Source organism: Acomys russatus, chromosome 5 (assembly GCF_903995435.1).
Source record: "Acomys russatus chromosome 5, mAcoRus1.1, whole genome shotgun sequence".
In the NCBI taxonomy this organism is placed as follows: Eukaryota; Metazoa; Chordata; class Mammalia; order Rodentia; family Muridae; genus Acomys; species Acomys russatus.
Window position 1 is genome coordinate 7,346,407 of NC_067141.1, and position 60,948 is coordinate 7,407,354.

The 60,948-nt window shown below is 52.3% G+C and overlaps 8 protein-coding genes across 11 annotated transcripts; 4 read left to right on the forward strand and 4 right to left on the reverse strand.

The window, feature by feature from the left end:
• Window positions 1–6,153: 6,153 nt before the first annotated feature.
• Window positions 6,154–6,681, reverse strand: LOC127189935 (40S ribosomal protein S2-like). The gene has a single exon (XM_051146992.1). It carries the CDS (start codon window positions 6,679–6,681, stop codon window positions 6,154–6,156), a length of 528 nt encoding a protein of 175 aa, XP_051002949.1.
• Window positions 6,682–10,482: 3,801 nt separating this feature from the next.
• On the forward strand, window positions 10,483–17,591 carry Mapk3 (mitogen-activated protein kinase 3). The gene is made up of 8 exons (XM_051145254.1): window positions 10,483–10,652; window positions 11,573–11,755; window positions 13,801–13,990; window positions 14,169–14,285; window positions 14,491–14,605; window positions 15,117–15,248; window positions 15,411–15,675; window positions 17,008–17,591. Exons 1-7 carry the CDS (start codon window positions 10,483–10,485, stop codon window positions 15,641–15,643), a joined length of 1,140 nt encoding a protein of 379 aa, XP_051001211.1. The 3' UTR covers window positions 15,644–15,675; window positions 17,008–17,591.
• Window positions 17,592–17,970: 379 nt separating this feature from the next.
• On the forward strand, window positions 17,971–26,958 carry Gdpd3 (glycerophosphodiester phosphodiesterase domain containing 3). Its single transcript, XM_051145255.1, has 10 exons — window positions 17,971–18,380; window positions 18,667–18,709; window positions 18,891–19,026; window positions 19,106–19,151; window positions 19,270–19,388; window positions 19,465–19,554; window positions 20,300–20,433; window positions 22,823–22,882; window positions 22,966–23,017; window positions 26,789–26,958. The coding sequence occupies exons 1-10, from the start codon at window positions 18,005–18,007 to the stop codon at window positions 26,930–26,932; spliced, it is 1,200 nt and encodes a 399-aa protein (XP_051001212.1). The 5' UTR covers window positions 17,971–18,004; the 3' UTR covers window positions 26,933–26,958.
• Window positions 26,959–28,497: 1,539 nt separating this feature from the next.
• On the forward strand, window positions 28,498–31,843 carry Ypel3 (yippee like 3). 2 transcript variants are annotated; one of them, XM_051145257.1, is made up of 5 exons: window positions 28,498–28,655; window positions 29,301–29,483; window positions 29,583–29,626; window positions 29,835–29,943; window positions 31,549–31,843. In XM_051145257.1, the coding sequence occupies exons 2-5, from the start codon at window positions 29,367–29,369 to the stop codon at window positions 31,636–31,638; spliced, it is 360 nt and encodes a 119-aa protein (XP_051001214.1). In that variant the 5' UTR covers window positions 28,498–28,655; window positions 29,301–29,366; the 3' UTR covers window positions 31,639–31,843. The 2 variants fall into 2 exon arrangements, with proteins under 2 accessions (XP_051001214.1, XP_051001213.1); XM_051145256.1 differs by lacking the exon at window positions 29,583–29,626 and having other exon boundaries at window positions 28,517–28,655.
• A 533-nt stretch (window positions 31,844–32,376) lies between these two features.
• Window positions 32,377–36,581, forward strand: Tbx6 (T-box transcription factor 6). The gene is made up of 8 exons (XM_051145258.1): window positions 32,377–33,143; window positions 33,233–33,467; window positions 34,310–34,577; window positions 34,687–34,833; window positions 34,914–34,984; window positions 35,844–35,917; window positions 36,000–36,186; window positions 36,269–36,581. The coding sequence occupies exons 1-8, from the start codon at window positions 33,026–33,028 to the stop codon at window positions 36,480–36,482; spliced, it is 1,314 nt and encodes a 437-aa protein (XP_051001215.1). The 5' UTR covers window positions 32,377–33,025; the 3' UTR covers window positions 36,483–36,581.
• Window positions 36,582–37,323: 742 nt separating this feature from the next.
• Window positions 37,324–43,738, reverse strand: Ppp4c (protein phosphatase 4 catalytic subunit). Of its 2 annotated transcripts, XM_051145260.1 has the most exons (9): window positions 43,572–43,738; window positions 43,212–43,372; window positions 40,310–40,361; window positions 39,759–39,809; window positions 39,487–39,588; window positions 38,836–39,009; window positions 38,618–38,744; window positions 37,749–37,938; window positions 37,324–37,668 (listed from the first exon to the last, which is right to left on the reverse strand). In XM_051145260.1, the coding sequence occupies exons 1-9, from the start codon at window positions 43,704–43,706 to the stop codon at window positions 37,539–37,541; spliced, it is 1,122 nt and encodes a 373-aa protein (XP_051001217.1). In that variant the 5' UTR covers window positions 43,707–43,738; the 3' UTR covers window positions 37,324–37,538. The 2 variants fall into 2 exon arrangements, with proteins under 2 accessions (XP_051001217.1, XP_051001218.1); XM_051145261.1 differs by lacking the exon at window positions 43,572–43,738 and having other exon boundaries at window positions 37,325–37,668; window positions 40,310–40,420; window positions 43,212–43,339.
• Window positions 43,739–46,026: 2,288 nt separating this feature from the next.
• Window positions 46,027–50,717, reverse strand: Aldoa (aldolase, fructose-bisphosphate A). Of its 2 annotated transcripts, none has more exons than XM_051145262.1 (8): window positions 48,265–48,420; window positions 47,932–48,064; window positions 47,629–47,840; window positions 47,322–47,376; window positions 47,051–47,211; window positions 46,567–46,825; window positions 46,228–46,427; window positions 46,027–46,136 (listed from the first exon to the last, which is right to left on the reverse strand). In XM_051145262.1, the coding sequence occupies exons 1-8, from the start codon at window positions 48,403–48,405 to the stop codon at window positions 46,041–46,043; spliced, it is 1,257 nt and encodes a 418-aa protein (XP_051001219.1). In that variant the 5' UTR covers window positions 48,406–48,420; the 3' UTR covers window positions 46,027–46,040. The 2 variants fall into 2 exon arrangements, with proteins under 2 accessions (XP_051001219.1, XP_051001220.1); XM_051145263.1 differs by lacking the exon at window positions 48,265–48,420 and adding an exon at window positions 50,589–50,717 and having other exon boundaries at window positions 46,037–46,136.
• Window positions 50,718–50,958: 241 nt separating this feature from the next.
• LOC127188908 (uncharacterized) lies at window positions 50,959–60,700 on the reverse strand. The gene is made up of 4 exons (XM_051145264.1): window positions 60,413–60,700; window positions 59,427–59,570; window positions 58,992–59,147; window positions 50,959–51,308 (listed from the first exon to the last, which is right to left on the reverse strand). Exons 1-4 carry the CDS (start codon window positions 60,416–60,418, stop codon window positions 51,195–51,197), a joined length of 420 nt encoding a protein of 139 aa, XP_051001221.1. The 5' UTR covers window positions 60,419–60,700; the 3' UTR covers window positions 50,959–51,194.
• Window positions 60,701–60,948: the final 248 nt, after the last annotated feature.

Below are 60,948 nucleotides of genomic sequence, written 5' to 3' on the forward strand. Positions count from 1 at the left end.
TAGTTCCACTTACTATTGTAACCCAGGCTGACCCTAGATAGTCCAACCTCTTGCCTTAGTCCCCTAAGGACCAGGAATATGGCTGTGCACCATGCTTGGAAATCAATACCTGCTTATACAGGACTGATTGCTTCTGCAGCTGACAGGAAGTGGATTTAAAGGCCCAGACCAAAAAAAAAAAAAAAAAAAAGAGAGAGAGAGAGAGAGAGAGAGGTTCAGGAGTTTATAGTAAGTTCAAGGCCAGCCTGGGCTACATTAAGACTCTACAAAAGAAACAAAAAACAAAAACAAAAGAGCCTTCACATATGTAGTCATTACCCTACCAAGGAGCTTATGAGAGATTGTGGCGAGCTCCCTGGAAGAAAGCGCCATAAGCAAGGCACACAAGTAGCTCAGGTTGGAGGGCTGGGAGAGGCATTTATAAAAGTGAATAAAATATTAGGCCAGCCAGATGCAGTGGCACACGCCTTTAATCCCAGCACTCAGGAGGCAGAGGCAAGTGGATCTCTGTGAGCTCAGGACCAGCCTGGTCTACAGAGAGAGAGTTCCAGGACAGCCAGAGCTACACAGAGAAACTGTGTCTGGAAAAAATAAAAAAGGGCCAAGGATACTTCAGCTATGCCACAACATCTGAAAAATGGGATCTTAGCTAGGTATGATGGGATGCAGCTTGTCTTTGCTACTTTGTGGGTTCTTATTTTTCTCTCTCTTTATTCCTCCCCCTTCACCCCTTATCAATAGACAGGAAAAGAGTAGGGGGAGAGAAAGAGAGAGAAACAGACAGACAGACAGAGACAGAGACAGAGAGATGTGAATCTGATTTCTTGTTTCTTCTCTGAGCATGACTAACTACTAACAAAACACAACCAATCCCCCCAATAATAGACTAACAACCATGCACCCCGCCTCTCTGGGCCCTAGCATTTACACACCCTCTGGAAAGCTCCCATAATTCCAAATGTCACACGGTCACGGAAACTATGTGCAGCTGGCTAAGCCACGCCTCTGCTACGGCATGAGAGAAACCACAGTCGGCTGCTGTGAAGCAGCCCCGCATCTCCACGCCTGGGATTAGAGCAAAAACACACTCTTATATTTCTGTTGTGTGTGGTTTGTTTGTTTTGTTTGTTTTGTTTTTTACAGAAATCAAAATTCCAGAATTGTCACTACAATGGCACATGCCTATAATCCAAGAACTTGGGAGGTAGAAGCAAGTGGATCATCCTTGGCTACCTGAGAGTTTGTGGCCAGCCTGGGCTATAATAAGACCTTTTCTCAGGAAGCCAGAAACCCACAGTAGGGAAGTCATTTTCCTCAGTGATAAGGTCACTGCCAGGTAACTCCACCACCGCCTTATGCTCCTACAAGCAATTTTTATTTTTTAGTTTTTTGAGACAGGGTTTCTCTGTGTAGCCTTGGCTGTCCTGAACTCACTTTGTAGTGGCTTCAAATTCACAGAGATCTGATCCTCCGCCTACCTCTGCCTCCCGAGTGCTGTGATTACAGGCGTGCGCCACCGTGCCTGGCCCCTACAAGCAATCTTAACTAAACTTAGTGGATAACAAAACAGGTAAACAAAAGGCATGAAAACGGAAGGGAGCTGAAAGAAAGGAGGCATTCAGTGGGCTTAACTGGGAGAAGACAACTAAAATATACTGTACACATGCACTGAATAGTCAGAGAACGTAAAACCAAACAAAACTTACACGGGCAATAAAACAAACCATTGTTTTTGCTCTTTTTTTTTTTTTTTTTTTTTTTTTTTTTTGCTCTTTCTTTTCCACTCTTTCGTTTCTAAAGTGGACTAAACATAGGCCTCGCGTATTAAGGTCTCTACCACTGAGCTATATTACAAGTCCTAACTTTGTTATTCATGGAGGAGGGGCGCACGCTGTGCCCTGCACATCCATGGAGTCAGAGGATGATTTCAGGAGTCAGTTCTCTCTCTCCACTGTGGGTGGCTTCTAGGACCAAGCTCCGGGCATCTGGCAAGCTGTAGCTTCTCCCCTGTGCTGCGCTGTAACAGCTATACAGCTGAGGTTCCTACGCAATGATAATTTGTAAGGTGCAATACAGTGCTTGATGCTGGGCTGGAGAGAGATGATTCAGTGCTTGGGAACAATGGTGGCACACGCCTTTAATCCCAGCACTCGGGAGGCAGAGGTAGGTAGATCGCTGTGAGTTCGAGGCTAGCCTGGTCTACAGAGGATCTCATTTGTTTTTCAAGACAGGATTTCTCTGTGTAGCCTTGACTGTCCTGGACTCACTTTATAGACCAGGCTGGCCTCGAACTCACAGTGATCCGCCTGCCTCTGCGCCCGAGTGCTGGCATTAAAGGCGTGCGCCACGACAGCCCGGCCCCCAGCCCAATTCTTAAAGAAAATTCCAACTTCTGACACTAGAGGGCGAGCGCAGTCGCGCTCTCTTGCCCAGAGGCCTGAGGGTGGTGGGTCGCCCCGCCCTACTCTCCAGCCTCCTGGTGCTCTGGGAACCTCAATCCGTTCAGGGAACCCAATTTAAAGCGGAACCCCACGGTGCTTCCCGAGTCACCATATTCTCCCGCAGAAGCAGTATAATCTGACAGAAGTCCAGCTAGGGCGTTCGCAGCTTCCGGAGGAGCATCCAAACTGCCTAAAGCTAAGGCCTTGTCAGCCTGGCCTGCCTCCTTCGCGCTATCCTGGACCTCCCCGGGATCCTTTTCGGCAGCCGCCAGACAAGCCAGGCTCCTGCCTCTATCCCTTGGCATGTGCTGCTCCTTTTCCTCTACGTCCCTCCTCCGTCTCCACCTTCTGCAACCTCATTTATTTTTCAGTGACGTGACAAAAGGCCACCTCCTCAGCCAGGCAAGGATGGGTCATGCCTTGAATACCAGCACTTCGGAGGCCGATCTCCATGAGTTAGCCTGGTCTACAGAGTCCAGGACACCCAGGACTACATAGAGAAACCCTGTCTCAAAAAACCAAATAAATAAATAAATAAATAACCACCTCCTCGATTCCATCAGGTGGCTCACAACCACTTGTATGTAACTCCAGCTCCAGGGGATCCAAGACCTTCCAGCGCCTATACTCACATGCACAAATCCAAGCGAGCGCGCGCGCACGCGCGCGCGCACACACACACACACACACACACACACACACACACACACACACACACACACACACGGCCGGGCAGTGGTGGCACATGCCTTTAATTCCAGCACTTGGGAGGCAGAGGCAGGCGGATCGCTGTGAGTTTGAGGCCAGCCTGGTCTACAAAGTGAGTCCAGGATGGCCAAGGCTACACAGAGAAACCCTGTTTCGAAAAACAAAACAAAACAAAACAAAACAAAAAAAAAGAAGAAGAAGAAGAAAAAGAAAGAGAAAAACGAGAATTAATTAATTAATAATAGTTGTTTTTCCAAGACAGGGTTTCTCTGTGTAGCTCTGGCTGTCCTGGAACTGTTCTGTAGACCTGACTGGCCTCAAACTACCTTCCAAGTGCTGGGATTAAAGGAGTATGCCACCGAGCCAGTACACTCCTTTAATTTCAGCACTCGGGAGACAGAGGCAGGTAGGTTTCTGTGAGTTTGAGGCCAGCCCAGTCTATAAAGAGAGTCCAGGACAGCCAGAGCTGTCACACAGAGAAACCCTGTCTTGAAAACAAACAAACAAAAACCAAAACAAACAAACAAAAAAGGAGTGTACCACCACTGCCTGGTCAAAATAAATAAGTAAAAATTTAAAAAACCTCGCCAGGTGGTGGTGGTGTACACCTTTAATTCCAGCACTTGAGAGCCAGAGACAGGTGGATCTCTGGGAGTTCTAGGCCAGCCTGGACTACAGAGCGAGTTCCAGGACAGCCAGAGCTGTTACACAGAGAAACCATGTCTGGAAACAAAACAAAACAAAACAAAAAACAAAAACTAATAAAATAAAAACAAAAACCTCACTGTAGCAGGGTGGTGGTGGTGCACTCTTTTAATCCCAACATTCAAGAGGCAGAGGCAGTTGGATCTTTGTGAGTTTGAGACCAGCCTGGTCTACAGAGGTAGTTCTAGGACAGCCAATGCCATACAGAGAAATCCTGTTTTGAAAAACAACAAAACAGTGTCTGTAACAGGCCTAGCCTCAAAGATTCTTTTTTTTTCCCCCCTTTTGGTTTTTCAAGACAGGGTTTTTAGCCGGGTGTAGTGGCGCACGCCTTTAATCCCAGCACTCGGGAGGCAGAGGCAGGCAGATCGCTGTGAGTTCGAGGCCAGACTGGTCTACAAAGTGAGTCCAGGATGTCCAAGGCTATACAGAGGAAACCCTGTCTCGAAAAACCAAAAAAAAAAAAAAAAAAAAAAAAAAGACAGGGTTTTTTCTTTCTTTTCTTTTTGTTTTTTGTTTTGTTTTGTTTTGTTTTTCAAGACAGGGTTTGTCTGTGTAACAGCTCTGGTTGTCCTGGAACTCGCTCTGTAGTCCAGGCTGGCCTTGAACTTAGAGAGATCCACCTGCCTCTGCCTCCCAAGTGCTGGGATCAAAGGCGTGCACCACCACAACCAGCTTCTCAGAAGCTTCTTTTTTTTTTTTTTTTTTTTTTAGTTTAGTTTATTCAGGTTACATCTCAATTGCCATCCCATCACTTGTATCCACCCATTCCTCCCCCCTCCCACTTTTGCCCTATCCCCCTCCCCTAGGTCTGTGACCGAGGGGGACCTCCTCCCTCACCATATGGTCACAGCCTATCAGGTCTCATCTTGGTAGCCTGCTTATCCTTTCTCTGAGTGCCACCAGGCCTCCCCACCAAGGGGATGTGGTCAAATATGGGACACCAGAGTTTATGTCTGAGTCAGTCTCCGCTCTCCACACAACTATGGAGAATGTCCTGTCCATTGGCTAGATCTGAGTAAGGGTTCAATGTTTATTGCATGTATTGTCCTTGGTTGGTGCTCTCAGAAGGTTCTGGAAGCCTGTTATCCAGTGTGAATGAATGGCTGTTGACTCTGTGACGACAGTCACCTCCGTGCCTGGGAAAGTCACGGCACTGACTACTGAGCAGTTGAAACCCGGCTAGTGCAACCGAGAACCGCATTCTCTGAGACGGTGGTGTCTCCCTCTGTAGCTCAGGCTCAGACTCCACCTCCGGCTCCAGCTTCCAGAGGTTGGCATTACAGGTGTGCGTCACCACACCCAAGCAGTTCTCTCCGTAGCAGAACCCAAGTGGAAGGCAAAGGGGGAGAGTCTCCAGGGCAGAGAGTAGATGTAGAGGGGGGAGGGGGAGGGACGAACCCAGGGTGACCAGCCCCAAAGCATCTCTGAAGCCAGTGGCTGAAAGGAACACTGCCTGGACAGGTTCCCAGGTAAAACACATCAATTGAACTGATCCAGACAGGCACAGGGGCGAGAATCCTCGGAGCGCGGATGACTTCTAGGGGCTATTTCCTGAGTGTCCCAGTTAGGGTTACTGTTGCCATGGTGAAACACCATGAACGAAAGCAAGCTGGGGAGGAAAGAGTTTATTTACCTAGCTTATACCTCCACACTGTAGTTCATTACTGAAGTCAGGACAGGAACTCCAAGAGGGGAGGAGCTGATGCAGAGGCCATGGAGGATGCTGCTTACTGGCTTGCTCCTCATGGCTTGACCACCCTTTCTTTTTTTTTTTTTTTTTTTTTTTCGAGACAGGGTTTCTCTGTGTAGCCTTGACTGTCCTAGACTCGCTTTGTAGACCAGGCTGGCCTCGAACTCACAGCGATCCGCCTGCCTCTGCCTCCCGAGTGCTGGGATTAAAGGCATGCGCCACCACGCCTGGCACCCTGCTTTCTTATAGAACCCAGGACCACCAGCCCAGAGGTGGTCCCACCCACAAGGGGCTGGGCCCTCCCCCACTAATCACTAATTAAGAAAATGCTCCCAGAGGCTGGGTGTGGTGGTGCAAGCCTGTAATCTGAGCACGTGGGAGGCAGAGGCAGGCAGATCTCTGAGTTTGAGGCCAGCCTGGTCCAGGACAGTCAGGGCTACACAGAGAAACCCTGTCTCGAAAAACAGCAAAACAAAACAAAACAAAACTCTATGTGGTAGCCACAGCTGGAGTCTCCTGGGTCCTCTGAGTAGAGACGCTGGTGTGGGTTTTCACAAGGTGATTGGTGAATTCCTGATAAGGAGACTTGGTGAACACAGTCTCTTTCTAGAGGTCAGATGTCAGGTAACTGTAGGTCTGGGAGATGGAATCAAAAGTGACCTTGGCAAAGTTTCCCAAGGTGGCGGTGCAGCCCTTGGCTGATGTGTAGCAGTCATCAATACCGGCCATCATCAGTAGCTTCTTGGGCACAGGAGCAGAGACAATGCCAGTGCCTCTGGGGGCAGGGATGAGACGCACCAAAACAGACCCACAGCGGCCTGTCACCTTCCATGGAACAGTGTGTGGCTTGCCAGTCTTGTTCCCCCAGTAGGCTCTCCGCACAGGGACGATGGAAAGCTTGGCCAAGATGATGGCCCCTCGGATAGCAGTGGCTACCTCTTTGGAGCACTTAACACCAAGACCAACGTGACCATTGTAGTCCCCAATAGCGACAAAAGCCTTGAACCTGGTCCACTGGCCAGCTTGTGTCTGCTTCTGCACTGGCATGATCTTGAGAACCTCATCCTTTAGGGATGCGCCCAGGAAAAGGTCAGGAATCTCAGATTCCTTAGTGGGCAGGGAGAACAGGGACATCTCTCCAAAGACTTGATCTTCATGTCCTTAACCAGGTGGCCCAGCTTGGTGACAAGGATCCACTCCTTGTCTTTGGCTTTACCTCATGGAGGCCTGCCTCTGGCCTCCCAAGTGCTCAGATTACAGGCTTGCACCACCACACCCCGCCTCTGGGGGCATTTTCTTAATTAGTGATTAGTGGGGGAGGGCCCAGCCCCTTGTGGGTGGGACCACCTCTGGGCTGGTGGTCCTGGGTTCTATAAGAAAGCAGGGTGCCAGGCGTGGTGGCACATGCCTTTAATCCCAGCACTCGGGAGGCAGAGGCAGGCGGATCGCTGTGAGTTCGAGGCCAGCCTGGTCCAGGACAGCCAAGGCTACATAGAGAAACCCTGTCTCGAAAAAACCCCTGCAGAATTCTCCTCAGAAGCCAGCAGGGCCTCCTAATCCTGGGCCCCCCGGGGTCTCCGGCTGCATTTAGTGTTTTCCCAAGGAAGAAGAAGCTACTTTGTTAACTGGATGACAGTTTAGGAAGGCGAGGACCAGTTACAGGTGACAGCTGACAGGAGTTAGGCAGGAGCACCTGAAGGGGTGTAGAGCCAAGTGGTCCATTGATTGCTCATGGGCCAGGACAGGTCCAAATCCTGTGGTGTTGCTGGTTCTGGGTTCTGCAACTTTCCAAATCTGGTGAGCCCACCACCACTCTAGCCTTGCTAAACATACAGATCCCACCAGACCCCTAGGCCGAAACTCAACATTTTGGACTTAGCTGGGTGTGATGTGACAGTTCTGTAATTCTAGCACCTGCACACATGTTCACATACAACAACACAGACGCACCAACACATAAATAACACAACAAAAAATTTTTTTAAATGTTTAGCATTTGTGTTTCAGGCACTGGAGGAATAGTAATGAACAAGGATACACTCCCTGACACACTTCCCTGACCAGGAAAAATGTGGGGTTTTCCTGTGGTGCAGAATCAAAGCGAGGGCTTTCGTTATATTTATATATTTAGAGACAGGATCTCAGGCCGGGAGGTGGTGGCACACGCCTTTAATTCTAGCACTTGGGAGGCAGAAGCAAGAGCATTTCTGTGAGTTCGAAGCCTGCCTGGTCTACAAAGTAATTCCAGGACAGCCAAGGCTACACAGAGATACCCTGTCTCCAAAAACAAAAACAAACAAACAAACAAAAAAACAAAAAAGAGGAGAGAGAGAGAGACAGGCTCTCATAGTGGAGCGATGGCTCAGCAATTAAGAGCACTGGCTGTTCTTCCAGAGGTCTATAATGAGATCAAATGCCCTCTTCTGATGGGCAGGCTGACAAAGCATAAAATACATAAAATAAATAAACAAGCCTTTAGAGACAGGTCTCGCTATATAGTCCAGGCTAGCCTCAAACCAACAGTCATCCTACCCGGGCCTTCCAAGTGAAGACAGGATTCTGGCTGGTTTTGTCAAATCAGTTTTATTAAATGAATATCTAATGTGTATGGGTGTGCCTATGTAGGAGCATTGTGTGCATGTAGAAGCCCTAAAAAGTTCAGAAGAAGGTGCTGGGTCCCGTGGAACTAGATGGTTGTGAGCTGCCACGTTGTGGCTGGGAACTGAACCCGGATGCTCTGTAGAAGCAGTCAGTGCTCTTAACCTCTGAGCCATCTCTCCAGATTCTCAAATCCTAACTTAAAATTTACATTTTTAGTGCTGGAGAGATGGGTTAGCACTGAAGAACACCTGCGGTTCCTCCAGATGATTCAAGTTTGGTTTCCCAGCACCCACATCAGGCAGCTCACAACTGCCTGTAAGTCCAGCCCCAGAGGGCTCTGACTCGGCCCTCTCTGACACCTGCACTCATGCGAACACACAACACACATGCCATAGCATGCCTGTGTTGGGTAGAGGGTAACCTAGGAGTTGCTTTTCTCCTCCTACTGTGGTTCGAGAAATCCAACTCAGATCTTCGGCCTTGCTTGGCGAGCATCATTACCTGCCCAACCGTCTTTGGTGTGTGTGTGTGTGTGTGTGTGTGTGTGTGTGTGAGAGAGAGAGAGAGAGAGAGAGTGAGAGAGAGACAGAGACAGAGACAGAGATAGAGACAGAGAGACAGAGACAGAAAGGCTGATCGTGTACTTTAACTGGTTTAGTCACCTTGTTCACAACCTCCACCCTTTCCCTGCTTCCCATGTGCGGTGGACTGGGTTTGCCTGTCCTCTGGGCAATAAAGCACAGAGCATGTACGACATTGGACCCTTATAACACACCTGAAAGCTCCTGCTGGTCTGCCTCTTCACACTAGAGTCCGGACTGAGTGCCCAGCTTTCTAGTACTGCCACCTACTACCTTTCAAGGAGTTTTCCTCATTATAAAACACAAGAAGATGGGCTGGAGAGATGGCTCAGCGGTTAAGAGCACGGTCTGCTCTTCCAGAGGTCCTGAGTTCAATTCCCAGCAACCACATGGTGGCTCGTAACCATCTATAATGAGATCTGGTGCCCTCTTCTGGCAGGCAGGTGTACATGCAAATCGAGGACTCATGTACATAAAATAAATCTTAAAAATACATACATACACATATAAGTATACATATGCATATGTATGTACACACACACACATGAAGATATGCTCCCCAACATCACTGGGTGGCCCACCGTCTGTGAGCGTTTCACACTAAGTCTGACCACCTGAGTTGGAGGCTGGGGCCCACATGGCAGAAGGAATCCAATGGCTCCTGACTTCCATGCAGGCTCTGTGACAATACTCATGCCCCAACACACCAAATATGTAATGTGGTAAAATAACTGATTAAGAAATAAAGCAGAGGGCAGGAGAGATGGCTCGGAGGTTAAGAGCACTGGCTGCTCTTCCCCAGGTCCTGAGTTCAATTCCCAGCACCCACATGGTGGCTCACAACCATCTATAATGCGATCTGATGTGCACTGTATACATAATAAATAAACAAATCTTAAAAAAGAAAGAAAGAAAGAAAGCAGAGCCAGGCGTGGTGGCACATGCCTTTAATCCCAGCACTCGGGAGGCAGAGGCAGGTGGATTGCTGTGAGTTCGAGGCTAGCCTGGTCTACAAGGAGAGTTCTAGGACAGCCAAGGCTACACAGAGAAACCCTGTCTTCAAAAACAACAAGAAGAAGAAGGAAAAGGAGAAGAAAAGAAAGAAATTATGGAAGCTGGGCATGGTGGTGCACATATTTAATCCCAGCATTCAGGAGATCTCCATGTGTTCTGTCATACATGGAGACCAACCTGTCTACGTAGTGATTTTCAGGACAGTCGGATCTATCTATCTATCTATCTATCTATCCATCCATCTATCTGAGAGAAGAGAAGAAAGGATGGAGATGTGCTTGCCTAACATCTTGAGTTCCTGGGTTCAACCTGCATGATGACTCAGGCCTAAAGGCAAGAGGATGTGTTCAAGGACAACGTCCACCACATAGCCACTTTGGGCTGGCCTGAATTATTACTGTTTCAACAAAATTTAAAAGGTAAGAGGCAGGTCTCTAAAGGTTAATTGTGAAACATGGGTGGGTTCCCTTAGCATCCCTAAAGAGCCACTGGCCTCTTGCGCTGCAGAACCCTCCCAGAAGGTCACCTCAGCGCCCAAGGCAGGGAAGGTACAGTGTAGCTAGGCGGGAAAGCCGGGCGCGCGCCCGGAGACCACGTGACGCCGCGGGCCCGCGCAGGCTCGCCGGGCAGGCGCGGGGGCGGGGCGCGCGGGGGCGGGGGCGGAGCCTGGCGCGCGGCCCCGCGGGTGACAGGGCGGGCGGGAGGGGCGGGGCCGCGGGGGGAGGCGGGAGGAGTGGAGATGGCGGCGGCGGCGGCTCCGGGGGGCGGGGGCGGGGAGCCCCGGGGAGCCGCTGGGGTCGGCCCGGGGGTCCCGGGGGAGGTGGAGGTGGTGAAAGGGCAGCCATTCGACGTGGGCCCACGCTACACGCAGCTGCAGTACATCGGCGAGGGCGCGTACGGCATGGTCAGGTGAGGGGGTGTCTTGGGGAGGGGGGCTTCAGAGTCGGGACAGCAGGTGCGTGCCCGGGACGTGGGGGCCTAGAGCGTGTCGCAGAGAGGGATCGTGCAGTGACTTCTGGGGGACCAGGCGCTACTTTCTCCGGGGAGGGGGCTTGGAAGCTTTGAGGCCACCTTGTACTGTTCAGGGAGGGGCATCAGGGGGACCCTAGGGACGCAGGGTGGAGCTAAGAGGAATAGTGTTCTTGGTGAGGGGGCAGTGAAAGACCCTTAAGCAGGCAGTGGGAGCCTTGATTCCCCCTGGTGAGGCTGTGTCAGAGAGTTAAGGAGCGAAGAGGAGAGCTCGGGGTGGGGCAAACCTTTGCACCCCTGCCCGTGGCAAGGCTGGGAGCCAGTAGAATGAGACCCAAGAGTCGGCCTTGTTTTGTGGGATACGTGTTTGTGAGTTCTCGATGCCCCACTGTATGCTCCGGGCCTTTGTTCCTGTGGGAAGAGCTCTGCGACCCAGGTACCTCAGAGGGAGACCTACCCCTCCTTATCTCTTTCCTCCTGTCCCATTACGGAATCTTCTGGGCTTCATTTACATCCCCCACTCTACTCCGGTCCCCTGGACCTGTCTAGGATTGAGAGCCCAGCTTGGAAAAGGGGAGGGAGGGAGGGAGAAGGCAACTAGAATGGAAGAGGGTCCGGGAGAAAGGAAGTCAGTGAGTGGCCACTCTCTTCCTCTGTTTGTGAAGTCACTAAAAGGCTGCCTGGCTGGTCCCCAGCTTTCCCCCTGGAGATTCCAGGCCTTCACAGCAGGAAGGAGCCAGCATTGTTTACGACTTGGCCAGAGCCCTCTCCTGCTCACTCCTGTCCCTGCCAAGGCCTGGGTGGGGCCACCAGGCCTGGATTCCCCCCTTTGTAAGTCCACATCTCTCTGGTCCTCTCAGCTCAGCTTACGACCACGTGCGCAAGACCAGAGTGGCCATCAAGAAGATCAGCCCCTTCGAGCATCAAACCTACTGCCAGCGCACACTGAGGGAAATCCAGATCTTGCTGCGCTTCCGCCATGAGAATGTCATAGGCATCCGAGACATCCTGCGAGCGCCCACCCTGGAAGCCATGAGGGATGTGTATCCTTGCCTTAGCCACAGCCCCAGAACTAGGCTAGGGGACTTGGGTTTGCTCTCTGTTTTCATCTTTTGTACCACCCTCTAAAAAAGCCAGAAGAATTAACTTTTTAGCAGAGAGCCCACAGTATAATAGCCCCTGCAGGCCTTAGATAGGTCCTGGTCTGTTGCGGCCAAGTGGAGTGGCATTGAACACATCCTTTTCTGCTCTGTGTCCCAGTGTGGTGTGTGGAGGGAGGGGGGGGTGCAGGGAGGGGGGAAGACGGCGCTCTCTATGGGAGCTTTGTCTTCTGTCATCTGCAGTTCTGTGGCATGACCCAGTCTCTTCCCACATCCCATTCTTGCTTAACAGACTCAGGGTTCTTTTTTTTTTTTTTTTTTTTTTTTTTTTTTTTTTGGAGACCTCACACTGGACTGAAAGCAGGGAAGAAAACTGGTATTGGGCACGCCTCGGGCCTTGGTGGTTCTAATTGTGTGCTAACTTCCCTGTGAGATGGGCTCTACCACTTCCATTTCAGAGATGAGGAAACTGAGGCCGCCCCCCTCTTGACGTTCTGCAGCACTGCTGGGGGATGGGCAGCACTTTCTTCAAGGTGGCGGTGGGGTTTGGAGGCTTTCAAACGACCTTGTATTGTTAAGGGAGGGGCACCTGGGAACCCTGGAGTCACAGGGCGGAGCCAAGCCTCTGCACTCCTGGCCTAGCCAGGGGCTCAAGGAAGGACGAGGGGTCCAGAGAATCCGCCGCTATAAGAAAGCCTACATGCAGCTGCCTCCTCTTCTCCCCCGGCTGGCTTTCTTGGAGCCTTCCTACTTTTCCTGACAGCCCCACCCTAATTACCTGTGGACTTGTACCTTGCCCAGGGAAGGCAGGCCAGCCTTGACACTGCTCACCTAGTTCAAATAGCTAGCTGATTGGCCACATCTACTTCCTGCTTGGCTCCATTGTTAGCAGTCCATAGCACCCATGGCCTCTTCCCTACTTACCCCTCCCAATCCCAGGATTTGTTCTGCAGCACATGCAACCCGGACCACATGGAATCCCTCCTGCTGGTTTGCTGTGTGACCCCAAGCAGGTCACTGCATCTCTAGACTTCCACATTCATAAAGCAGCAGGCTTGGACCATGTGTGTATGTCTGCGTGTGCTTATTCTCTTTTTGAAAAAGGGTCTCACGACATAAACCAGGCTAGCCCCGAGCTCACAAGAGATTTAGCTACCATTGCCTCCTGAGTGCCACCAGGCCCAGCTCACAGGTCCTCTCTAGAAGACAGTTCAGACTCTAATGTTTTTGAGAAAGTGTCACTATGTATCCCTGGTTGGCCTCAGGCTAGCTTTGTAGACCAGGCTAGCCTTGAACTTCCAGGTAATCCTCTTGCCCCTGCCTCTCAAGTGCTGAGATTACATTAGTGAAGTGCCCCGCCCAGCTCCTGACTCCTCTTTGAAAGACAAGCCAGATGACGTTTGTTTATGTTTAATCTTTGTTTTATCTTCGAGTATAAAAGGACTTCTAGTTCCCCACCTTCTGCACCCTGTAGGAGCGTGCTGTTGGGGAGTGTCGCCTCGCCTCGCTTTTCTGGCACAAACCGTTCCCATAAGGCAGGCGTTTATTTTTAAGCAAACAGTTACTGTGTGCCAGATGGCGTTCAAGCACTGTCTCCTCTAACCGGCTCAGTGGCCGCATGGCGGCCCATGGAGTAACAGCAGCACTGCTGTGTGCTGAGCACTCAGTGGGCACCTTATCCTCACAGCCACCCTCCGAGCAACAGGTCCTCTCCCTGCACCTCAGCTCAGGAGCCGGAGGCGTGGCCAGGTTAAGAACACGGACCTGGAGCTGTCGGAGTAGAGTTGCTCTGCTGAAGGGCTCCCACTACAACTTACCAGTGCCCTCATTTGCCCGGCAGGGACACCGAGGGCCCAGAACAGATGTGCCTTGTGCACCGTCAGCTCCAGGCTTTGTGGAGCTCGTGAGGCCAAGGGGTCCAGAGCCTGTTTTCCTTAACAACATCTCCTACTCCCCCAACCTGGGGGGCGTCTCTGGAGTCGTCTCAGTTACATTGTTCAGGACCTCATGGAGACAGATCTGTACAAGCTGCTCAAGAGCCAGCAGCTGAGCAATGACCACATCTGCTACTTCCTCTACCAGATCCTCCGGGGCCTCAAGTACATCCACTCAGCCAATGTGCTGCACCGGGACCTGAAGCCCTCCAATCTGCTCATCAACACCACCTGCGACCTTAAGGTCAGCGGTTGAGTGCCTGCCTCTGCCTGCCTGGGCCCGGGGGCTTCGGGGTGACCAGCAGCAGCGGCGGCAGCAGCCCTGCAGCATGGCAAGCAAGAACAGCATAGGCAGGGCAGGGGTACTTCCTGGGCTGTGGAGGCCTTAGGCACCTACTTCAATGGCCTGGGTCTAATTCCAGATCTGTGATTTTGGCCTGGCCCGGATTGCTGACCCTGAGCATGACCACACTGGCTTTCTGACAGAGTATGTGGCCACACGCTGGTACCGAGCTCCAGAGATCATGCTCAACTCCAAGGTAGGAGAGCTGCCTGCCTCGGCAAGGAAGCTCTAGAGCTGTCTATGGGCCTTGGCACAAGCCCAAGGTGTAGAGATTAGAGTTTTCCTAGGCTCTGTCCTCTCCCCTTTGCTGTATTAAATTTAAGTTGGTACAGTGCTTCGCTCAAATACCAGGAATGGCCCTGATAGGCTGGCCACGGAGCTCAGCACACTCTCCTCCCCAGGGCTACACCAAATCCATTGACATCTGGTCTGTGGGCTGCATTCTGGCTGAGATGCTCTCTAACCGACCCATCTTCCCCGGCAAGCACTACCTGGACCAGCTCAACCATATTCTAGGTGAGAGGGCCTGGCTGGCCGAAAGGATGGGAGGTGACATTTCTGGAGGGTAAGAATTGGGTGCCACATGTGGAGCCTCCCCGGCATCTGACGGTATTTCTGTAAAGTACTCTTCCTGTTTAAAAGCCAGGAAAAACAGACTGGGTGTGGTGGCGCACACCTTTAGTCCCAGCACTCGGGAGGCAGAGGCAGGTGGATCACTGTGAGTTCGAGTCCAGCCTGGTCTCCTAAGTGAGTCCAGGATAGCTAAAGCTAAACACAGAGAAACTCTGTCTCGAAAAAAAACAAGAACCAAACCAAAAAACTAGGAAAAAGCAAAGCTAAGCCGGACGCCTAAGGAAGGCTGAAGGCAGGATCAGAGCCCAGGGCTCCCTGCCTCGCGGCTCTTTGGTCTTCTGTCACTACCCCAGTGGGTAGATGAGGAGGTTGCAGGTGGCTCCCGTTCTTGCTTCCTGACCTGTTCCCAGAAGAGGAGTTGACTTTTCACTAAAACAACTGGTTCTATCCACAGGTATCCTGGGCTCCCCATCCCAGGAGGACCTTAACTGTATCATCAACATAAAGGCTCGGAACTACCTACAGTCTCTGCCCTCTAAAACCAAGGTGGCTTGGGCCAAGCTTTTCCCCAAATCAGACTCCAAAGGTGAGTGAGACAAAGAACCTCGGGTAGGCTAAAACCCAGTGTCAGTGAAAGATGTATGACCCTAGTGCCTGCCTCAGAAGATAGGCCCCTGGGCACTGGACAAAGGATGCCCGTGGAACTCCATCAGCCTTCCCCTTCACTGCTCCCCATGCCTTTCCTTAGCACTTGACCTGCTGGACCGGATGTTAACCTTCAACCCCAACAAGCGCATCACTGTAGAGGAAGCCCTGGCTCACCCCTACCTGGAGCAGTACTATGACCCAACAGACGAGCCGGTGGCCGAGGAGCCCTTCACCTTCGACATGGAGCTGGATGACCTCCCCAAGGAGCGGCTGAAGGAGCTCATTTTCCAAGAGACAGCCCGCTTCCAGCCAGGGGCACAAGAGGCCCCCTAACAAGAACAGACATCCCTGTTGCCCGGGGCCTGGTGAGTGGCTCACAGTGCCCCTGGACAGCCACACCCTGAGCATAGGCTGCCCGGCCTGGGTGCCTCCTCATCCACATGTGTAGGAATGACAAAAGGGCGAGGGCCTGCTGCTCATTTGTGGCCATCCCATCCTCCAGTCTCATTCACTGGAGACCCACAGAGGTGAGGGATCCAACCGCTTATGAGGAGCCACCCCAGACTTGGGGGCAGAATATACCATGGTGGCTTTGAGAGGAGCCCATAATCACAGTAGGTGACTGGTTGGTGATGGCTGCTGGTACTGGCTCCAGATAAGGATGCCAAGACCCACAGAACCCGGCAGACCAAAGGCACTGGGGTCGGCGCGCTCTGTGGGATCTTCCCACCTGGCTGTCATGGCTCTGTGGGGCCACCTCACTGGCTGCCATGGTTCTGTGGGGCCGTCTCTCTGGCTGTCATGGCTCTGTGGGGTCGTCTCTCTGGCTGTCATGGTTCTGTGGGGCTGTCTCTCTGGCTGTCATGGCTCTGTGGGGTCGTCTCTCTGGCTGTCATGGCTCTGTGGGGCCGTCTCTCTGGCTGTCATGGCTCTGTGGGGTCGTCTCTCCGGCTGTCATGGCTCTGTGAGGCTGTCTCTCTGGCTGTCATGGCTCTGTGGGGTCGTCTCTCTGGCTGTCATGGCTCTGTGGGGCCATCTCTCTGGCTGTCATGGCTCTGTGGGGTCGTCTCTCCAGCTGTCATGGCTCTGTGGGGCCGTCTCTCCGGCTGTCATGGCTCTGTGGGGCCGTCTCTCTGGCTGTCATGGCTCTGTGGGGTCGTCTCTCTGGCTGTCATGGCTCTGTGGGGTCGTCTCTCCGGCTGTCATGGCTCTGTGGGGCCATCTCTCCGGCTGTCATGGCTCTGTGGGGCCGTCTCTCTGGCTGCCATGGCTCTGTGGGGCCATCTCTCTGGCTGTCATGGCTCTGTGGGGCTGTCTCTCTGGCTGTCATGGCTCTGTGGGGCCGTCTCTCTGGCTGTCATGGCTCTGTGGGGCCATCTCTCTGGCTGTCATGGCTCTGTGGGGCTGTCTCTCTGGCTGTCATGGCTCTGTGGGGCCGTCTCTCTGGCTGCCATGGTTCTGTGGGGCCATCTCTCTGGCTGTCATGGCTCTGTGGGGCCGTCTCTCTGGCTGTCATGGCTCTGTGGGGCCGTCTCTCTGGCTGTCATGGCTCTGTGGGGCCGTCTCTCTGGCTGTCATGGCTCTGTGGGGCCGTCTCTCCGGCTGTCATGGCTCTGTGGGGTCGTCTCTCCAGCTGTCATGGCTCTGTGGGGTCATCTCCCGGCTGATGGTTCTTTTCTGTCTATTTCTTCCTTCAGGTCCTGCTCCTACCCGCTCCTTCTCTGCAGATTGTCAGAAAATGAAACTTTGCTCAACCCAGACCCCGGCAGCCCAGGCTGGACCAAGGATGGGCTTGGCCCCCTTCTCTCACTTTCCTGGAGTCCCCTGCCTCGGGCAGGCTTCTCCCACTGCAATCCCCTGCCCCATCTCCCTGGGGCCTGAGTGGTGAGATGGCCCCAGAGCTGATCTCTGCTGCTCTGCCTTCATCTACTCCCGCTAGCCCAGTTCTGGTTGACCGGCCCGGAATGGCAGGGCCTTGACTGCCGTAGGACCTCTGCTACGGAGGGGTGGAGGACACTGATTAGGACTCAGGCTAAGCTCTGCCCAACTCTTCTTGTTGGCACCCCACCCCATTTTCCCGAAGGAACATTCCTAAGTCTCAAGGGCTAGTTTCCTGAGGAGCCAGGCCCAGGCCAAACCCTTCTCCCCTCTCAAAGCTGCCACGTGTAACTCCCTTGCTGCTTCTGTGTGTGGGTGATTCAAAGTGGAGGTGGGGCCCGTGGAGAGCCGGTGCCCCTCCACACCTCCCGTGCCTGTATCTAATATATAAATATAGAGATGTGTATACAATGGCCCTGCCTCTGTCTGTGTGTGCTGACGTGCCCCTAGCATGCCGCTCCCGTGACGGACGTCTGCTTCCTTCTGTGGCTTTACACAGGTGGTCTTTCTTTGGTTCCAGCTGGCCAGGGACGAGGATGGGCTCTCAGGAGTGCCAGTCTCCTTGGAAGGGGTCAGTTTCCCTTCAGTCACTGTCTTCCCTAAGAGCTTCCTGTTTGGGGTAATCTGGGGGTGACTTAGGAGTGCTGTACACAGCCCCAGATTCCTGGGAAGTGGCAAAGGTAGTAACTTACAGAGATTCTGGCCACAAGTACCCATGGGAAAGAGGGAAGCGTAAAAGGGGGCGGTGCTTAATCCTCCCACACACACATAATCAAGGACAGAAGCTGGTGCTGGTATCTGTGAAAGATCTGTGACATGAAGGCCAGGGTTGCCTGCATCAGTTCCTGTGCCTGCCCCTGCTCTGGGCCATACTACTGGCTGGCCGTGTTCCAGCAGCACCCAGCAGGCTCAGCAGGTCCAGGGGCGTGGCACTGCCCAGTGTGGAGCCGGCCCACACCTACTCATCCGGCAGACTCAAGCCCCAGGCAGCAGAGCCCTTTGGGACTGGGGAGGCTGTGCTTTTCGGCAGAAGCCTGCTGCGAGAGTGAGGCTATGATTGCCCTCCTGTACTTGGTTCTCCCCGCCCTGGGCAGCTATGTGGTGCTATCCACGATCTTCCTGCGCCGACCCCATCTGCTACACACACCCAGGGCTCCAGCCTTCCCCATCCGCCTGGCTGCTCACCGAGGAGGTGAGCTGACTCAGGGAGATGGGAAAGATTGGAGGCCATTTTGGGTGGAGTGAGCCTAGCAAGACAGGTGTCATGGTGGGCAGCACATAGTGAAGGTGCCTGAATATTGCATAAAGACAAAGGTAAGGAGAGTTGGGGCAGGGGCAGGCGCTGGAGGGCACGGGATAGGGAAGGAGAGGCCACTTAGCCGGTTGGAAGAGAGGAAGCCTAAAACAAGTGGGGAGGCCATCGGGGAGGTAGGCAAGCAGGCCAGGTCCTTGGGACCCACCAACCTACTTTAATCCAGGGTCTGGAGAGAGACTGGAGAACACCATGGAGGCTGTAAGGAAGTAAGTCCAACTGCCTCAGCACGTGACACGTAAGGTGGCTGGTGCTGTGCAGGGCGACCAGGGGTGCTGTTCATTCACTTCCTGAACTTGTACAGGTGGGGTCACGTGTCCCAAATGTCTCCACTGCATGCCCTAATTCCTCCCTTGTCTTGTTCCCTGCCACTGACCTTTGCTGCCATAGCTCCATAGCCCAGCGAGCAGATCTCTTGGAATTTGACTGCCAGCTCACACGAGATGGCGTGGTGGTAGTGTCACACGACAGGAACCTGTCACGCCAGTCAGGCCTAAATAAGGATATAGACACCCTGGACTTTGAGGTGAGCTGTGCAGCGCCTCATGGTGAGCGTTGCATCCTCGTTCACATGCGTCCTGATGACAGTTGTCTACTGTCCACAGGAACTGCCCCTCTACAAGCAAGAACTGGAGATTTACTTTTCACCAGGTAGGACGTGCGGAGGCAGCCTTGCACTGCCCAGCCACCTTCTCATATAAACCCCCCTGCCCCCGGTCTATTTATCCTACTCTGACCCCAGGTTCTGTGACCCTCCCCCCACACCCAGGCCATTTTGCTCACGGGTCTGACAGGCACATGATTAGCTTGGAGGATGTATTCCAGAAATTTCCAAGGATTCCTGTGTGCGTGGAGATCAAAGAAAAAAACGAAGAGCTCATTCATAAGGTAGAACTGTAGCCTGGCAGGTAAGGACAGGCCGAGAGAGGCCTGGCTGCCCTTACTCCCCATATCTCCGTCCTAGGTATCCAGTCTGGCTAAGCGCTACAACCGAACAGAAATTACTATCTGGGTTTCAGAGAAGAGCTCAATCATGAAGAGGTGCAAGGCTGCTGTGAGTGCCCCCCCCCACCTCTCTGCTATGGGGCTGGGAGCCACCCCTGCCCAAGGAGCCTATGCTTAAGGGAGCCCAGAAGGGGCCCAGGAAGTAGCCTTGAGTACCATCCCCAAGACCAGGATTTGGACAAGTAGGTCTGTGTGACTGGGTGCACTGTGAGTCTAGCACTAGGAAACCTCCCATACTGGCTGTGTTGGTCGCTTGTTTGTTACTATGACAGAACCGCAGGCCATGACTCACGGTTGACGGTTTCAGAGATGTTAGCTCATATCACGTTGGCCCCACAGCTGTAGGTCGAGAGGGCATGGGAAGCCGAGTCCCTCATTAACAACAGCTTAGGAACAGTCATCGCCTGGGCCACCTTCTTCCTTCTTCCCCACTGTTGGGGTGTCAGAGGTTGGAAGAAGGTGCTGTGCTTGGAAGCAGGTGCCAGGCTGCTGCTTCCTTCTTGCCCTTCGGCTGCATCCAGACTCCCAGCCTACCGAGATGGCGCTCCCACATTCAGGGTGGCCTTCCTCCCATAGCTAATGCTGTGGGGACATCCTCAGGCACGCCCACAGGTGTGTTTCACCAAGCTCCTGGGTGCTGCTTCTTAATCCAACCAAGTTGACAGAATTAACCATTAAACTGTTCAAGGTGTGGCTCTGATGTCCAGCCCTGATCCCTTCAGCCCGTCCCCTGTCTCTGCTGTCTCGGGGGCAGACAAACGGGTCTGTCTCCCACTTCCCTCCTTGCCACCCAGAACCCTGAGATGCCCACGTCCTTCACGATCTGGCGGTCATTCTGGATACTGGTGCTCTACTACCTGGGGTTGCTGCCTTTTGTCTCCATCCCGGAGAAGTTTTTCTTCTCACCCCTGCCCACCATCATCAACAGGTACCAGTGGTGAGATGGCGCTTAAAACCACCCTGCTCTGGCCAGGCTCAGGTCTCCTGTGTGGAGACATCCCAGGAGGCCCAGTTCCCTAATTTACTCAGAGTCCCCAAGGTCCTTTAAATATTTTATTTTTACTGTGTGTGTGTGTGTGTGTGTGTGTGTGTGTGTGTGTGTGTGTGTGTCTGTCTGTCTGTCTGTCTGTCTGTCTGTCTGTCTGTCTGTCCATCCACCACATGTGTGCAGTTACCTATAGAGGCCAGAAGAGGGCGTTAGAGTCCCAGGAACTGAAGTTACAGGTGGTTGTGAACACCCGACGTGAATACTTAGAACTAAATTCAGGTCCTCTGAAGGAACAGCAAGTTCTTAGCCACTGAGCCATCCCTCCAACCCCAAGGCCCTTTAAAGACGATAGTGACTCCTTTTTGGTTTTGGTTTTGTTGTACAGAGACAGAATTTCATGTATCTTAAGCTGACCTGGACTAAGTAACTGAGAAAGACATTGAGTTTTTAATCCTCCTGACTCCACCTTGCTGGTGCTGCAATTATGGGCATGTACCACCAACAGCTGGTTTGATTCAGGGCCAGAGACTGGACTCAGGGCTTTGTGTATGCTGAGGACACTCTTATCAGCTGAGCCACATGCTGTTTTGTTTTGATACAGGTAGGTGTGTGTGTGGGCACGCTCGTGCACTATGGCATGTACACTGAGGTCAGAGACAACATTGTTTTTTCTGCCTTTATGTAAGTTCAGGGGTTGGACTCAGGTTGCTAGCCTTCATGGCAAGGACCTTTAGCCAATGGTTCTCAACCTGTGGGTCAAGACCCCTGTAGGGCTTGAACAACCCTTTCACAGGGGTTGTCTAAGACTATCAGAAAACACAGATGTTTACATTACAAAGAACAGTAGCAAAATTACAGCTGTGAAGAAGCAATGACAACAATTTTATAGTTAGGGGTCACCACACAATGTGAGGAACTGTATTAAAGGGTCACAGCATCGAGACCCACGGCTGTAAGCCATCGAGAGGGCCTGATGGCGTTGTTTGAGATAAGGCCTTACCGTGTAGCCCAGGTTGGCTTCAAACTCTCAACTTGCTGTTTCAGCTTTCCCAGTGCTGAGATCATGGGCCTGCACTACGGTAGCTCTTGCCTGGAAGTCATGAACACTAAGGGGTTTGTCTCACACACACACACACACACACACACACACACACACACACACACACACGCTTGTAGGCTAAGGTATATTGATATGCAGTTTTAGAAGAAATGCATTGAAAGCACTGATGGAAGACTTCTCTGGTCAGGGCATTCGGAGTATGACATCATAAGTTGGGTACACCAGTCTAGTGAAGAAGCCTGAGGTGCCAAGTTAGGCCCTCTGGACTAACTGTCTGGCTTCCTCATGCTCAGAAGGTGTTAGGCCACCCCACAGTAGCCCTGCAAACAAAGTAACTGCAAGAAGTACAGGAGGCCCATACTTCCTCAGCTTGAGTCTGCCCCCTCCTCTGCCTTTCTAACAAGTCTCCAGGACTGTCCCCACAGTGATGTGAGTCTCAGGAGAGCTAGGCAGCCCACAGCCCCATACAAAGCTTTGTGTGTGCAGCAACAGGGTTAAAGGTTTTCACATATTGTAAAACCTTTGCTACAAAGCTGTGTAGTGCTTGCAGCTTTGAATTATGTTTCACTCGCTTTGTGTCAGTTATTGGCTTCATAGGTGGAACAGATACTTTTTATTGTAACAGTGACACAATCTGTAATCCCAGCACTCAGGAAGGGCCAAGGCCAAAGGGTTATAAATTCCAGACCAACCTCAGCTATTCTTAAAAACCCATCCTTGGCTAGGTGGTGGAGTTGGTGGTACATGCCTTTAATCTGAGTTCAAGGCCAGCCTGGTCTACAGAGTGAGTTCCAGGACAGCCAGGGCTACAGAGAGAAACTCTGTCTCAAAAAACAATAACACAAAACAAGGCCCATCACTGATGTGCCGCTGTCTAAGACTCAGTGCCCTGCCCTTAAGGTGGGAAGAAAGACAAGCTCTTAAACCAAGGGAATTCCAGGACACAGCCAGCTGTCACTGACGACAGGGTGATGTATCTCTCTAGGTGCCTTCAGAGTTTCTTCAGGCTAGGCCAGGGTTACATTGGTCAAGGGGTCCTTACCACTACCACCACACACACACACACACGCACACACGCACACACACAACACATCAATCATACACACATACCACAGACACACACCCCACACAGACACACACATAGACACACATACATACACACCCCACACACATAACACACACACACCCCACACACACACATAACACACACACACACACACACATATACACACGATACCAAGGAGCTAACCCCGCCCCTTCTCCCCACAGGACTTACTTCCCGTTTTCCTGCAGATGCCTGAACAAACTGTCAGCTGTGGTTTTAAAATGGTGAGGTGGGCAAGGCTGTTGGGTGGGGGCGTCCACACCGGGGCCCACCGCTGCTCTCTACCCATCACCATCCTTACCCCCAGGATCATCATGCGGAGGAGTCTCATCCGATACTTGCAGGCCCGAGGGGTGCAGGTGAGGACTCAACCACCACCCCGGCAGGAAGCTGCCTCCTGAGAGATACCTGGGAGTGGGGTTTCCATCACTCCGTGTTATGTTGCTGATCACTGGGGCAGGAGCTCACCTCAGTGCAGAGAATGGTACCTGTAGCTCCTTTAGCCACTGCTCATGATGTTTGTGGCCTGCTGGGACCATGCTGGGAAGCCAGGCCCAGCCACCCTGTTGCTTTGCCTTGATTGTGGTCTATGGAAATTCTCTCTTTTTTTTATTATACAGCTTTCTGCCTGCACATACACTAGCAGGCCAGAAGAGGGCACCAGATCTCATTATAGATGGTTGTGAGCCATCATGTGGTTACTGGGAATTGAACTCAGGACCTTTGCAAGACCAGGCAACGTTCTTAACCACTGATCTATCTCTCCAGCCCGGTTTCAAATCTCTTAAAGCTAGAGTTACAGATAGTTTTGACCTGCCATGTGGATACTGGGATCAAACTTGGCTCCTCTGGAAGAGCAGCAAGTGCTCTTAACTGCTGAGCCATTTCACACACACCCCTTTTTTTTTTGTTTTTGTTTTGTTTGTATAGCCTTGGCTGACCTGGAACTAGCTTTGTAGAGTAGGCTGGCCTAGAACTCACAGAGATCCACCTGCCTCTGCCTCCCAAATGGCATTCGCCACCACTGCCTAGCTATTGGGTTTGTTTGTTTGTTGTTTTTGCTTTGTTTTGTTTGAGGCAAGGCCTCATCATATAACTCTTGCTATGTGGACTAGGCTGGCTTCACAGAGATCTGTCTCTGTCTCTTGAGCACTGAGATTAAGGGCATGTGCTACTATGCCATGGTTTTGTTCAGTTTGGTTTCTTTCTTTTTCTTTTCTTTTCTTTTTTTTTTTTCCCCCTAGGGTTTTTTGAGACAAGGTTTGTGTAGCCTTGGCTGTCCTGGAACTCACTCTGTAGACCAGGCTGGCCTCGAACTCACAGAGATCAGCCTGCCTCTGCCTCCCAAGTGCTGGGATTAAAGGTGTGCATCACCACCGCCCGGCAGTTTCAGTTTGTTCATTGTCTTATTTTATGTGTCTGGGTGTTTTGCACGGATGTATGTCTGTGTACCACATGAAGCTAGGAGAGGGTGCCAGATACCCTGGAAATGTAGTTACAGATGCTGTGAGCCACCGTGTGGGTGCTCACAATTGAAGCAGCATCCTTGGGGAGAGTAGCCAGTGCTCTTAACCACTGAGCCATCTCTCCAGCCCCTGGTTTTTATGTAGACTAGGCTGGCCTCAAACTCATGGCGTCCTCCTGCCCCCGCTTCACTAATGGTGGAATTGCAGGTATAAACCCCTGTGCCTAGCTTTCGACCTAGGACTTTTTTTTTTTTTTTTTTTTTTTTTTTTAGTTGTTTGTTTGGAGACAGGGTTTCTCTGCATAACAACCCTGGCTGGCTGTTCTGGAACTCACTCTGTAGACCAGGCTGGCTTCAAACTCACAGAGATCTGCCTGCCTCTGCTACGATTATAAGGCATATGGCTCTGTGCCTGGCCTAGGACATTTTATTTAATAATTTATTATGTTTACTTTATGTGCATTGGTTTTTGCCTGCATGGATGTCTTATGTGAGAGTGTCAGACCTTGGAGTTACAGACAGGTAGTTGTGAGCTGCCATGTGGGTGCTGGGATTTGAACTCCAGTCTTCTGGAAGAGCAGCCAGTGCTCTTAATTGCTGGGCCATCTCGCCAGCCCCAGACCTGGGTCATTCAACTGGCAAACCTTACCAAGATGGTTCCAGAAATTTACCTGGGATGAGAGCTTTCTATCAAACATGGGGGAAAGAAGCAAAGCCTGTTAGCCCGACATGTGAAAAATCAGAGCCAGACTAGGCTCAGAAGTGAGTGGGTTCCCAGGCTAAGGGCAATGGAGGTCAGTTAGGCCCACTGGCCTCATGTCTGACAGGGCCGTGACCTTCAGCACTCAGGGAGGGAAGCTTCTGACGGTCGGCCACAGGAGGTCTGAGCCAGATAAAGTCACAGAGGTACAGTCACTTGCCCTATAACATGGAGATATGTGCTGGTGGGACAGATGGAGGGTGTCTTTAAGAGCTTGATACTAGCCGCGTGGTGGTGGCACACGCCTTTAATCCCAGCACTTGGGAGGCAGAGGCAGGTAAATCACTATGAGTTCCAGGCCAGCCTGGTGTACAAGTGAGTCTAGGTCAGCCAAGGCTACACAGAGAAACCCTGTCTTGAAAAACCAATAAATAGCTGGGCATGGTGGCGCACGCCTATAATCCCAGCACTTGGGAGGCAGAGGCAGGTGAATCGCTGTGAGTTCGAGGCCAGCCTGGTCTACAAAGCGGGTACAGGACAGCCAAGGCTACACAGAGAAACCCTGTCTTGAAAAAAAAAAAAAAAAAAAGCAAAAAAACAAAACCAAATAAATAAATAAATAGGAAAAAGAGCAGCAATAAAGGAAAACAAAAAATAAAACAAACAAAAAACAAGTATAATGGTATACACCTGTAACCTGTGCACTTGGGAAGTAGACACAGAAGGACAAAAGTCTGAAGTCATCATCAGCTACATAGTCTGAGGCTAGGTAGTGGTGGTGCACGCCTTTAATCCCAGCACTCGGGAGGCAGAGGCTGGCGGATCGCTGTGAGTTCGAGGCCAGCCTGGTCTACAGAGTGAGTCCAGGATAGCCAAGCTACACAGAGAAACCCTGTCTCGGGAAAAACAAAAACAAACAAATCTGAGGCCAGCTTGGTTACATGAGAGCATCACAGAGAAGGAAAAAGGCCATTAGACCATTAGAGTAGTACTTAACATAATAAATATTACATTTATTCGTGTGTGTGTGTGTGTGTGTGTGTGTGTGTGTGTGTGTGTGTGTGTGTTGGGAACACTGCGTGCAGAGGTCACAGAGTGCATTGTAGGAATCCGTTCTCCTTCCCTCTTGTGGATCCTGGGAATCAATCTCAGGTCCTCTGGTGCCCTGACCTGTTGAGTCATTTCACTGACCCTGGGTTGTGTTTTTGTTCGGTTTGTTTTGCAGTGCTCGGGAGCAAACCCAGGGCGTTGCACATACCAGGCCAGGGTTAAACCATTGAGCAACATTACCAGCTTTTGGGTGGTTTGTTTGTGACAGGTTTCATTTAGCCCAGGCTAGCCCTTGAACTCCCTATGTAGCAGAGGATGTCCTTGAATTCTTTTCCATCCCGTCTCTTGCCTCTCCGTGCTATAAAGACAAGCATGTACCACCTCACTGCCACTTCACCTCTGTTTTTATTTCATAGAATTGTTTGTTTTGAGACAAAGTTTCACTGTGTAACCTTGGCTGGCCTGAAACTTACCATATAGAACTAGGCTGGCTTAGAACTCACAGATATCCACCTGCCTTTGCCTCCTGAGTGCTGAGACTGTTTGATTGTAAGCTCATATGATGAACTGATTTATGTATTTATTTTTGAGGCAGGGTCTTGCTACATAACCCTGGCTGGCCACTACTCTATGTAGGCCAAACAGCCTCAGACTTTTCCACCCTCTTGCCTCAGCCTCCCAAAGCGCAGGGCTACAGACATGCGCTGCAACGCTTGTCTCTAAAGATCATACAGTTTACATTTTGATAACAGTTGTGTTTAGTAACCAATTTGAACATTCCTAAAAAGATAACCCTCTGCTCCAGCACACCATGGTTGGAAGTCTGTGCAGAAGAGGGGGCTGCCACCTCCTAGATCTTAAAGGGAGCTCTGGGTGGATATTTGGAAACTAACTTGTTCGTTCTTCCCTGTCCAGGTGCTATTTTGGTGCCTTAATGAAGAATCGGACTTTGAAGTGGCCTTCAGCTTGGGAGTGGATGGTGTTATGACCGATTTCCCCACTGCCCTGAGACAATACCTGGACAAACAGGAACTAAAAGTCCCTCCCTCCTCAGTCTGAGCTCTGACCTGTCTCTTTAAAAAAAAAAAAAAAAAAAAAAAAAAAAAAAAAGCTGGGTGTGGTGGTGCACACTTTTAATCCCAGCACCCGGGAGGCAGAGGCAAGTGGATTGCTGTGAGTTCGAGGCCAGCCTGGTTTACAAAGCAAGTCCAGGACAGCCAGGACTACACAGAGAAGCCCTGTCTTGAAAAACCATAATAAATAAATACACAAACAAACAATTTCTTGTCAGTAACATAGTTCATGGAGCAAGGTGTTGGAGGGTCAATCCTGAAGACTATAAAGATGGCGTTTGGGGGGCTGGGGATGTAGCTCAGTGGTAGAGTGCTTGCAAACCATGAGTGCAGCTCTGGGCTTATTACATACTGCAAGTGAGTGCACATGTCATCTTAGGGGAGATTAAGAAAGCGTGGGGTGAGGTGGGCCTAGTGATGGACGTCTATAATCTCAGCACTTGCAAGGCTGAGACAGGTGGATTTCTGTGAGTTACAGGCCAAGGAAACAAAGTGGGACCCCCCCCCCCCGGAAAAAAAGTGGCCTGGGGGCCCAAGTAGGCTGGCCCAGTTGTTCCACTACATTCCAGACCCAGCAGAGGACACCCTGTGCCAGCTCGGCCTCCACTGTGTAGCATGCTAACCCGAATGTCCTGGCCCCAGATTCTAGAGACCCAGAGATGAGTGGTTTTCTGGAACCATGAAGAGATCCAGGCATACAACAAGAGACAATGTTTTCCCTCACGTTGCTGCTGTGGGTCTTCCCCCACTGAATTGCAGCAGGCAGGCATGGGTGAGCTCACAGGCTCCCCCTCCATACCAACTGTCCACTTTCTGATCTCTCACACTGGTACCTAATGCTGTCTTCCCAATGCAGTACTTTTCAGGCCTGCTGGGTACTGGGACTCTGCAGTGAACACAAGTCTATGTATGCCAGACATATGTTGAAACAAACATTTCCACTGTGGTCAGACCTACAGTAGCCTGGAGGCGGGGCGTAGCAGAGGATGCCTGGAGCAGATGATGCCCAACAGTAGAGATTGGCTTCTAAAGCTTTGGTTCCTGGGAGTCTAATGGCAAAAGGACACCTTTAGCCCTGCCCTTCTAAGAGTCTGTTGCCCGTGCTTGAGAAAAGTGAGAATTCCAACTGTGACTCTTACCATCTGGATAATCTCTGGAGAGGATCTCCTCCCCAAGGCTCAGAACCTGGTTCAAATGGAGAAACTACAGGATTGTGGAAGGGATTACCAGGGTAGTCAGTGGACAATCACGATTATTTCTCAGGGGTGTGCGTACAGACACCACCCTGCTTCTAACACACGCCAGGGTAGGATCCTTGTCTCTTCGAACACCCGGGGTAGCTAAAGGGGCAAACAGGCCAGGGCACGGACCAGCCTCCGGGTTAAGCTGTGGGTCGCAGCCGCATTTCCGGCCGAGCAGGGTAGCGGGAGCCCGGAGCAGGCGGGGGGGAAGGGTAGCCCAGCCAGCGCTGGCCGCCGTATGGCCCGCCCCTTCATTTGCATGCGGCGCTCCGATTGGCCACGGCGGCCGCCGGGACAGGAGGCCAGCCCCCCTCCCCCTCCCGCCGCAGCCGCGGCAGCAGCTGGTCTCGGTGTAAACAAGTCGAGGCGGCTGCGAACCGGGCCGGGGGGGACGGCGCCCATCAGGAGCGCCCCCCACTCCCAGGCCAGGCCACCCCGCGGACCCGGCCCTCCACACGCCCAGGCGAGGTGAGGCCTGGACCGACGTCTCTGCACGTCGCCCCGCGCCCCCGCCCCGCAAGCGAGGACTGCCCCTTCCCCCGCGCGCGCGCCCCCAATCCCCTCGCCCCAGGTGAGCCCCGGGGTCTCAGGTAAGGCTTGGCGATACAGGTAAGATCCCCTCGACGGAGATGAGGCTCAGCGCCTCCAGGTAAAAGCCCCTCCTCTTCCTAGGGGACCCTCCTCCTTTGGGGGAGATGAGAGACCCTTTCTCCAAGGAACTCCATATAGCCCACGTTTACCCCATCCCTAGTCCAAATAGGGTCCCAAGGACCAGTCAGTTTCTTATCCCCCCCCCCCCTACCCCCTACCCCCTCGAAACTGAAAACTGGCAGCCCACCCCACTCTGAAGCCCCTTCTTCCCCGTTTCAGCTACCAGCTCAGCAGGGGTGAGGCCAGAAGCAGGTGGGTGACTCACCTCGCCTCAGTTTACCTGCTGATGCAACCTGAGGCCTCCTCAGTGAGTCAAAACTGAGATGACTCTGGTCCCTGGTGAGACTGCTGGCTCTAGGGAAAGGAGAGAGAAGCCAAGTGTGACAGAGTCCCCATAGTTCTGGGCTTGCCTACATAGATGTGTGGCCTTGGTCCTGACGGTGCACTTCTCCTCCCTGGCAGGCACTGGGCTCCCTCTGCTCCCCGTGGGCCGCTCCCCGCGTGGGGCCACTGCCCTTGGCCCCCGCCATGGTGCGGATTTCAAAGCCCAAGACGTTTCAGGCCTACTTGGATGACTGTCACCGGAGGTATAGCTGTGCCCACTGCCGTGCTCACCTGGCCAACCACGACGACCTCATCTCCAAGGTAAGCAGGCCACATTTGAGTCTCAGTGGCAATGGGCTGCCTGGCAACTCCCCACCAATAGCCCTAACCCCCTCCTCTCCTCTCCCCACTACCCTCCAGTCCTTCCAGGGCAGTCAGGGGCGTGCCTACCTCTTCAACTCTGTGTGAGTATCTCCTTCCTTTCTTTTCCTGACCTCTGTTGTGACCTGTGACCCCTGCTGGCATCACGCCGATATTCCCAGAGTCCCTTGTTGCAGACAGGAAGCCATGGTCCAACCTCTCTTAGAGGCTAAGAACAGACACGGAGTATACTAGCTAGAGGGGGCTCTGGGCTGCTGAGACCCTTGCTGGGACCACCCTTTGTCCCCACAGGGTGAATGTGGGCTGTGGGCCAGCAGAGGAGCGGGTACTGCTGACTGGCCTTCATGCTGTGGCTGACATCCACTGTGAGAACTGCAAGACCACTTTGGGCTGGAAATATGTGAGTGTATGATCTCTGACCCCAAGCTGCCCTTTGACCTAAGCTCATGTCCCTTCTTCCTTGAAAGCTTACACCTCTCAGAGTTCCACTGGCCCAGCACAGACAAGGCAAGCTGTTTCTCCCCAGTGACTGCTGTCCCTCCCTTGCGTTCCAACGCGGGGCTCTGTGGATGTTTCTTTTCCTGCAAAGGCCTATCCTAGACATGAGTAGCAAGTAGAGTCACCATTTACGGCGTGCTTATACGCCACGCACGTGCCTCTCTTTCAATCATTACAATGGTCCTGGTGGGCAGAGTCTACTACAGAAGACATAGAGGTCTGAAGGTGTCAGGACGTTTGCCCAAGACCACACAGCTAAGACCCTACAGCGACATGGAAATTAGGTCCACGGATCTCCTTTGCACAGCTGGCCCCCATTGCTTCTGGTTGTCTCGCACCTGATTTCACAACCTCAAGGCTGCTTTCCTTCTCTGGCGGTGCAGCATTAAGCCACCCCTGGCACAGAAGGTCACTATGAGGAGCAGAGCAGAGGGGGTGATTCCCTATGCATGTTGAGAAGGTATAAGGAGTTGGGCACTTGGAGTGTCTCTGTGAGCTAGATGCCCCAGGTAGAGACAAACACAGTCCTAACTTGACTTTACCTCTGGCCCTGCTACAGGATTTGCTGTGTGTCTCTGGCCAGGTGGCTTGGCCCCCTCTGAGACTCCTAAGAATGTGGCCTAGACCAGGGGTTTAAAAACGCAAATGCCAGCCGGGCATGGTGGCGCACACCTTTAATCCCAGCACTCAGGAAGCAGAGGCAGGCGGATCGCTGTGAGTTCGAGGCCAGCCTGGTCTACAAAGTGAGTCCAGGACAGCCAAGGCTACACAGGGAAACCCTGTCTCGAAAAAAAAAAAAACAAAACAAAAAAACCAAAAAACTCAAATGCCAGCAGTGTGTGGTAGTGCACACTGTTAATCTTAGCACTGAGCAGGCAGAGGCAAGTGATCTCCTGAGTTCTAGGCCAGCGTCGTGTATGTAGTGAGTTCCAGGACACCCAGGGATGTGTAGACCTTGTCTCAAAAAACAACAAAACCCTCAAATGTCTTGAAGGCCAAGCAGTTACTGTGGACTCCTAAGTGGGTAGTATAGATCTAAGGTAGGGAGAGCAGGCTGGGCAGAGTGGCGGGAGTGTATATATCTACAGGTTAGTACATGAGGTTTATTGTGTTTTGTTTTTGTTTGTTTGTTTGCATTTGTTTCAAAGTGGTGCTTGTATCAAATGCAGGCCCTCGTACATGCTAAACTTCCCCAACCCCTAAAGTTACTTATATTAAGCTGTCTGCTGTCTAACCCTGTAGGCTGAAATGGCCCTTAGGCGACCAGTTTGCAAAATCCCTAGACTGTGAAATCTTGTAGGTACTTCTGTATCCTGCCCATTGGAGGCGTCAGTAATGTGCGGAAGTACCCATGGTTCGGGGTTCTAAACAGCCCTGCCAGTAGTGTGTTTTGTTTTGTTTTGTTTTTCTCCTATAAAACAAGACCAGTTGTATCCATTTCCCACTCCTGTTACCTAGTGGTAAAAGCCTTGCCGGCGGCGAATGGCAGCCCTCTCTCTCCTTTCAGGAGCAAGCCTTTGAGAGCAGCCAGAAGTACAAAGAAGGGAAGTACATCATTGAACTCAACCACATGATCAAAGACAACGGCTGGGACTGACCTAGCTGCTGACGCATGTGGCTGCAGCCTGGCCTGGCCGCCAGGTGGAGCCACTGGTTTCGCTCCTCCTGAAAGGGAGCTCTGGACCCTCAGGGCCCCCACAGGGGAAGGATCCAGCTCCTGTACATATATTTTATTGCATGCACTGTGACCTTGGGGGGAGACCAGGAGGGGGGATTGGAAACTCTCCCCCCCCCCCCCCCCCCCCCCCCACCTCCTTGCGATCTGGCTGGCTTGGATCTCATTTTTTTAACCCCTTCCTGTCCTGCCTGTCCCATAGATATGGCCTGTGTGCTGCTCTCATGGCCCCGGTGCACTGTCTTTCTGTGAACCTCTCCCACTGGATCCCTCTTACCCGCAGCGTGTCTGTTCTCGTTCTGTAGCGTTTGTAAATAATAAAACAATGGAATGGAGACAGCCCCTGGCTCACATGGAATACAGAAAGGGGACCTGGAATCCAAACTCGTTACCTATAGACAGGTTCCAATCTGAGACTCAGCAGGGGGGAGTGGGCAGGGACGGTGGACCAAACTGGTCTAGCCCCTTGACCTCTTGGCAATGTACGTCTTAGCGTTAGTGCGCAGGGGGCAAGCTTCGTGGAAGGCTACCACGTCTGTGTTTCCCGTCCCTGCCTGAACTACAATTCCCAGCGACCCCAACATAGCCTGTCCGTAGCCTTTACGTGCGTCTGGCGCAATGCCTACTGGGAAGTGTAGTTGAAGTGTTCGCTGCGTGAGAGCTTGCGCCTTGCGCGAGATACCAGAATAGCTGTGCACACCCCTCAACTTTTGAGACTTGGTGGAGGTTTTTCAGACTGTAAACCAGGGAGGCTTTGGTCCTCTGCTGCGGTCTCTTGAAGATGCCTGGTGTCTGGCATATTAGCTCAGACGCCAACCCTTGCACTTGCCCTCCAGTTCACTTCGCAAGGCTAGTCTTCCAAGGGAAGGGAAGGGAGGGGTCACCTTCCAGAAAGTCTAGGGTCTAACCAGGGATCCCAGACTCGGTACCAGAATCCAGATCCCACCCCTGCCCCCCAGCCGGTCTACCCCCACCGTGGGAACGGAGACCAGCTGGCCGGAAGCGCCAAACTGCGTCCCTGTCCTAGCCCTAGGGATCAATCAGGCCGAGGGGTTAATTATGTAATGAGGGGGCAGGGGGTCGGGACTAGTGAAGCCGCGAGGGAGAGGGGAGGATACCCAGGTATCCGGCCTCCTCTTGGACCCCTTCGAGGCCCCAGGGGTCTCCATTCCAACCCACCTCCAGGGCCCCAAGGAGGGGAGGGGCTGTGATCTCTGGTTTAGAAGGGGCTGTGCTTTGAGCTATAAAGGGGGCATCTCTTGGACCCCGGACTTTAGCAACAGGACACCAGGCCAGAAGAAACTGCATCATGTACCATCCACGAGAGTTGTACCCGTCTCTGGGGACTGGCTACCGTCTGGGACACCCCCAGCCTGGGGCAGACTCTACTTTCCCACCTGCCCTGGCAGAGGGCTACCGCTACCCTGGTGAGCGGTTGGCTTGGCTTTGGGTAGGGGGCAGGAGTCGGGGAACATGTGACCCCTCCCCTGGGCCTTCATGCTTTCCCCATTTCTAGATCTGGACACCTCTAAACTGGACTGCTTCTTCCCTGCGATCGAGGCAGCTCCCCACACTTTGGCTGCTCCTCCTCCTTTGCCCCTTCTGCCGTCTGCTCTGGGCCCCGAGACAGCACAGCCACCTCCAGAGGCCCTTCACTCGCTTCCTGGGGTCAGTCTGAGCTTGGAGAACCAGGAACTGTGGAAGGAGTTCAGCGCTGTGGGGACAGAGATGATCATCACCAAGGCTGGCAGGTGAGGGATGGCCAAGTCAGCTTGTAGAAAAGTTAGAATTCCTGGGGACAGAGCTAAGTTTAGGGGCTTCTCAGGCCTACTACAAGCCAGAGAGCAGACGCTGACTGACTGGCCTGACACCATCCGTGACAGTGGATGAACAGGGGTTTTTCTGTGGTGTGGTTCAAGGAGCAGTTTGGGGAGTTTGTGACTGGGTTTAGGAGCCATTCTATTAAGGGTCAGAGAGGTCAGTCTGGTCCTGGAGCAAGGAAATCTAGCTGGGTTGTAGGTTGGCGTGTTGCCTAACTCAGACACAGACAGCCTATGAGAAGGGTCAAGGACCTGCCAGTGACCAGTGTTGGGAAGATCTGTCCAGGATCAGGGTCAGTATGTGATTAAGCTTGCTCTGGAGGAAAGTAAATGGTCAGTGTAAGAGCTCTGGCGAGGCCTCTGAGGCCTGAATCCTAGAGAAAGCCTGTCTTCCCAACCAAAGGGATCAGTGCTGCATCAAGGTAGCAAGCACGATGCTCCTAAGCCATTGCTTCTGCAAATAGAGTCACAGGGGTCAGGAGCTCCGACAGGGCTCCGAGACAGGACTGTACCATGCTGTAGCTAGAAATGGAGACAGTGAAGGGGCAAGGGAGGAAGAGATTAACGTGCTGTGGCCTGTCAGATCTCCTAACCTGTCTGTCCCATTTCCCCATCTGTAAAGTGAAGCCTTCCAGCTCTTACATCCGGCACCTGAGAGTCTAATTACACTTCCCAAACTTTGAGGTGCCTGGTTAGTTCCGTTGCTGGTGCCGGGCTCACCCCTGGTAGTGGGTAGCTCGAGGCCTCCCCTGTCCTCCCCTTCCCCTGCGCAGGCGCATGTTCCCTGCTTGCCGAGTTTCAGTCACTGGCCTGGACCCGGAGGCTCGCTACTTGTTCCTTCTGGACGTGGTTCCGGTGGATGGAGCGCGTTACCGCTGGCAGGGCCAGCACTGGGAGCCTAGTGGCAAGGCTGAGCCCCGCCTGCCCGACCGTGTCTACATTCACCCCGACTCCCCCGCCACAGGTGCCCACTGGATGCGGCAGCCCGTATCCTTCCACCGTGTTAAGCTCACCAACAGCACGCTGGACCCCCACGGCCATGTGAGACCCAGGCTGGGACCCCTTCCCTAATAGGGTTTTAGGGTGGTACCGGGTGGAAGGTGAAAGCTGGGGCTCAGGGCAGGGAGTCACCCCATTTCTTCCCTCCCAGCTAATCTTGCACTCCATGCACAAGTACCAGCCTCGCATCCACCTGGTGAGGGCCACCCAGCTTTGCAGCCAGCACTGGGGGGGCGTGGCTTCCTTCCGGTTTCCTGAGACCACATTCATCTCTGTGACAGCCTACCAGAACCCTAGGGTGAGTGACTTTGCTTGAGGGAGGGAGGGGCAGTGCCCTGCCCAGGCTACAGGGGCTTTGACCTGGATGTGTGTCCACAGATCACACAGCTGAAGATTGCAGCCAATCCCTTTGCCAAAGGTTTCCGGGAGAATGGCAGAAACTGTAAGAGGTGGGCATCATACGTTCCGTGAATGTTAGCTAATGGCTTACTGTGTGCCAGGCACTGTGCCGGGGCACCGGGAACAGGATGGTAAGTGAAAACATCTGTTCGCTTTTGATTCAGCCAATACTTAAGATTGCTCAATCCTTATACAACTGATAAACTAGTGGGCAGAGAAGACAAAAACAAGAGAAACCTAGAAAGTTCGAATGAGCAATAAAGCACAGGAAAGACAAGAAGGACTGGAGGGAGTGGCAGACAAAAGGCATCCCTCCGAAGGGGAGGAGCCATGTGGGCATCTGGCAAACCACAAGTGCAAAGGCACCGAGGCAGAAGAATCAGGGAAGTGACCAGAAGCCACATGCTGCTTAGCAATGCAGGACTGGGACGTCTGCTCTGAAAACAGCCCCTGACAGCTGGCCTAGGCCCCCTCAGGAGAGCTCCTACTCTATCCCAAAAAACAAGTGATTGGCTCACAAGCTCAAATGTAGAGCTATGACTGCCCATGAGGAAGGTGTGTGATGCCATGGAAGGTCCTGGAAGCAGCATAGATCAGTCAGGTGCAGAAAGCCTCCAGAAAGGCTGGGAGGCGACTGTGAAATGGGGCAGACAGCCTGGCCTGGCCGCTGGGAAGGTGCTCTCTCAGATTCTAAATACCCAAGGAAAGCACTGAAGTACCAAGTTCCAAGTCTGAGAGAAACCTCAGTTCTGTTGTTTTTTAGTGGCTTGTCAGGCCTTCAGTTCCTTATCTGTAAAATGGGTATAACATGGCACCTGCCCAGCAGGATGCCTGGGAGGGTGAAATGCCTGGCACCTGGTAAGTACTATTAGTGCCATCATCATCACCATCATCATCACCATTCCCCAGGGAGCGAGATGCACGTGTGAAGAGGAAGCTCCGGGGTCCAGAGCCAGTGGCCACAAAGGCCTGTGGGAGTGGGGGTGAGTGCTGTCCTGATGGTGACGGGGCCAAGCCTGAGACCCGGACCCTCTCCTAGCCAACCTGTGCCTTTTGTCCCCTCAGATACACCAGGGGGTCCCTGTGACTCAACCCTGGGTGGGGACATCCGGGATACAGATCCAGAGCAGGCCCCAGCCCCCCGGGAAGCTGCTGCTTCTGCCTCAGTTCCTCCATGTGGTGGCCCTAGTGCTGAGGCCTACCTCCTGCACCCTGCAGCTTTTCATGGGGCCCCTAGTCACCTCCCAGCCAGGTAAGGTGCACAAGAGCAGAAGGCTGGGTACTCCAGGAGGTGGGTGGCCCCTCTTCTGTTCTGATTGCTCTCCTGACTTCAGGAACCCCAGCCTCCCTGAAGCTCCAGACCCTGGGCGTCCAGCTCCCTACTCAACTGCATTCCTGGAGCTACAGCCTGGACCAGGGGCCTCTGCCTATCAGGCAGCTCCACCTGTATCATCCTTTGCCTCACACTTCATTCAGGGAGGCCCCTTCCCTCTGCCATACCCAGGACCTGGAGGTTACCTGGACATGGGAGCCAAGCCCATGTACTGAGCCCTGTGTAGTAAGCCAAGCCAAGGCCTATGCTGTCTTCCCTTGAAAACTTCCAACTCCCTTCCCCCAGCCTGGTAGCACCCTCATTCAAGTGGTGCCCCCTCCCCCCCCACCAAATGGCTGCCTTGGGCCTCTCTTCTACCCCTTAGTTCACACCTTGATTTCACTCCACCCCCTCTGGCTTCAAAGCTCAAGCAAGGCGGCTCAGAGTCCAGCTGGGGCCAGCTTCCCCTTCCCAGCTCTCACCTCAGTGCGAATGGAGACTCTGCCGGGCCAAATGGGGCCCCACCCCAGGACCCCCACCTCCTGGGGGCCTCATCACTAGTGTAAGCCACAACAATTTGTTCTCAGGATCAGAGTATTTTTGTTAATAAAACTAAAAAAGACGTTGGTGCTCAGGAAACGTTGAGCTAATGGTGCTGGCCCTGGGTGGGGCTGGGGGAGCTACAGCTTTAAGGAGAGACCAAGCAGGTCCCAGATGCTTGCTTGCCTTGTGGCTATGAAGCAGCCTGCTCTGGGCATGTCCCCCTTCAAGAAGATGGGTGCTTCCTCACAAAGGCTGCTTTAAGAGTCCAGGCTATCCTGAGACCTGGATTTTACCCAGCACTAAGGAAGCCTTAGGGAAAGACGGCCAGATAGAGCCCAGAAGGCTCAGGCCAGGGGACAAGCAGAATGGTCTCCATGGCCATCCCAATCAAACCTGACAGAAACTCCAAGACTATTTTTTTTTCTTTTATTAGAATTTTTTTCTTCTTTTTCTCAAAATGTTTTATCTAAAAACAAACCAAAAAAAAAAAAAAAAAAAAAGAAAAAAAAAAAAGAAAAGAAAAGAAAAGAAAAAAAAAGAAAGAAAAAAAGAAAAACAAAAAATGACTGGAAACTTCATGGATCAAGTGGGAGAAAGGCGAGGAAGCCGGAAGCCGATGCTCCACCCAACCTCTCCAGAGCAAGTCCGCACCCTGCGCAAGCCAAGCCCGCAGCCCCTCACACCTAGCCTCCAGCTGGGCGGAGGGCAGTCACAGTGGGCCAAGGGCCAGAGGGGCTGGGGCCAAGGAGTCACAGGAAATAGTCGGCCACCGGCTTTTTGGAGGGGATGCCACGTGTCTCTTGGGGTGCAGCCTCGAAGATGATGAAATCTTTCTGGAGGTGCTCATCCAGTTCCAAGATGGCTGCCACATTCCCACAGCTGGATTTAGGAACAGCACAGTTAGCGAAGGTTGGTCTAGATCCCTACCCCCACCCTGGCTCCCAGCTTTGCCAGCTTACCGGTAGCAGTAATTAGGTGCTGACCACACAGTAAGCACGGTCTCATTGAAATGCCACTTGTAACCTTCCATCACCAATTGGTGTGCACGGCAGATCATGTCAATGTCATTGGCTGCATTGAACTGGGCCACCACATCGCTGCCAAACAGGTAGCCTGCCCCACGGGGGCTCACTCCCCAGCCTGTTGTGTCTGAGACAAGACAAGCATAGTGCATGGGCTCCTCTGGTTGCTTACTATGCCACAGAATTAAAAGCCTGGACCCCTTCCCGTATCTATCAGAGGTTTGTTCTAGGGGATCCTGGGAAACAGGATAGCAAATGCTGGAACAGAGAAGCTCTAAGGAGACAAATGTCCAGAGCACTACTATGAACAAGGTCTTTCCTGGCAGTAAGGTCATCTTACGCCACACGGGGCAGTCTGCAATAACAGTGACAGGACTAGAGGGTATGCTTAAGACTGGTACTCAGAAAAGCTGGCTTTAATCTCACTTCTGCCCCCAACTAGGGGGAACAATACATCATACAAAGTAAGGAACCCTAGGGGCCATCTTTCTAGGGGGAGGGTCTCATCTCCAAAGCAGCTACGATCAAGGTCTCTGTCCTCTTTCCACCCAGGGAGTCAATGATTGCAACCCCAACAGACCCTCTGCACAATGAAACGTATGCGCCAACCTACTGTAGGCCTCAGCATACCATCAACCATGGTTTCTGCTCCTTATGGTAGGTCCAATCAGGAAGACAGAGCAGTGTAGACCAACCTTACCCCCCTCTCCCCAAACTCCCCTGGCCTGACTCCTCTTCCTTCATATGCCTGCTTAAACCCAGTCTCCGCAAGCTAAAAGTGCAGCCAGCTCAGGTACTGCCCTCACCTTCAGGGTCAGACCACAGGAGGTCACACATAGGTCCGTCGTGGGGTACCTCTTGTTTTCGGTCAATTGTCCGGATCTGGTCCAGGGTCTGGATGGACGGGGAAAGACCCCCATGCACACAGAAAATCTGCAAGGGCAAGTAATACCAGAGAGAAGGGAGTTGGAAGTCCAGAAACCCACCAATGCCCCGTCCCTGAGGAGATCCAGAGCCAACCGACCTTGCCATCAATGATGGCAGACAGGCTGAGGTAGTCAAAGATCTCAGTACAGTAGCGCCATACAGTCACCGAGCCGTATTTGCGCAAACACTCATCATAGAAGCCATAGACCTGGGTAATCTGGCGACTCTCATGATTGCCCCGGATCAAAGTGATGCGGTCAGGGTATCGGACCTAGGGATAAAATCAAGGGAGGTCTGGTTCTAGCCTCTGCCTCCCACCTAACCCTCCCACATGTCCACACACCTACCAGCCTCATTCAGTCCTCACCATGATCTTCAGAGCCCAGACCCCTGTTGTCTCTCACACAAATCATGGTGCCCCTGCCTCACAGGCTCCTGGGGCCTTTTCTGAAGATGCACCTGCCAGACTCAGGCTCTAATCCCTACTGCCCCACTCTGACCGTGGCCCCTCACCAATGAATTCTTCTAGTTTACTCAACTTCTGCTGCTTCCTGAACATCTGTCTACTTCCCAGAACTCACATCACCAGCCTCTTCCTCAAGGGCTCAGAAGATGGCCCCATGCATGACCAGCCCTGCTAAGCATACAGTCCACAGCCATAGCAAAGTTCCAAGGTAGGTGACAGGAAAGGTGATGAGCGCAGCAAGTAGTGGCCAAGGCTCAGGCTCCAGAGGCCAAGGGTCCTCACCTTAAGAGCCAGCAGGAGGAGGAAGGTTTCAACACTGTAGAAACCACGGTCCACAAAGTCTCCCATGAAGAGGTAGTTGGTCTCAGGGACATCGCCACCTACCTGGGAGGAGGGATATGGCTCTGCTTGGCCCCAAACTATCCCCTCCAACAGCAACAGTCAAAGCCTAGCTGCACCCCTTCTTTCACCCAGAGCCCATGCAGCCTAAGGCCTCTCAATGATTATGTCTTCCAGTCACCCCCAGTTTATAGCCCCAGTGTTCCCCCACTCACTCTGAACAGCTCCTTGAGGTCATAGAATTGTCCATGGATGTCACCACATACCTGAAAAGGAAAAATGGGGGTTGAGAGAGTGGACAAAGGCACACCCCCTTTGTGACTTTCCAGGCCAGCCAGGGCTGTATATCACTCCATCTCAAGACAAGTGCGCCTGTTCTGGTATCACCTATCCCCCACTGAGGGCCAAGTGCTCCAGTGCAGATGTGTATTTGCAGGGACACCCACAGCTTCAGGAAGACTGGCTTTCTCTGTTTGCCTGTGTGCTCCGCACAGTTAGTAGCACAGGGCCACTGACCCACAAGCTAGGATCGTTCGCCAGACCAAGTTCTTCTGCCTTGGCCATGAGCATCCTCATGACAAATCAAAATTCTTACAGCATCTTTTATTTTCCTGTAGTGCTGAGGCCTCCAAAGCAGAGCTCCGCCCACCATCTAATTCTCCTATCAGGGCTCACCTGAAGACTTAGGATCGAGAGATGTGGGGTGCTCTACCATCTTATAAATTTAAGGGTGGGGTTGTCATGTTCCAAGGGGCAGAGTACTCACCGTGACAGGCGAGTCCACTCTCTGCACGTTGCTCTCTTCTACCAAGATCTCTCTGGAGACAGGAGAAGACCAGGGTCACCACAGCCAGGCCAGCCCAGCCCAATTCCTGACCTTTTTTGGAGGGAGGGAGGACAGGAGGTAGTCCCTGAACCTCCATGGGACAGAAGGAAATATGCACTGTCCCCATGATTTTGGTCAGAAAGCAACGACCATGGCCCTCTACCACTCAATACCTGCTTCTGGCTGGCAACTGGACAAGGTCCAAGTTCTCACCACCCCCAGCACCCCACCCAGTTCAAGCCCTTCCAAGCAGGCTGGGACATTTTCAGCCTAGACTCTCTCAGTGGTTCCCTCAGCACACACTCCTAAAAGGGAGGTTCCTTTCCTTCCAGAGTACTGTCTGTCTCTAGGCTGAGCTGACTCACTTCTCCCACACTATCCAAAGGGTGAGGCCCAGCCCCTTCAGACGTGTGCTGCTCCTTCCTTGTCAGCAATTAATTTTATTTATTTATTTATTTATTTATTTATTTATTTATTTATTTATTTGAGACATGGCCTCATTAGGTATCCCTGGCTAGCCTGGAACTTGATTATGTAGACCAAGCTAGTTCCAAGCTCAAGAGATCCACCTGTCTCTATCTCCTGTGTTTTCTTTTTTGAGACAGGGTTCCTCTATGCAGCCCTGGTGTAGCCTTGGCTGTCCTGGAACTAACTCTGTAGAGCAGGCTGGCCTCAAACTCAGAGATCTGTCTGGCTGCTGAGTGCTGAGATTAAAGGTGTGAGCCACCACGACCGGCAAACAACATTCTTTCATATCAACTCATAGGGTTTCCCCAAAGAGCTCCTTCAAGAAGAATGGCAGGGTCAAGCTGGAAACTTGCTGAACCTGGGAGCGCAATTTCCAGAGGAGCAACAGCAGCCTCTTCCACAAACCTCAAGTCAAAACCAGGAACCCACACACGGAATCTCAGCACTCGGGAGGTAAGGCAGAAAGATCAAAGTTATGCTTGGCAAGTGCAAGGCTGGCCTGAGATCTGAGAGCTCCTGTTGGAGACATTAAATGAAACCTGAAACACAAGCATGATGGCATGGCAGCAAAAGCAAAGGACCCCACGCTCCAGGTCAGCCCAAGGGCACAGTGAGACCCCGTCTCCAAAAACAAAGGCCCCAAACCAAACAACAGGGCTAGGGATAGCGTAGCTCAGCAAGAGAAAGCAAACTAAGATGCCAACTCTGTCACAAGTCACTGGTCTGTACAAGTCATGGCTTCCTATTCTGTAAAAAGGAACAAGTACTTGAGAGACAGAGACAGGTGGATCTCTGAGTTCGAGACCAGCCTAGTTCAAAGCCACCTAGGGCTACATGGGAGGACAGACAGACACATACTCTCCATCCTCCCAGGACTGGAAGGGAAGGGAAGTGTGAGGACCAAGCTACTCATCTATGAAACAGGATGAAGCCACAGTTCCCATTTGAGGCAGGTGCTCTTTCAAGGCCAACTCTTTCTTAGAAGGTCCCTGGCCACCCAGTGGTGGTGTTGTCGCACACATTTGATCCCAGCACTCAGGAGGCAGAGGCAGGCGGATCGCCGAGTTCAAGGCCAGCCTGGTCTACAGAATGAGTTCCAGGACAAGGCAGGGCCACAAAGAGAAATCCTGTCTCAGAAGACAAAAACAAACAAACAAACCCCTCCCAAAAGAAGCTTCCGGCTAGCTTCAACCCAAAACCACACCATGAGTGCCCTTCTTACCACAAAGACCGAACTTCATGACTTACAGTGCCCGAACACTAAGTTCACTTCCAGCCCAGGCTCGCTGAAGGAACAGTCACAACCATTTTACTGAATACAATTTGTTCCGCTTAACTCACTTCAAAATCACCACCAAAGTGGCAGATGTCAGAGTCAAACCAATAGTCACTGCACCCCAAAACTGGGACCCTTCTTTACAACTTCCTTCTGCTTCCTAGAGAGCCCCCCTCTCTCCGGAACATGCTTAACTCTTCTTTCAGCTCCATTTTTCTGAGCCAGAGTCTAGTGTGGTGGTCTCCACCTAGCCAAGGATGACCCTAAAACTCCTTGTTCTCTCTTTAACTCCCAAGTGCTTGGGATTAGAGGTGTCTTTTCTTTCTCTCTTTTTTGAAAAGGTCTCACTCAAAGAACCAAGCTGTTCTCTAAGTCACTACTACCTTCTATCCTACCTTATTATTATTATTATTATTTTTAGTTTTTCGAGACAGGGTTTCTCTGTGTATCCTTGACTGTCCTGGACTCACTTTGTAGGCCAGGCTGGCCTCGAACTCACAGCGATCCGCCTGCCTCTGCCTCCCAAGTGCTGGGATTAAAGGCGTGCGCCACCACTCCCGGCTCCTACCTTATTTCTTATGTTTTTCTTAGGAGCCCAACTTAACACGAGAGTGACCCAACTTCACCTAACTAAACGATCAGTGCTCAGAGAACTGGCTTCAGATTGCATTCCTGCCTTGCTGATAACTTTTAACAATTAGAGTCCTTGTTTGTTAAAGTGGACACAAAACCACTTTCTCTTTGAGGGTTGATGGGATTGAGGGACTTTCACAAACCACAACGAACCGGCTCCCCATTCTTCAAGACCTGTCCCCCAACTCAGACCCTCCAAGAAACTTTTTCTTTCACCCCCGTCTGGGCAGGCCGGTTTCCCTGAGTTTCCTAAGAACTTTTCTGCCACTCATTCGTATTCCACTAGAAACACAGCCACAGCCGACCCGTGATTCCTTGGTGGTGGGGGGCGGGGAGGGGGGAGTGACCCTCGGGATAGCTCCTCTCCGGAAGCGCTTCCGGGATAAGGCAACTCCTAAATTCTAAGCTGGTTTTGCCCAGGCCAAGGACCTGGGCGACGGGTTGGCCTCCCTCCTGCGGCCTCACCTGGCCTTGGCGCACAGGGCCTTCACTTCACTCTCTTTGATGAGCTCACAGCGCCGCAACTGCTCGATCTGTCGGTCCAGATCGCTGATTTCCGCCATGGCCCACCCCCGGCGCGGGTCAGAGTCGGGGCCGCCGCCCCCTCCGGACCGCACAGGGGTCTCCTGGGAAAAGCGAAGGCGAGCCCGCCAATCAGAGGGTCCGTGCGGGAGGGGGGACTCGATTCTGGGACCGCCCCCCCCTCCCCTCACGGCGGTGCGGGACCCTCCGCGTCCCGCTGCCTCGGCCGCACCCCGCCAACTCCCGTCGAACCCCGCGGGCCCGCGCTAAGGACGGTGGCCTAGAGGGGCCTCGGACAATTACCGCCGCTGAGACTCCGCTGGGTCTCTCCGACTCCCTACTTCCCTCCGCTTTGGGCCTCCGCCACCGCCGCTTCAACTTCCGGCCTCGCCGCGGAAGCAAAGGGAAACCAGTTCGGTCGCGCGCCGGAAGTGACATTACAGGTCACGCCCCTCTCGAGGGGCCCGGAAGGAGGCACGAAGGAGCCGGAAGTATGGAGGTGACATGGGCTGGGAGGCAAGTATAGCTGTGCTTCGGTTCCCTACGGGAGCTCCAGTGAGCTTGTCCCCTCACATTACACTTTTCTCTTCTTACCTGCTTTCTGTCCTACAGATCCGAGGAATGAAACTATATTGTTTATTGCCTCCCCAATGTTTAGAATAAGGTCAAGCATTACAGACATGTATAAATAGTTAAGAATGGGGCGATCTGATTCTAGTCCACGCATCTTGCCTCTAGAGAAACCTTGCAATGGAGGAGCTTCGAACCTGGGGCAGGTATGCTGACACATACCTCAGGGAGGCACACAAAAACAACTCACCTCAATAGGATACCCAGGGTGATGAAACACAGGTTTAAATCTAATTGAAAAACAAGTGCCCACTCTCCAGACACCAAGCTTGTTTCTAAGACTCCCTTAATTTCCAAAATAGTCTATTTGTTTCTTGACAGGGTCTCATTTGTAGCCCAGAATTTTGCAGTACATCTGTGCTGACCCGAAAATCACAGCAAATCTTTTGTCAGCCTCCCAAGTGCTGATTACAGATATCAAGCAACCACACCCAGCATGACGTCCCATTGCCTGAACATACTCCTTCAAGGTAGCAATAGGACAAGGCTTACTTGCTCAGTTAAAAGCTAAAAATCTGGAGTTTAATTCAAGGCTCAAATATGAATCCAGGAAAAGTGGCCTTCCAGTCTGATCTCTACCTTTCAGTTACTGTTTCTGAGATTCGACACAAGACTAAAACCTCTTCAAGCTCACACTGAAAGTCTCCTGCTGCAGAGTAGGGTATTGCTCTTAAGCTTTCTAGTCTCCACGTTGGCATTCCTCACTTTTCAGTATTCGATCGTCCTTCAATCTTCAACAATTATCATGTGCCTTAAGAGTGTCTCATAGGCCAGGCACTAGTGTCACACTTGGGAGGCAGATCAGAGTTCAAGGCCAGTTCCAGGCCTTTTAAGCTGATTTCCTGGAGTTGAATGTGGGACACAGAAAGGTGAGGCCATGTGGAGCACTTAGTATTTCCTTGCAGTGCTAGTGGTGGAAGGTCATGAAGGCTAGGCCAAGTGCTTAACCAGAGCTACACTCGCAGCCTGGGCTTAGGCTTGGCTGTAGGCAGTGCGTGGAAACAGCAGAGACCCTGTCTCCGTACTCCTGGACACGCTATGCACATCATCATTGAAAACCAGTGTAAATAAATATGTATACTGGTGAGAAGGGAAGTAGAACAGAAAGGACCCAAAGTTTGGACAGATTATAGGTAGAAATGGTTAAGACTAAATAAATCCAGATTTGTATCTAGAATCTTCAACAGCTATCACTTCCTAGAGGTTTGATGGGGTTAGAGATAAGAGCAGCAGTTTAGAGTACTTGCTTTTCCGGAGGACCCAGGTTCAATTCCTGGTACCCACACGGTAGCTCATAACCGTAAGTAACTCCATCCAGTTCCAGAGGATCTGATGTACTTTTGGCCTCCAAGGGCACACAATACAGACTCCACCCCACTCTGGGTGGCAAGGATAGAAATGGCCTATGGTTTGGGTTCTTAATCTACCACCAAGACCACCCAGGAGCTCAACCTGGAATCTGAGTTCTACAGTTGAGTTGAAGTGTGTGTACCTTATCTGTGTGGGAGAAGATTCTGGAGCTTGAAAAGATTCCATACTCCAAAAAATCCCCACAAACTAAAAAAGGTTAAAGAAATAATGTTTTGTTCCTACCAACAGAGCTTCATCTTGGGCAAGATAATGGCCACCTAAGTTAGGAGAGAGACGGGGAGGGATAGAGCTCAGAGGCCTAGTATGTATGAAGTCCTGGGCTGGATCCCACCATGGGCTAACTGGGCATGGTACCCTATGCCTATCATCCCCGCACTCAGGAGGGACAGGCAGAAGATTAGGAGTTCAAAGTTACCTTCAATTAGATGTGGCCAGAAGAACATTTCATAATACTCTGCCTTTTTCAAAGCCCTGGTCAAAAAATATACAGACCAATAAAACCTTCCTGCCTAGAAAGGAGGAACCCAAAAGGCAGCTCTTTCCTTAGGCCCTCCCCGTACCCTACAAGACATCAACAACAGACTCCCCCTTAAGTAGTTGTTTATTGGCAGTGGGCTGGAAGGGATGGCAGAGTTAGCGTTCACAGACAACACCACACACCAGTCACGAGGGCAGCAAGAATGGCGGGCAAGAGCCTGAAGGGCCCCTCTTCAGGAGCAAGTGAGTCGGCAGGGGCCTGGAGTGTTGATGGAGCAGCCTGAGACCTCCAGTCTAGTAGGCATGGTTAGAGACGAAGAGAGATTCACTGGCCGCGGCTCCAGACTGACCACTTGGGGTGTACTTTCCCTGACAAGCGAGGCTGTTGGCCTAGAAGGGAAGAGCAATCAGGCGAGCTCCCTTCTGAGTGCCCACCATCCGCCCAGGCACCCACTCACACCGCCCTGCCTGCCTGCCTTACCAGGGCTCGCTTGATGTACTCCTCCTGAGCAGCCTTCAGGTTCTCCTTCTTGCCCCCCCAGGCCTTTAGAGCCGAGGCCTGCAGGGCTCGGCCATAGGAGAAAGTCAAGGCCCACGGCTTCAGCAGGGGGCACTTGTTGATAGCATTGAGGTTGATGGACGCCTCCTCCTCACTCTGCCCTCCAGACAGGAAAGTGACCCCTGGAGAACAAGGACAGAAGGACGGGGGTGGCTTTCATTAGAGATGCGAGGCAGGCAAACGCTTGGAGAAGCTATCCTGGCAAGGAGTTAAATGTGATGGTGCATCCACTTCACCAAGCCAGGAGGGAGTGGGCCTCACCAGTGACAGCAGGGGGCACTGTGCGACGAAGTGCTGTGACAGTTGCCATGGCAATCTCCTCACTGGAAAATTTCTGGGTGCAAGCATGACCTTGGGTAACCATGTTGGGCTTCAGCAAGGTTCCTTCCAGGTAGACGTGGTGGTCACTCAGAGCCTTGTAGACAGCGGCCAGGACCTTCTCAGTTACATACTGACAGCGCTTCAAGTCATGGTCCCCATCAGGGAGGATTTCAGGCTCCACAATGGGCACAATGCCATTCTGTGGAAGTGACAGGGCAGTGTGAGGCCTCCTGACTGGGAACCCACCCTTCAGCTCTCTACCACCACTAGCCGAGATCTCGTCTTCATGATGACAGGGGATCAAGGCTTCAAAAGCCTCAGCAGATTACTGGTGGGCAGGTAGTTGCTCTAGGGGAAGGTAAGCATCCTGCCAGATAGATGGAGGTAGGAGGTGTGTACTGTGGCCCCAGCAGTCTAGCCCCACCTGCTGGCAGATGCTGGCATAACGGGCCAGAACATTGGCATTTTCCATGATGGCAAGGGCTGAGGGTGTGTGCTCCCCAATCTTGAGGACACAGCGCCACTTGGCGAAGTCAGCTCCATCCTTCTTATACTGGGCGCAGCGTTCAGACAGGCCATCGAGCCCTGAAGAGGAAGAAGGTGGTGAAGAGGGCAGACCACGGTCCAGCTCGGTCTGAAACACTACTGAGCAGGCAGGGAAGGGAAGGGAAGGGAAGGAGGCAAAGCATCCTCACCTTGGGTAGTGGTCTCGCCGTTGGTTCCTGCCAGGGGCACCACACCTTTATCTACCTGCCAGAGAGTAGGGTAGCCGTCAGCTCTACCGCCCTTTCCTCATCTACCTAGACCCAACTTCATCCCTCTCCGCAGCCTCTCACAGCCTGTGAGCATTTTTACTGCATCCTGGCACCAGAGACCCATGCATAAGGACCCAGGCTGCATCCTGTCGGTGGGAGGCAAGCCACCCCTAAGTCCTAAGACCTGCTGCTGGACCAGTACTAATCCCTTCCTCTAATCTCACACCCCAGGGCCCGCCGCCCTTACCTTAATGCCCACTACACCACCCTTGGACTTGATAACTTGGGGGAAGGGACGCCCATCATCCGCCTTCTGGTACAGTGTTTCATGGAAGAGGATCACCCCCCCAATGCAGGGATTCACACGGTCATCAGCAGTCAGCAGCAGCTGGCGGTAGAAGCGCCTGTTCTCCTCGGTGTTCTCAGTGCCAATGGACTGCAGCCGCTTGGCAATGCTTCCTAAACGGAGGGTCATGTGGGAGGGATAAGGGATCAGCTTGCCAACCCCAACCCCGGGCCCTCCTCCCCCTTTCTCCTGCCTCTACCGCACCAGTGGACTCATCTGCAGCCAGGATGCCCTTGCCCGGAGCGACAATTCGGTGAGCGATGTCACACAGCTCCTTCTTCTGCTCCGGGGTCAGTGCTGGGTATGGGTAGGGCATGGTGCCGATGGCAGCTTGTTCCTGGGGGAAGGAGATACACAGGCACAGTGTTTAGTTGGGCCCTCTTATGGTCACCTCAGGTAAGAAGGCCCCTTCCCTGGAGGCCAGGGCAATAGCCCCCACCTCCCCTGCCCCACTCCCTGAGGGTCCTGGGATACTTCCTGTCCCAGAGCTCTCCCCTACACCCAACTTCCCTATACTAGACCTGCCTCTTCCTGTACCTTTCCTAACTCTGTCTGTTGCTGGGTGTTGCCCAGCTGAGAGTGGGGTTGCTCACTGACAAGTGGGGGAAAGGAAAAAGCCATAGCCAGGGATAGGCGGGTCATGTTGAAGCTGGACCCATCTGGCCTGCGCGTTGCCATGGGTCACCTCGCCTAGAAACAAAATTGAACCGGGAATATTTTAGAATTTAAGGATCACGAAGAGGGCAGAGAGCCTAATACCCTCATCTGAAAGAGCCCAAGAGAGAAAGAAAGAAATGATCTGTGCTTGAGGCCACACAGCAACCTCAAAACAAGAGCTGAGACAGAACTCAGATTTCCTAACTGAGGTGTAGCCCACCCACGGCCGGCCTAGGCTTCAAGGACACCCCAAGGTCAGGCTTCTCTCTTGGATGAGAGTGGGGGTGGATGCGAGGAGAGTCCGAGGAAAAGGATATTAGGAAAAAATACAGGGCCATTAGAAACACAGAAAACGGGCTGTGGAGCCCAGGTAGAAAAGAAGGAAGCCTTTGCCCCCAAACCGCTAGAAGGCGAAGGAAGGGGTGGAGGAGATAGGCACGTGCTATTCGTACGGCTGCAGCGGCTCCAGACTCAGAATCAAGGTCACAAAATCGATAAGGAAAGATAGTGTTAATGGGCCACAGAGCGCCACAGCTGAGGAATTTCCCCTTCTCCCAGGGGCTCCCCCAAAAGGAACCAAACTCCCTGACCCCCATCGCGGGTACCCTGAGGCGGAAAACGAGCCAACACCCCGCCCCCCACCATCCACTGCTTCTTGAGGTCTCTAAATAGGCAATAGGACCCTAGTGTTTTGCATAGCGGGCTGCAAAAAATAGAGAGGGGTCTGTTTTTCCACCCCATTTTGCTTCCTCCCCCGGCATGACTCAGCGCGCGGAGCTGCTTCGTAGCGCAGCTAACCGCCAGGACGCAGGCCGGAGAACCCAGGCTGGGGGCGGGCGTGGGGGTAAAGGAGGGAGATACCAGGGGCCATGGGGATGAAGGCTCCGCTCTGCCGCCCTGCCCACCACCAGCCCAAGATCCTACTCCATGGTCCCTAATCCACGCACGTGTCAAATGGCGCTCACCTGGCACAGGAGTGGGTGGGCCTGTCGGGTACGGCGGTGGGTAGGTGAAAGGACTGAAGAGCGAACGCGGCTAGGGTCACCAGAACCCTGGTCTATGGAGCGTTCCAAGAGAACGCAGCCTATTCAGCCGGGTGGGGGGGACGGGAGGCGGGGTTCCGGCCATTTAAAGGCATCGCTCCGCCCTCTGCAGGTTTTTTCCTTGCTGGGACGCAAGGCGTCCAATTGCAGCCACCCTAAGATGCTACGATAGGAGGCGGCGCTAGGGAGGAGACTGGCGTCCAGAACTCGATCCCTCCTCCGTCCCGCTAGGACGTGACTCAAGCCACATCCCGCAGGTCGCCAGGGCTCTCCCTCCCCCCAGCCCCTGCCTGGCTCGCGCGCGAGCATCGTGACTCAGCCGGAATGTGGGCTGGCTAGGAGTTGGGGGGGCGCTCAGAGTGAGATGGTGGCTGGCCTCCCCTCCTAGACCCTTTGCTTCCGCCCTGCGCAGTTGCAGCCTGACGTCATAGCAAAGAACACAGAAGTTCCGCGCCTGCTAACCCAGCTCCGCTGAAGAGTTGATCCCTCCCCGGACGGAGCACGGACACCCTGGGGACGGGTGAGGGCGGCGCAGCTGACAGAATACGCAGGCAAAGCCTCCCTGGCCCAGCGCGCCAGCCCATCGCCTAAGAGTGACCTAGCCTGGCTGGGCTAGAGTAACAGATTGGCGGGAGTCATCACACGCTAGCTAAACACACCATTTTTAAAGGAAATGATCGACAGCGGCTGGCCCAAGCCAGACTAGTCTTCCCTGAACCTAATTTCCTTCTCCTAAATAAAAATCCGTCTTCGACTTCTCTGCCACCCCCTTACTCTCAGAGTATCCAATTTCCTTCAGGCCCCAATCCGCAACCCCCAATTCCATCCGGCGACCCGGCTAGCAGCCCACCTGTGGCACCGTGAAAGAAGCCCGCAGAGCCGGGTCAGCTGCTCTGAGACCGGTAGACCCGGGCTGGGTTATAAGGCAGCTCCTACCCTCCACTCCTCCCCTCCCCTCCACGGCCCCCCCCCCCCGCACCAGTGTCCCGGACCTTCTTGGTAACCCCTGCCCTTTCCCCAGCACGAATCCCGCGACAGGGACCTATATTTAGGGAAACCTGAGGCTCCTGACATTCATGCCAGCGTGGGGCCCCTGCGTGGGGGAAGAAAGAGGAAGCTCTGGTTTGCCTAGAGGAGGAGGAGTTGCCACTGCCCACTCACCATCTTGAGAGGAATCTCTTCCTTGGAAATAAAGTGAATTTGGTGGTCGAGAAATCAGTCTTGGGTCTGGGATCTATAAGGCAGCACAAGAAGGTTAGATGTGTGCTGTGTATCTCGATGTTGCCACGCACTGACTCCTCTGATGTTCCCTCCTCCCTTGACTCTGGGCCTGCTGGTAGGTGCACTTTAAAAAAAAAGGTGGGGGGGGAGCAGATGCAAGCAAGATACTCACCTCTTAAAGTAACCAGTAGTCTATAGGCAGGGTGTGGCCGGCCATCCCTTTATGCTGATAGTCCAGGTTGGCAGCGCCCTCCTACACTGTTGCCTAGGTGAGTGATGTCCTGCATCCTCACCTTCACATACCATAGTTTATCAGGGGAGGGAGAGGCAGGGGCACTGGCCAGAACACCAGCCCCCTTTCAGCTGTCCAAAGGCTCTCAGAATCCTGCCCTGCAGGGAGCCGGGCCCTCTAGTTAAAGTTTCCAGGTTAGGCTGAGCCTGCCACCCGTAATTCCAGTGGCCTGGTAGTGGTGTCCTGAGGGCCATTGCAGAGGGGGCCCTGGGGGCTGGCCACTCCCCAGAGAACAAGCCCCCTAGCCCCATCTTTCATCTGAGCTTGATCTCAAAACAGAGGCAGTTGAGGCTCTGGCAGTCTGGGAGCTGGCAGGCACAGGCACAGTCACACAACGGGCAGCAGCGAGGGCAGCGAGGGGCCCAACCCTGAGGGAGAAGAAAAGGGTGAATGAAGCAGAGCCAGGACTTGAGTCTGCCTTCCTCCAATTGGAGAAGGGAGCAGAGGGGCTTAGGAACCCCCCTGCCCAGTGGGACAAAGTCCCACTGGACTAGCCCACTATGGGCTCCAAGCTCAGGGGTACAGTCCCTTTTCCCCACCATCTGGGTGAGAACAGTGGAGCAGTGAAGACGAGGCTTTAAGTCTGGCCAGAATTTTGATGTCAGTGTCCAGCTCAGAGATACTCTCAGAGGTCTGTGCAACTGAGAGAGAAGGCAGGACACAGAAAACATGTTTCCATCTTCAATGAAGATAGCCTCTGGGTTTTGGACTTCTTTGCTGGCATGAAACCAAAGTTCAAGATGTCTTTCTTTTCTTCCTGTCCCTGTGAGATGGGGCCGTGCTCTCTGGCTCAGGCTAGTCTGGACCTCTGAAACCCAGGCCAGCCTCAAAACCACAATCCTCTGGCTTCAGCTTCCCAAGCGTGGAGGGTCGCTGCTGTCCTTTGTGGGGTCGCTGCTGCCCTTTGTTTTCATACAGGCCTTCACTGTGTGACCTGGCTGTCATGGGACTCAATCAGTTCCTAGTGCTGAAGCGAGCTGATCTCTGTGAGTTTGAGGCCAGCCTGGCTGACAAATCAAGTTCCAGGACAGCCAAGCCTACATTGAGCAGTGGCTCTCAACCCTCCTAATGGGGTGACACTTTAACACAGTTCCTCATCTTGTGGTGACCCCGACCCAAAAAAGTATTTTTGTTGCTACTTCTGAACTGTTAAGTTTGCTACTATTATGAATCGTAATGCAAATGTCTGTGTTTTGGGATGGTCTTAAAGCGAAAGTGCACAGGTTGGGAACCCCAGAGAGATACCCTGTCTCAGAAACAAAAACAAAAAACTTTCCAATCCATGTGTCCTGAGCCTATAATCCCAGCCATTGAGGGAAATGGGGAGGCAGGAGGGTAAGAAGTTCGAGCCAGCCTGAGCTACATGAGGTCTTGTCTTTAAAGGACAGAATAAGACAAGTAATCCAACCCAAGGGGCCAAGAGCAATGGTTGCCCTTCCGGAGGACCTGAGTTCAGTTCTCAGCATGTATACAGTGGCTCACAACCATCCTACCTCCAGATCCCAAGTCCCAGGGCACCTGGCACCTTCTTCTGATTTCCTCAGGCACACACAGTGTACGTTCAGGCAAAACACTCACATGGATAAAGCAAATAAATATTTTGTTTTGTTTTGTTTTTGTTTGGTTGGATTTTTTGTTTTTGTTTTTGTTTTTGTTTTTTTTGAGACGGTTTCTCTGTGTTACCTTGACTATCCTGGACTCACTCTGTAGACCAGGCTGGCCTCGAACTCACAGCAATCTGCCTGCCTCTGCCTCCTGAGTGCTGGGATTAAAAGTGTGCGTCACCACGCCCAGCTAAGTAAATAAATCTTAAAAAAAAAAAAAAAAAAAAAAAAAAGCCTAGTGTAGTGGCACATGACTTTAATCCCAGCACTCGGGAGGCAGAGGTAGGTGGATCTCTGCAAGTTCAAAGCCAGCCTGGTCTACAAAGGGAGTCTAGGACAGCTAAGGCTACACAGAGAAACCCTGTCTTGAAAACCCTAAAAAAAACAAAACAAAAAAATAAAAAACCCACAACCATCAAGAGGAACTGGTTTCCCAAGGCCCGGGATTGCCCTGGGCCTCCTCTCCCAAGGCCAGGAATGTCGGCTTCATTCTAAGGCTTCAAAGGCAAGGAATGTTCTCTGCTTAAGTGTAAGGACTCAAGCCCAGCAGGTGTTTTGAGACATAGATAAATGCTGACTGTGTGAACTAAGCTAAGCGGATCATTTTACCCTTTGGGCAAAGGCAGTAGAGGGCCTCTTAACTGCAGGGAAGATGCCTGTCTCGCAGACAGGGTGTCCTGAGAAAGAGACATGCGCCCCTCCAATCCACAGCTCCTTTAGCCTGGGACAGAGGTGATCTGCAACTGCCTCAGGCATGGGTGGGAGGCAAGCCAAGGTGCTGGCGTGGACACACCCAGGATGGCTGTGTGACAGAAGACTGGCTCCTTGAGGCCACGAGCGAAGCTAGTGACAGCCACAGTTGCACAGTTCAATCAGAGACTGGGCCAAGCCAGGAATAGGGTAATGACCTTTCCAACAGCTGAGGTTTCGGGGGTACAGTGTCAGATGACCAGTGAGATCAGCTGTCAGTAGGGGCTCCAGCAAGGGGAAGAGACCGGCCAGTAACAGGGAAAGGGGTCTAAACTGGGCTAAGTTACTGCCAACAGGGGGAGAAGGCTGTGGGTGCAATGGTGGAAGGGAGAGAGAAGTGGCTTTCTCATGTGCGATTTAGAGTGGTGTGTGGGCATCTCTGGAGATGGAGTCGGGTCTGTGGGTTTCTAGAGGACCATCACTCTGTGCACTGAGCCACTTGCCAGAACACTCCACTGCCTTTATCTCTGAAAAGAGGGTATTAAAAGCATTTCTTGGCTCTGTTCATGGAAGGGTTCAGTCCAGCCATTAATAACTGGCTAATGGATTTCTTGACTCTCACAAGCAAAGGTTTCTGGAAGACTCTGCTGTTTAAGGACATTAAACAAGGACTCTGTCGCCTGTTAACCCTTGTGTTTCTATAGGCTCTTGGGTGGGATTTACCTTTGGACTTTGGGAGGGCCAGACATTTTTACTGGCTAATCAATGTTCACACCCTAGTCAGTAAGGCCTATATGTGCCTGGCTAAAGCACGTTCTGAGCCTCAGTTTCCTCATCTCTGAAACAGAACAGCACTTGCTTTTCAGAGTGTCAGAAGGGAGAAATGAAATCCTTAGTGAGTGCTCAGAGAAGGGAGCCACACTTGTCACCAGGTCCCAGTTGCCCTCTGCAATTTGTTTCCCTGACTCAGTATGTAGCCCTGGGAAGCCTGGAACTCACTATGGAGACCACACCGGCCTCTAATTCACAGAGATCCATTTGTTTCTCCCTCCCAAGTGCTAGAATCAAAGGAATGTGCTACTGTGCCGAGCTTTAGCGATAGTTTTGTTTTTGTTTTGAGACAGGGTCTCTCGGTGTAGACTTGGCCTTGGCTGTCCTGGACTTACTTTGTAGACCAGGCTGGCTTCAAACTCACAGAGATCCATCTGCCTTTGCCTCGAGTGCTGAGATTAAAAGCATGCACCACCGTACCGGGTTTAGCAGTAGTTCTTAATTCTAATGCACATTGGAATTACAAGAACTTGTTTAGAGCCAGGCGTGGTGGCGCACACCTTTAACCCCAGCACTCGGGAGGCAGAGCCAGGCGGATGGCTGTGAGTTTGAGGCCAGCCTGGTCTACAAAGTGAGTCCAGGACAGTCAAGGCTACACAGAGAAACCCTGTCTCGAAAAACAAAAAACAAAAACAAGAACTTGTTTAAAAGCACAAACTACAGTCCCACCCCAGACCTACTGGTGAGAGGCCTTGAAAACCTGACCTGCAAGGCTCCCATTTGTTTCTGATCACCTAACTGCATGTCACCTTCTTCAACTTATTTACCTCTGCCCTTCACCACAGTGTAAGTCCTGGGAACACAAGGCTGGCCTTTGGTTTATTTTTGCTGAGCCCCCAGGGTTAGCAAAGAGCCTCCCACACTGGCTCCTTGTACACTGTACACAGGTAGGGAAGAGGTGAAGGAACTCTGTCTTAACAATGCAGAGCAGCAAGCAGGTCTCAAAGACAGGAAGGAAAAACCCTGGCTTTGTGGTCTGGCTGGCCCGGGCCAGTGTGTCACTCAAGTCTCTTGCGGGCCTCAGTTATCGACACTGGCCAAACAGACAATCCCTGTGGCCTCTGTGCTGTCATTGTCACTACACGGAACCCGGAGAACAGAGGCACCTCAGTGTACTTTGAGGAAAGACAGGCCAAGGACAGGACATGCTTGCCCTACCCTTGCTCATTCTATAGCTCTTCCTGGATCCGGCAGAAACTGGACAGGACCAGATACACACAGTTCTGAAGCCCAGGACCAACAGGTGGAAGACTTTGTCTTCTCAAGCCGTAAAAACCATCCTTTTTCTAAGAGGTGGGTCCCTGACTTGTCACTGTATATGGAAACATAGGGAAGAAGACAAGGTGTTCAGGACCATAAATTATTCTGTATTTCCTTAAGACAGGAGTTCTTAGAACCCTAACTCCAACCTGGGAGACCCCCCTCGTGGTCAGTTTGGGGAACTCTCTCACTATGGAGCCACAGCTGGCCTTGAATTTGCACTTGCCTCTGCCTCCTGAGGTCAGGATTGACGGTGTACACCAACCACCATGCCTGGCCCTACTTATTGTAATTCCTTTTGAACATAGATTTAAATGTATTTTAAACTTATTTCGTATGTGTGGGTGTTTTGGCTGCATGGACATCTGAGCACCACTTGCATGGCTGTGGGACAGAAGAGGGCTTTGGAACTCTGCAGCTGGAGTTACAGACAGTTCTGAGCCATGTGATCGGTGGGAATCAAACCCAGGCCCTCTGGAAGAGCAGTCAGTGCTCTTAACTGCTGGACCAGCTCTCCAGCCCTCACACTTAAGTTTTGAGATAGGATAGCTAAGGGTCTAGGGAGGGGGCTCAGCAGTTAAGAGACGGGTTAGCTAGCTCAGTCTGGCCTTGAACTTCCTAAGAAGCTTTATCTTGAACTAGTAATTTTTTTTTTTAACATTTTATTTTTATTTCATGTGTATGAGTGTTTTCACTGTGTGTATGTTTGTGTACCACTTGCACGCCTCTTGCCTGTGGACCAAAAGAAGGCATGCATACATGGTTTATGTAGTGCTAGGAATCAACCCAGTGCCTCCTGCATGCCAGGCAAACATTCTACCAACTAAGCTACATTTCCAGCCCTCATAATTTATTTTGAAACTCAAAACATCTGCCAAGGATTTGTACCAAGTACAGTCAATCCAAGTTATGAATTTGCTGCGGCTCCGGCTATTAACCCTCCCTGCTAAGGAAGGTCAGCACTCCAAGGACCGGCACTCTGCTGTCTCAATCTATGCACTCAAAATAAGCACTGTCTAAGAAGGTGGTCATCACACGGAACATGTTTAAACCCACAGACGTAAAAATTGTCTTCTGTGGGCCAGCTTCTCCCACAGATTCCGTGGCAGCTTAAACCGAGGAGCAATTTGCTAGTCAAGGCTTTGCTATGTAACCCTGGGGAAGCCACAACCATCACTAAGCTATCTCTCTCCTCTGCTAGAGGAACAGAATAGTATTATATAGCTCCCTGTTCAGGCTTGGACACGTGGCCGAAGTGCAATATCACGTTAAAATGGCTGTGAAGAAGCAGGCTATGTGATGGGGCTCCATTTTTGCCAGCAACACATGGCAGTAACAGCAACGCATGAGGGTAACACAGAAATAAGACAACTTTACAGAGCTGGCTGTCCTCTTCTCCTGTCTCTCTGTCCCCTCCTCTTGTCTCTCTGCTCCCCTCCCTCCCCTGGCTTTAAGATGATAGCCAAGGACTCAACACTTTGCCTTTCTACATGGATATTTTGGAAACAATACTTTTTGTAATAAAAATGTAGGTTTCTATTACAAAACCCACCTGTAATCCCAGCACTAGGGAGACAGAGGCAGGCAGATCTCTGTGAGTTTGAGGCCAGTCTAGTTTACACAGAAAGTTCCAGGCCATCTTGAGATACATGGTAAGACCATGACTCAAGTAAGCCAAGCAAAACAAAACAGCAGAACAACTAAACCAGAAAAAATCCAGCTTCTTTAATAATTAGTGCTATTTAATTTTTAAAGGGCGTGGTGGTGCACACCTTTAATCCCAGCACTTGGGAGGCAGCGGCAGGTGGATCAATGTGAGTTCGAGGCCAGCCTGGGCTACAAAGTGAGTCTAGGCCAGCCAAGGCTACACAGAGAAACCCTGTCTTGAAAAACAAAAACAAAAAATAAATAAAAATAAAGTAAAACTAAGCTTTTCACCATCTCGGCACTGTGGATGTCTGCTGGGACCAGGAGCTAATGTCTGGAAGGCATTAAGTCCAAGGCCAGTTTCGCTGGCTAGAAGGGAGTCACCAGAACCAAAGAGAGCACACAGTCCTCCTTAGGACTGAAGGTGGTTATGGCTGAGATGAAATTTAATTCTACTTGGGCAAGAGATGTGCTTATGTGTATACAGAAAACAACACAGTGACTCCCGGCGACAAACTGAACAAAGCCAGAATGATCTGGGGAAAGGTGACTGAGGACCAAGGCCAGTGGACACAAATTGGTCTCACAAATTTATTTTAATTTATTTATTTTCTCGAGGTAGGGTTTCCCTGTGTAGTCCTAGCTGTCCTGGAACTCACTCTGCAGACTAGTCTGGCCTGGAACTCAGAGATCCACCTGCTTCTGCTTAGGGTCAAAGGTGTGTACCACCACCACATGGCTTTCCTCTCACAAATTTAAACAAAAACAAACAAACAAACAAAGAAGCAAAAAAATCAAGGCCAGCCTCATATAAGGTCCTGTAGCAAAGCAAAATGAAAAAATTCAGGGTTTCTCAATTTTTTGTTTTTGTTTTTTGAGATAGGGTCTCTCTGTGTAGCCCTGGCTGTCCTGGACTCACTTTGTAGACCAGGCTGGCCTCGAACTCACAGCAATCCGCCTGCCTCTGCCTCCCGAGTGCTGGGATTACAGGCATGCACCACCATGCCCAGCTTGGTTTCTCAAATTTTTTTTATATTAAGTAATGGTAAATTTCTTTCTTTATTTGTTTGTCTTAAGGTTTTTCCAGACAGGGTTTTTCTTTTTCTTTCTTTCTTTTTTTTTCTTTTTCTTTTTTTTTAGTTTTTCGAGACAGGGTTTCTCTGTGTGTAGCCCTGGGTGTTCTATACTCACTTTGTAGACCAGGCTGGTCTCGAACTCACAATGATCCGCCTACTGCTGTCTCCCAAGTGCTGGGATTAAAGGCGTGCACTACCATGCCTAGCTGAGACAGGGTTTCTCTGTGTAGCCTTGGCTGTCCTGGACTGGCTTTGTAGACTAGGCTGGCCTTGAACTCTCAGAGCTCTGTCTGCTTCTGCCTCCTGAGTGCTGGGATTACAGGCGTGGGCCACTGCGCCGGGCGGTAAATGTAAGTCCTGAGCTCTCAGAGCTGCTGGTGGAAACAGTACAGTGAATACAATAATGCTGTTCCAAGGACTCTAACACTCACCCAGACAACGCAGGGTGTTTTGTTGAGATCAAAGCCAGGTCCTGGTTCACACTAGCTGAGCACTTGACTCAAAGCCCTGTTTTCTTTTAACTACCTTGTTCAGAATCCTGATTACGAGGCTGGAAGTGGCGGGGTTCCCAGCACTTGAGAGGCAGAGGACCTCTGTGAGTTCAAGACCAGCCTGGTCTACACAGCAAGTTCCAGGACTACCAGAGCCACATAATAGAACCCTGTGTCAAAAAAAAAAAGTCCTGATTATGTACTGGGCTTGTCACACAAACCATCTTTCTCCAGCGAGCACCCTCTGTTTTCTTTTCTTTCAAGAGCCATTCATCACCAGAAACAATCTGATATCTTATGTTGCTCTTAGCTGTCTGCCTATGACTCAGTCAGTACCTGGAACGGTGCCTACCCTGGGGTTAGTGCTCAGTTAAATGTGCTGAACAACCAAAACCAAGGCCAAGATCATACCTAGGTCAGGGGGAGCAGTGTGGGTTAAGAATGGAACTCACAACTCCGCTGGGATGAGGACAACAGGCATCCAAGTAGTGGGCTGGACTGGGCAGGGGGAAGTCGCAGGCTTCTGCACAGCTCCAGCAACAGTCTTGGGTCTCTGAGGCACCACGGTTCCTGCAAGGAGAGCTGCAGTCTGTGCAGCAGCCCTGGGCCTAGGAGATGACAAGAATCAGGATCTGGGCCAGACAAGCGGGGGAAGGGACAGACAACTCTCCACTTTGCTTTTTGGAGAGGGGGGCAAGGCGATGATTAACTGGAGACAAGGAGGAAGACTGCCCTGGCCCCAGGAAAAGGACAGCTGATCTGACTAAATGACAACAGTGTCCCAAGATAAAAGTTTGCAAGGGGTGTGTGTGTGGGGGGGGGGTGCCACGACAGGACGACTACTCGCTAATCACCAAGTTCCTCTCTTCCCCCACCAGGCTCCTCACCAGCAGGCAGTGCCTGGTCAGCAGCACTAGGCCCAGCAGCAACAAATAGATGCCCACAGCGATGAAGACGATAGCGGGGATGGGGAGCCGCAGGGAAGGGCTGCTGATGGAAGCTGGGGCTGGATTCCACGGGCCAGAGGAGGTCTGGACAAGCACAGAGGAAAAAGTGAAAAGGAAGTGGGGGAAGGGCTGTACAGGAGTGCCAGGTGGGACGCAGGAGTATGCGAGAACTCAACAGAGCAACACCCTGACTCACCGTTTTTTGTCTCCCTGCGATCTCCATTTACTCTAAGTACCTGCAGTCTATTTAGAGTCCCTTGCAAAATACCGCTCTCTGTGGAATACTTATCTACACAGATTTTTTTTTCCTTTTTTTTGGTTTTTCGAGACAGGGTTTCGCTGTGTAGCCTTGGCTGTCCTGAACTCACTTTGTAGACCAGGCTGGCCTCGAACTCACAGAGATCCGCCTGTCTCTGCCTCCCGAGTGCTGGGATTAAAGGCATGCGCCATCACGCCCAGGCTACACAGATTTTTTATTTTTTTCCAATCTGACTTCAGTATGACAACCTTCTCAAGCCCCTCAGCCCTGGCCCCTTTTCCAACTTGCTTCTTTCCACCCCAGCTTCCCCGGTTATCTCCACCCACGGCACCAGACAACCGCTTATTTCAGGGACAAAGTTTCCCCACCCGAGGCCAGCCCAGCTACTCCTCCCTCCACCCTGCAATCACAATGAAGTCTAAGCAGTTCCCAAAGGCTCCATCCTCTCTCTGGCCCCCAGGCCTCTGCCTGCACTGCTCGAAGTCTCCCTGATTGCTAGGAATCCCCGCTCCCCCCTTCCCCCCCCCCGAAATGTGCCATCCCACAGGAAGTGCATCCCGGGCACTGTCTCCCAACTCTTGTCCTGAGCCGTAAGTTTTTATTAGATAGAAAGCCCCCCTCCCCAGTCCGAGCTCCAAGGCAGGCGAGCACAGAGAACTGGACTCACGTCCATGGGGGCAACACCAGTCCGTCCAGGAGCTGCAGAAGAGAGAAGATTCTGGGCTCAAAAAGTACCCTCAGGCCGGGGTGCCCAATCTCTTCCCTCTTTCTGTGTGGGAAACCTGAGGCCCACGGATGGCGGCTGGACACACAGGGGTCTGGGGGATCCAGCGCCTTCCCCTCCGGCCGGGCCACGCCCTCCACGGTCCCCAGATTCCGGCTCCCTCGGGCCACGCGGCCACAGCACCTACAACCACCCGGCCACGGGCAGATTCCGCGCCGCCTCGGGTCCGAACCGCCAAGGCGCCAGCACCGCCCAGAAGCTTGGCGCTGCTTCTTGCCGTTGCCATGGAGACCCCAGTGCTGCAACTACGGCGGCCGCAGAGACCCAAACTCTCCATCCCCGCCTCTCTGAGCCCTCCCTGTCTTCTCGGATCACTTACCCTAGGTAATCGCCATCTTCCTGGGTTTTTGTCTGGAACTTAGACGGAAATAGCAAGTTCTCAACACCGCTGGCTCAGGACAGATGCTGTCGGATGCTGG

What these genes read in the sequence shown, in the direction of transcription:
- LOC127189935 (XM_051146992.1), bottom strand. Translation starts at nt 6,681, where the DNA reads ATGTCCCTGTTCTCCCTGCCCACTAAGGAATCTGAGATTCCTGACCTT.
- Mapk3 (XM_051145254.1), top strand. Translation starts at nt 10,483, where the DNA reads ATGGCGGCGGCGGCGGCTCCGGGGGGCGGGGGCGGGGAGCCCCGGGGA. An exon ending in GGCGCGTACGGCATGGTCAG is followed by an intron (nt 10,653 to 11,572) that starts GTGAGGGGGTGT and finishes TGGTCCTCTCAG; the next exon opens with CTCAGCTTACGACCACGTGC. An exon ending in AGATCATGCTCAACTCCAAG is followed by an intron (nt 14,286 to 14,490) that starts GTAGGAGAGCTG and finishes TCTCCTCCCCAG; the next exon opens with GGCTACACCAAATCCATTGA.
- Gdpd3 (XM_051145255.1), top strand. Translation starts at nt 18,005, where the DNA reads ATGAAGGCCAGGGTTGCCTGCATCAGTTCCTGTGCCTGCCCCTGCTCT. An exon ending in CCTGGCTGCTCACCGAGGAG is followed by an intron (nt 18,381 to 18,666) that starts GTGAGCTGACTC and finishes ACTTTAATCCAG; the next exon opens with GGTCTGGAGAGAGACTGGAG. An exon ending in TGCAGGCCCGAGGGGTGCAG is followed by an intron (nt 23,018 to 26,788) that starts GTGAGGACTCAA and finishes TTCCCTGTCCAG; the next exon opens with GTGCTATTTTGGTGCCTTAA.
- Ypel3 (XM_051145257.1), top strand. Translation starts at nt 29,367, where the DNA reads ATGGTGCGGATTTCAAAGCCCAAGACGTTTCAGGCCTACTTGGATGAC. An exon ending in ACGACGACCTCATCTCCAAG is followed by an intron (nt 29,484 to 29,582) that starts GTAAGCAGGCCA and finishes ACTACCCTCCAG; the next exon opens with TCCTTCCAGGGCAGTCAGGG. An exon ending in CCACTTTGGGCTGGAAATAT is followed by an intron (nt 29,944 to 31,548) that starts GTGAGTGTATGA and finishes CTCTCCTTTCAG; the next exon opens with GAGCAAGCCTTTGAGAGCAG.
- Tbx6 (XM_051145258.1), top strand. Translation starts at nt 33,026, where the DNA reads ATGTACCATCCACGAGAGTTGTACCCGTCTCTGGGGACTGGCTACCGT. An exon ending in CAGCCTACCAGAACCCTAGG is followed by an intron (nt 34,834 to 34,913) that starts GTGAGTGACTTT and finishes GTGTGTCCACAG; the next exon opens with ATCACACAGCTGAAGATTGC. An exon ending in AAAGGCCTGTGGGAGTGGGG is followed by an intron (nt 35,918 to 35,999) that starts GTGAGTGCTGTC and finishes TTGTCCCCTCAG; the next exon opens with ATACACCAGGGGGTCCCTGT.
- Ppp4c (XM_051145260.1), bottom strand. Translation starts at nt 43,706, where the DNA reads ATGTCACTTCCGGCGCGCGACCGAACTGGTTTCCCTTTGCTTCCGCGG. An exon ending in GCCCTGTGCGCCAAGGCCAG is followed by an intron (nt 40,362 to 43,211) that starts GTGAGGCCGCAG and finishes TCCTGTCTCCAG; the next exon opens with AGAGATCTTGGTAGAAGAGA. An exon ending in TCCTCCTGCTGGCTCTTAAG is followed by an intron (nt 39,010 to 39,486) that starts GTGAGGACCCTT and finishes TTTTATCCCTAG; the next exon opens with GTCCGATACCCTGACCGCAT.
- Aldoa (XM_051145262.1), bottom strand. Translation starts at nt 48,405, where the DNA reads ATGGCAACGCGCAGGCCAGATGGGTCCAGCTTCAACATGACCCGCCTA. An exon ending in GTGGTGTAGTGGGCATTAAG is followed by an intron (nt 47,377 to 47,628) that starts GTAAGGGCGGCG and finishes ACTCTCTGGCAG; the next exon opens with GTAGATAAAGGTGTGGTGCC. An exon ending in AGTACATCAAGCGAGCCCTG is followed by an intron (nt 46,137 to 46,227) that starts GTAAGGCAGGCA and finishes CTTCCCTTCTAG; the next exon opens with GCCAACAGCCTCGCTTGTCA.
- LOC127188908 (XM_051145264.1), bottom strand. An exon ending in TGACCAGGCACTGCCTGCTG is followed by an intron (nt 59,148 to 59,426) that starts GTGAGGAGCCTG and finishes GTCATCTCCTAG; the next exon opens with GCCCAGGGCTGCTGCACAGA. An exon ending in GTCCTCATCCCAGCGGAGTT is followed by an intron (nt 51,309 to 58,991) that starts GTGAGTTCCATT and finishes CTTCTCCCTCAG; the next exon opens with GGTTGGGCCCCTCGCTGCCC.